Source organism: Ricinus communis, chromosome 10, assembly GCF_019578655.1.
Source record: "Ricinus communis isolate WT05 ecotype wild-type chromosome 10, ASM1957865v1, whole genome shotgun sequence".
NCBI classification, from domain to species: Eukaryota; Viridiplantae; Streptophyta; class Magnoliopsida; order Malpighiales; family Euphorbiaceae; genus Ricinus; species Ricinus communis.
The window spans coordinates 2,154,099-2,226,187 of NC_063265.1; the positions used below are offsets into that span (position 1 = coordinate 2,154,099).

Sequence of the window (72,089 nt, forward strand, 5' to 3'; positions counted from 1 at the left end):
GGAGGTAGGAAAAATAACTTTAGGCTAATGTGTCAAGTATGTGGAAGAATTGGCCACATTATCATGAAGTGCTATTACAGATTTGATGAAAGCTACCAAGACAGACTTCCCAACCAGAACTAGAACAAAATCAACTACTTAAACAACTCAAACTCTCTTTATGTTATTGCTCCCAAAGTTGTGAGTGATTTAGCTTGGTATGCAGATAGTGGGGCTAGCACACATGTTATAGATAAGACAAAGAAGCCAAAGTATAATGGTAATCAATTGCTCACAATGGGTAATGCTGAAAAGTTGTCAATTGCTCATATTGGTGACTCTTTACTACATACTTTGAATAATAAAGTTTTATTATTAAAGAATATGTTACATATTTCAGAAATCAAAAGTAACTTAGTGTACCTCAGCTTGCTATATGTAATAATATTTATGTTGAAACTTGATGATCTTGGTTGTGTTTGAAGGATAAGGCAACATAAATGGTGCTGCTTAAGAGGAGGCTTAAAGATGGATTGTATTAGCTTCACCTACCCAATCAAATACCAACTCTCTCTACTTCAATCAAGGCTGCCTCAAATATATTAGGCCATATATGTAAACCCAAATATATTTTGTTTGGTTAAGAAACTTTACCAATAAAGAGTCTTTAAGGTCCTTAAACTTCTCTAAAGAGGTCCAGCATAGGAGATTAGGCCAACCTTCAAATAAAGTACTATATCAAATCTTGAAAGCTTATAATTAGTAAATTAATATTAATGAAAATCAAAGTTTTTGTAAAGCTTTCCAGTATGCTAAATCTCATTTGCTTCCTTTTAACACTTTTAATTCACATGCTTCAAAACCCCTTGAGCTCATACATAGTGATTTATAGGGGCCATCTCCAATTATGTCAACTTATGGTATCTACTATTACATCAGCTTTATTGATGGCTTCAATAGGTAGACTTAGATTTTCCCACTCAAAAACAAGTTTGATGAATTGAATGCTTTTATATAATTCCAAGAATTTGTCGAGAATCAACTTTATCATAGAATTAAATGTAGTCAATCTTATATGGGAGGGGAATATCAGAGTTTCAATAATTATGTAGAACAAAGAATGGCCTTTCGACACTCTTGTCCTATTACATCTGCTCAAAATGGCAAAGCTGAGAGGAAGCACGAGCCTATTGTTGACGTGGCCTGAATTTTCTAGCTCAAGCTCAAATGTCACTCAAACATTGGGTAGAAGCCTTTTAAACCTCTATCTATGTAATCAATAGACTTGCTACACCTATTCTAAAAGGTCAAATACCATTAACCATTCTGTTTAAAAGACAACCTAGCTATCAAACACTAAAAACTTTTGGTTGTACCTGTTTCCCTTATCTTAGACCTTATTAAAATCACAAGTTTAAATTTCATACAACCAAATGTGTATTCTTGGGATATAATGATGCTCACAAAGGTTATAAATGCACAACTAGCAAGATATATATTACTAGATAGATTGTCTTTAATGAGCTAGAAATCCCTTTCAAACATGGCTTTCTTAATGCTAAAGATCTAGAAATTTTTGCTAGCACCAACACACTTCATTGGTTTCCCTTTCTCCCTCAATTAAAACTTTCCCACATGTCATCTCTTTATTACATTGTCAGCACTCATTTTTCAGATCTAGATATTGGGAGAATTACGAAATACCCGATGATGAAAATTGTTGTTTCTCCCGAGTCTCACAAAGTTAGGAAAGGTCGAAATCTCAGTTAGGGTTATAATTAATTAAGCTAAATAATGTGTTTGAAAATTAGATTGGGCTAAATTGATAAAAAAAATTAAAGTTTAGGTCAAAATCAATCAAATTGCCAAGTTCGAAGGCAAAGTTGTAAATTTTCATGAGTTTGTTAACCTTTAGAGCCAATCGGCTTTGCGTACAATTGATCAGCTGTACACATAGCCAATTGGCTGTACACAGAGTCGGTCGGCTCTGCGAAGTGTCTGTTGGCTCAAAACTCGATTTATGTGGTCGTTATATCCGTTAAAATCAACTTTCTAGAAATTTTTTTACTAATAATTATATAATCTTTGATTATTCTTATGATTAATGGGTATTTATCAGTATTATCCTAAGTTATTGAAAAAGCTAATAGATTAGAAAAAAAATTTTGATAAAGCCTTTTAGTTATCTTTAGTTCTTGGAATTATTGATAATTAAATGGAGAACTTATCTAAGTCTCTAAGGTTTCTTTAACCTTTCCTTATAAATAGAAAAGGAAACCCTAAGCTCGAGGTTAAAAACTACTAATAGAATGACAGTAAGTTTCGTGAAGGCAATATAAACAAACTCCAAAAGAAATAAATATATAGCTAAAACACTTTAGATTCCTACCCAATCTTTAATTCAACCTCCTCTTCCACTCCTAAGACTTGAGGGTTTCAAAACACTTATATCATCATCTTTCTCTTTCTCTTTCGCTTTGATTTCTTTGTGATTAGTAACTTGTCAGGATTATTGCATGATTAGTAATATGTTAGGTTTGTGTTCTTTAATGATTATTTTTTATGATCTATGCACTTAAATTTAGGATCAACATGATTTGGAGTAATTCCTATGGTGTTTATGCTTCCTGGATATTAAAACAGATAATTTTCTTTTCTTGGATTTTTAATTTGCTAGATCATATGAGTAGACTAAAATGTTAGATCTATCTTTTTCTAATGATAATTAATGTATTTGAATGATTTCATTTAGGTTATGCATGATTAGTTCAATATACATGTTTTACAAAATTGTCATGATTATGTACTATCAGTCTTCTTTTTCATCAATTTGAGTTTTTATGTCTTAAAAATAGGTTGATTTATGTATTTTTTTTAAATATTCTAACTGTTTTTACATGTTTCCTTGCATTTATTTTGAGTATTCTTGAGTTGGAGTGCTAAAAGATTGTAAATTCGGCCTACAAACACTATAAAGTTGATAAGCTCTATGCATAGTTGATCGGGCCACACATAGAGCCAATTGGCTCAGTGACACAACCAATTGGCTGTTTGTTTGCCAGTCGCCCATTTTTGCTAAATTCGAGGATTTTTACCATTTTCTGCCAATTTTAGCCTATTTACAATTATTTTTGAGTTATTTGTTTATAGGAGGTTTGTAACAGCTTAGTGATTTTCTTGCTTTCTTTTATTTTACTTTATTTTGTAAACTTTGATGAAAAGTGCTTGATAGATTGATAAAGCTGATCACCTAGACTTACAGGTTTTAATTTGGACTTTGGCATGAAACTTGTAGCCCATAGGATTAATAAGTTGGTAACTGGGCCTAAAAGTAAAATTTATTAGACTTAGGTTGGCTTTGCCATATTTAAAGTTAATCAATCAACCCACTTAAAATCGGATGACTAAATTGGGCATTGGCATGCAATTAGTAGTCCAATTAGGTTAAGAACTTGGTAATCAAAGTATAATCTATAATTGGACTAGACTAGGTGTGCTTATTTTGTATAATTGAATAATAAACCTAGGCTAACAATACCGATTGGAATTCATCCTAACAAAAAATGGCTAGGCCTAGGTGGACCTCATATGCTATAATTCTTAATGTGTGAAATTTTAAATGTTGTGTTTATGGGGAATAGGTCGTTAAACAATAAAATCAAAAATAAGGATACACAAATAAGGAAGTTGGCTTCCATATCCATCTCTAGATGTGGCAAGACTTCCTTATGGAATATAGAAATGCCACTCGATTTATAAAAGTGTCTAGAGAATTACCTGGGTAGTGACTCCATTTCTCTATACTAGTCTCTATGACTAGTTAGCGTGTTCTCCCAATTGGGTTGAAAAGTCTTACAATAATAAGAGAAGCCGATTCTAGTATATCCTTATTTTTAATTTTATCATTTAATGGTCTATTCTTGCATCACTACACCATTTTCATACACTATGCACTTTGCTATGAATTTGGCTCGAGCTTTTGAGCGAAAATTGCAACTCAACCGTGGAAGTATCAGTATAGGCCGGCCTCATACAACATGGGAGCCCCAAAAGCACTTGGAACAGCATGGTTGCACCCCCTATTAAGCATTTGTCTATGGTTGAGATGGCAGAACGTAAGGCTGGGGGACAATGTTTTAATTATGATGAACTTTACTCAGTAGGCCATAAGTGCAAGAGACTTTAGAATCTCCGCTATAGTGGGATGTAATCTTAGTCAATCCCGTCTGTCTCAGGTGGGACATGTTGGTTTATAATGCTCAGTTATCACACACGGCGCAATTTGATAATTTTTTGAATGATCTTGATATTCAGGAGATTTGTTAGCAAGCTCGAAAGGATGTTGTTTTTCGAGATGCTCTCTTTTGAGCTTATTATTGTTGATCTCCAATGAGCTAATATACTTCTACTTTCTATGAACTCATTTACTTTTGCTCTCCTTTAAGCTCATGTATTGTTGCTCTCAAATGAGTTCATGTACTTCTATTTTTCAATGAGCTTATTTACTTTTGCTCTCCTTTGAGCTAATGTGTTGTTGCTCTCCAATGAGTTTGTTATGTGCTTTGATGCTCTCTCATGAGCTTTGGAGATCGACACTTTGTTACGTGCTTTGGCGCTCTCTCATGAGCTTTGGAGGTCGACACTTTTTTAAGTGCTTTGGTGCTCTCTCATGAGCTTTGAAGATCGATACTTTGTTATGTACTTTGGAGCTCTCTTATGAGCTTTGGAGATCAGTACTTTATTATGTGTTTTGGTGCTCTTTTATGAGCTTTGAAGATTAACACATTGTTTATGTGCTTTGGTGCTCTCTCATGACCTTTGAAGATCGACACTTTGTTATGTGTTTTGGTGCTCTCTCATGAGCTTTGGAGATCGACACTTTTTTATGTGCTTTGGTGCTCCCTCATAAGCTTTGGAAATCAATCCTTAACATTATTTTACTGCTAGTATCATATTTAGATCCTCTCTTTCCTTATTTCGATTGGTGCCTCGTATGTCCATATGCTCATCTTTCTTGTTTTGATCCTCTTTATTATATCGTTTTGTGATTTATGTTGAAGCTAATTGCCAAAGATAAATAGGTGAGATAAGTATAGTACTTACTTCTTGTTGGATGAACTTGTAGGTGAAGAACATAAGTGTCCTTACTTGTCGTCATTAGCTTGTGATTTGTTTTATAGAAAAATACTTTTAATTATTTTTCTCACAGACGATGCCACTTGATAACTTAGTCAAGAAAGATAAGCTATCAACATAGGTCTTCAAGTCTAATCTGAGCTCTGTTGCACCTAAAACAATGGTTAAAAAGTGTCGGACAGGGTTATCCGGCCACTCACTCCGATAACTAAGTCAGTAATGGTTTTAAATAACGATCTTGCGAGTTATGTACGGAAGAAACAAGACTATGTAAGATTTTATGACTAGCTCGACCTTTAAGGTAATAAGGGCATACTCGGCTGCCTGAGCAACCAAATAGAAGGAAGAAAAGAAGTACGGGTTGGCATAAAATTACAATTCTTACATAGTTGCTTAAAGCAACTAGAAGCCTCATGGAGTTCGGGTGTAGCTGAGCAATATAGATATTAGTATCAAGAATAACTGCCCTAATGAAAGGATTTAAAGGCAACCTAAGACCAGCTTTAAAGTGCTCCTTATACAACACTATATGATTGGCCATAAGAGTACTATTACCGAAGAAATGCTCGAGGCACCCCTTAAGGATGAACTTAGCAAGAATATTATACCGAGCTCTAAGGTGGTTTAACCGAGTAAGGTTCATTTTGGAGGGGTAAAGATGGTGATCATTCTCACCAAGGTCTTTCTCTATCAGCAGGTCCATCAACAGGGGTTTGGGAACAAGTATGAACAAGTTCCTCCTAGCTAGCAGGTTCAAAGTTAGGATTGATAGAAGAGTCTCCGAAGATTTCCATGAGCAGGGATAAAAAAAGAGGAGAAGGAATGATGAAAAATAAAAAGAAGAAAAAGTTTTCAGAAATAGAAATGGTGCAAAAGAGAGATTGATGTTCCTTTTCTATTTCATGGAGTCCCAATGAAATTCATACTTCTTCTTATTCTTCAAATATCATATGAAATGAAAAACATATACAAAATTAAATATGTTAAGAAATTTTTATTTGAATTTATAATCGATTATCCTTCCCTTAACTATTCATTTGGGCCCTCGTTAATATTGATTTTCAGATTTTTGAAACTTTATTAGAATATTAGTACTGAGAATATTAGCATTGATTTTCCTTTCCCTAACCACTTCACTCATTCGGGCCCTTGTACATTACCCCATCTTTTTTTTTAAGAACCTTACACAGCTTAAGGTTGAAGATGATGGCGGGAGATTATCAACCCTTTGGATATGTGCTATATGTCTCTACAAGCAAATTACAAAATCATCCTTTAACACTTAATAATTAAATTACTAATTTATCCCTCCATAGTTTAAACAGGTAATTTGCACAAAAATCAAATACATACACAAACTATATGGATTTGCTTTTATTTTTCAACCTGGGATCCATGTTTACCACTTTTTTTGTTTCTTTTATGGATTGGGACTCATATACTTGTCTCGGGGTGTAATACCAATCACTTTTCATTATAAATAGAATATTCACATTTATTTATATATTTTAAATTTAATTTTAAATGGTTGACACATATTTAATTGTTTAATATATATTAGTCTATTTATTTGATATATAAATTGAGATATACACCTTTATTAGGGAGAAGAACTTTTCGGAAAGAAATCTGAATATCAACTCGACATGGATCCTAAAATTGGAACTCTTTTTGGCTCATGGGTGAAAGCTGAGCCACTTGGAAACAATTACACGGTATATGCCGTTTTGTGTTGCCTTCTTTCCTACAATTCCTTCCTTTCAGGAATTTTCTGTAGGAACCAAAAAAAAAAAAAGTTTCTTTCAACACCCGTAATCCAAGCTAGATATCTTTCTGAAGGTAAGGTAAATACTTCCCTTTTGATATCGATTTTCGACCAAGTAGAATGATGTTTCTAATGCGGTTTATGCACATAATTAGGTTTGGGTTTAAGAAAAAGATGATATGTTTATATGTTACTGCATGAACATTGCACCAATGTAGGGTGATTGTCAGATCAAGGCAGTTAATGCATTACTCATTTTTTCAGGTTATTGGAAATCATATCTTCCTTTTCTTGGCATTTTGATGGCCAATGATGGTTCTGGTGATCCTCTACTTTCAGATATGAAAGATCTTTCTTCAAATGCCTATGATAAGAAAACTCTTCAGAGAAGAAGATTTCGGCAGTCTATTAATCCTCATGTTTTAGATGTCAGATACCCTGAGCAAGATAATAGCATTCAATCTCTTCAATGGTTTGAGTCATTGTTAGAGAAACAAAAATTTAGTTTCAAGCAAGTATTCATTTCATTTGCTGTCTATTTAGGAGTAGGCACATTATGTTTCTTCTTCGTAATGCATCAAATTGATGGCAAGAAAACTTATGGACCTCTTGATGCCATGTACTTCTCTGTTGTGACCATGACTACGGTCGGATATGGAGACCTTGTGCCCCATAGCACATTGGCAAAGCTTCTTGCATGTGTTTATGTATTCATTGGCATGGCGTTTGTTGGGATTATTCTAAGCAAGGCAGCAGATTATCTGGTTGAAAAGCAGGAAATTCTTTTGGTTAGAGTCATACACATGCGTGAGAAAATCGGTTCTGCAGAGATTCTTAATGAGGCTGAAACTCATAAAGTCAAGTATAAATTTCTGTTTGCCACTACTCTTCTATTGGTGCTTATACTTGTAGGAACTGCATTTCTGTGTGTAGTTGAAAACTTTGGACTTGTTGATGCCTTTTATTGTGTTTTCTCTACCATCAGCACTCTTGGTTATGGAGATGAAAGCTTTTCGACTAGATCAGGTCGCTTATTTGCTGTTTTCTGGATATTGAGCAGCACCATTTGTCTAGCTCAGTTCTTTCTTTACCTAACTGAACTATACACTGAGACAAGGCAAAGAATGCTTGTCCGAAGGGTACTAACACGAACCATGACATCTTCAGATATTGAATCGGCCGATCTTGATCATGACAAAGTTGTTACGTAAGATATAAAAAGTTCCCCACATTTTCTCCTAATATTCTTTGATTACATTTACTTAAAAGTGGGTCTTGCTTTGATGCTTATAGTTTTATCCTGTTTGGTCAGTCCTGCAGAGTTCATTTTGTATACACTGAAGGAAATGGGAAAGATAGAACCAGAAGATATTTTATTAGTAATGGAGAGATTCAAAAAGCTTGATGTTGATCATTCAGGAACCTTGACAGAAGCTGATCTAGTGCAGAGTCAGTCATCTTAAGCACAGAGCTTGCAAAATATATTTTTGGTAAAAATTCAATTACTTTGACATTTTAATAGCTTGTAAATTCATTTGTTTAGCCAGTTCAATTTCTGGTAGATAATATTATAAAGGATGTATAATACAAGAGGCTTCGTATTTTGCAACACAACCTATGTACTCATTGGTGAACTTTGCTCCGCACCAATTTAGTTCTTGAATCTTTTAGCTTTTGGGAACAAGAAAACAATCAAGATCCTTCAGTTTTCTTTTTCAGGTCTTTTCTTGAAAAGGGACCACAAAGAAAAGTGTGATATGGGCAAATCTAAACTTAAAAGTGGAAACACAAAGCACCATATACATATATACACACACAAGACATATTTGATAACACACACAAAGAGAATATGAAAAGGAAGATGTACACATAAAAGATAACTTTCTTTACAATTGAGACTTTCTTAGATTTGCATCTTCAAATTTCTTCCCATTTCAGGATGGCAAGTTCTGCACATACATTGATAAAATGAGATGTTAATGACCATAAGAACACTAAACCCAAATCCGATCATCCACGACATGATTTGGACCTTTTTAAAATCTTTTACTTTCTTTAAGTTCTCTATTCATATTTTTGAGGAGGCTCCATAGAGTCTGTTGTCGTTGGCCCCTCAACATAACCAAGAAGGCCTTCACCTGCTTGATCACCATGAACATTAGAAGGAAATTGAGAAACACCACCAAATGCTATGATCAATACCAAGAAGACGGTTGTTGAGGCAAAAAGTGGCCAAAAATATGCAAGAATGGTGAGGAACCTAGGAGCTGCATATAACAGAATAGAAAGAACAAGGGAAGCAATGATTGCTATACCAAAATGGTATCTGTATTGCAGGATCTTTTCAGGGATATCCATGCTTCTTGAACTGGGAATCAGTTTGGGGTACAACTCTATGCAAAAGGAGAAAGGCAGAGAGAGAGAGAGAGAGAAAGGTTGGGAGAATTAATGGTTTATGTTCCTGTTTGAGGAGTTGTACACATGGAGATGATGGTGTGAATAATGCTTTAAAACCAGTACTTTGCCTTCATTAAGCACTTGATTGTCAGAGGGAGATTCCTCTTCTTTTTGCTAACAATTCTCCTCTAATAGTTTTCCTTGTGTATAATTACATCAACACCCTTTTTGTGCTCCTAAGTTCCTAAAATGCCTTTGATCTGCAGTAGTAATTGTGCAGCATTGAGGACTAGCCATAGGGTGCGCGTGTCTTTATATATTGGGAAAAGAATTGAACGGATCATTACTGGTCTAATGATTTTTCTTTTTAATTTCGGATATTTTCATACCACATTGAATAAGAAATTAATTCATATTCAGACTGAAAATGGTATCATTTTAATAACACCTTTTGTGAAATTTAAATCATCAAAGTTTATTGCTAAAGCTTTTTGAAGAAATTATATGTCATGGAAAGTTCTTTATAAATGTAAAAGTTGAAATTTAATATAACAAAGTTAATTCTAATGGGGAGTCTTTTATTATTAAATTAAAATAAATAGTCAATTCAAAATGATAAAGGGCCTAGAAGACCTACCAATGAAATGAAAATCATCAAAAGTAAAATGTCTAGGAATCAAATAAATAAATAAAAAATATACTTGAGGTCTAACTCGAGTGGCAAGAGTGATTGCTTTTGGAAAGCGGAGGTCTTGAGTTCAAGTCCCCACCTCTACACTAAGTGAGATTTCGCTTTTATGGCGAGTATTAGAGGATGCCTAGTGTAGCCGACCGTCCATTGGACTCCTATGAATAAAATAATAAATAAATAAATTCCTCACATTAATAATTAACGGGAAAAGGCATTTATTAATTTATCTAAAATTTGTTTAAGATTTAAGTTTTTTTTAGATATTATGCTTCTGCGTTGTAAACTAACTAGTTTGGTTATTCCACGCACGGGAACCATTTATAACTTTGATATACGGGGATAATAATATATATGGTTACTAAATTTTATATTTAATTTATTTGAATTGTAAGATTTTAATTTATTTCATTTTAATCATCCAACTTTAGCTTTGGTTGCAATTTAGTCATTTTATCAATAAAAATTGACATGTAATATTTTTCTTATTTAATTATATTTTTTTATTGGTTGTCCTTATAACGTGTCAATTTTTTATTTATAAAATAATTAAATTGAAACAAAATTAAAGTTAAATAACTAAAATGAAATAATCAAAATTTTAGAATTAAGATGAATTCAAATACAAAGTACAGTAACCATTTATATTATTATTCCTTCATATATCTTGTAAATTCTCGTTAGTTCATAAAAAATTTAAAGTAAAATATGGTGTATATAGAAAAAAATTCATTTTCTCTAAATTAAAAAATACATATTTATATCATTATCTTATGAGAAACTTGAAAGCTTGGAGAAAAAGTTATTTTACCTTATAATTTTATTAAAAAGACAAGATTTCGAATTCAAATATTTTTAAAAAAATTTAGTTTATAGCTCATAAGTTATCCTAGTTTAGTGAATGTTAAAACGTCCAATATTTTTATGGATGTCCTTTTAATTTGCCATTTTTATATTATTTGCAGTGGTCATTTATCTTTCACATCTTTAAAAGAATGAAAGTCTTACTACTATGTATTGCATCCAAACCACTAAATAAGTTATACATAATTAAATATTTATATTTAAAAATAAAAAAAAATACACATATTTATAATTTTATAATTATTCTATAAAATATCAGACATCTAAAATATCTAAAAACATCTAGAGTTCAGAAAATATTGAAAGGCAGAGACCTTAATAGATCTTAAGGGACTCAATTCAAATACTAATCTTGAAAAGCAGGATCAAAGTTTACATTAAGATAAAGTTATTAATCATTATCAGTGGAATACCTTGTAAAAGAACAAAAAATAGGTATGTAGTAATCAATCTTCAAAAATGGTAATGAGCAGGCTGGTGTAAGGGCAGATTAGTCATTACAGAAATACCAATGGGTGCTTTTGGCATAGGTCCTTTGTCCACTTCTTACATTGGTCGGTTGCTTGATGCCTTATCAAGTGGGTGCCTTCCCATTGGAAATTAACAAAGAGTAGTACTTAGGGAAAAGCATAATCACCTTTTTGTTCTTCTTCTAACTGCTGATGAGTTTCATGACTTCTATAACCCATGAGCAAGACATATATGAGATGAGACAATTCTTGGCTGAATTCAATTTTCTTTTGGCTATCAATTCATGACAAGGATACCATTGTGCTTTATTTGTTTTTATACAGACTCCACACATTAAGTCATCTAATCCAAATCCATAATAAGAAGGGAGTTGCAAAAGCTTTTTTGAAAATATTGATCATTTAAAGTTATCAACTTAATTATGGGTGTTGTTGGTTTACTTAAAACTAAAAACACAAATTGTGTTTAGCGACGGACAATGTTGTTATTAAATTAGGAGCTAGCCGATAAATGAATATAGCGACAAAAGCTTATTGTTGCTAAAACAAGCATCGTCACAAAAATAGTGACAATATATGCGTTTGTTGTTATATATATAGCGATGGAAAAAGTTGTCGGTAAAACTAAAAGGACCGTCACTAATAGCATAGCCAAAGTGGCGTCGTATGTTGCATTAGCAACGATAGGCGTTGCTACGCCGTCGATAACACTTTTTTTAAAAAAAAAATTATTACACGTCATCGCTGCCATATATGTTGCTAGGTTGTCAGTAATCAATGAAAAAATAATTTTTTAAATTGAATAATTAGCCATCGCTATTTTATTTTCTTAATATTTTTGTTGACGCTATTCCATCGTTAAATGCAAAACTCATATATTTATAATATTAATATTTAATTAGAATATAATATTAATTATAATTTACTAATTAATAAATTAAAATTAAAGTTAATAACAATGTAAAATAAAATGAATTATATACAAAAATATTTAATAAAACTAATCAATTACAAATAAAAATGTTATAACGTCCAATATAAATAAAATAAATGTACAAATATCTAATCAGAGGTAATGGAGGACGAGTCGCATTGATCGTCAGTTGGAGGATAAGGCGTATCAGTGCTAGAAACACTCGCTGGCAGAGCAGGCCTAGGCTGTGGAACTATGCCAGCACCAAACATGCATAACATGTGTTGCATCGTCAGCTCAAGCTATGTTATGCGGGCGCCATACTCCTAGTCCAACTCCGCTCAAAGCTCACGCCTAAGCGCCTCCCGCGATTGATCAAAAGTAGTCAAGCTAGAACTATTAGAGCCATGGGGCTAGGTGAAGGTGTGTGCCTCTAAACTTAAGCCACAGATGCCCTGCTTCTCCTTGTCAACGACATCGACAATCAGTTATGACATATCAACCAATGGAGGTTTGGAAGAACTTTTATCAGGCTTAGATGCAGCAGCTGCCTGTGCCTCCACAGAATCTTGGAAGTTGCAAAATAAAATTAATTATATACAAAATTAAATTAAATTTGTGTGAATAACTATTGCTTATTTATAATTGTAGAAGTAAGCTGCAACAATCTGTTGGCACTTGTAGTCGATGAATTGCTCATCAGGCTTGTTGCGCCTTCATCTCAGGCCTCTTCCAATATTATGTCCAATGGGTCCAAGTCTCCTCTGGCACATACCAAGGCCTATTTCCACTCCTCTTCCAGCCAAATACCATGTCACGCTATCTCTCGGTTGTCTGCCTATCCTAAGCAGGTTGGAGCTGCTCCTCGTATCTAGGCTCCCAGCTAAAAGATTTCTACAAACGAAAATAAAAGAAAATGTCAATATTAATCAATTTCAAATATTAATAGAAATTTATAATCATACGTTAATTATTACCTCAACTCGATGAAGTACAAGTCCTTCGTCTCTTTGGGCATAAACCTCCACGCATAGCTCTTGTACTTTATAGCATTCTTGAAGATCTTAGAGACCCTCGCCGAGCACATATGAGATGATAGCAACATGTATACAATAATAAAATTATGTTAGTTTATATTATAAAATATATACAATTGTTTGTAGAAATTTAAAATACAAATACATTCTTAAATTTATTACCTCTTATTCTCAACCTAGATCTGAGGCTTAGAACTCCCCGACGATGATCTAACTAGTGAGGTCCCAAAGGGTGGTGTTACTAGTCTAGTAGGTGGTAGAACATAAGTAATGGTTGATGGTGTTGTGGGTGTAATGGAGGATGGTATAGGCAATGGTAACTTCAGGCTCGGAGTCGGTGTAAAAAAAAGTCTGTATAGAAGAAGATGGAGAAAGTGATGGTGTACGTGTTTTGAATGGTAAGGTAATAAGGGATAGGACTAGTGGAGAAGGCCGTACTCGATGCTTCTTATGAGAGCGTTTGTTTGCCATCTGATTATTTTATTTTTTAAATTAATCAATATTATATATTATATTTTTAAAAATACATCAAAAGCTTAAAATAAATAACTATAATGGATATAAAAATAACATAAAATAAAATGAAGTCATAATACATGTGATTGAATGACGTAAAAACACCTTATCTGACTAAGTATCACTATTATCTAACTCTTCATTCTAGTTGTTCATTTTTGACTCAAGTTTAAGGTCATTGTCATCGCTGGCATTTTCATCTACAATTTCATTCAAATAGTGTCTTTTTATGATTGACACGAGGACCACACGGCTGTGTGACGTCCTTAGCTTTTTGTAGCTTGAATATGTGTCTTTGTCCATTCTTTACTTTGTGGAATATTTTTGGGCACCTTCGAAATTGAATTGAGGTTTACACTCTTATCAAAGTTATAGCTCTTGAAAAGTAGTTCATTTCAGGATTTTGAATTACCTTAATCAGACATCTGTAGCTCTAGATAAGGCTCAAATATTGAGACTGGCCAAACAGAAACGAACTGCACAACATTTAATTTCGACCTAAGTTTTCTCATCCTTAGAAACCTAATATGGAGTTGAACCATCGTAAATATTATATTTTAGGAAGTCCTAAACAAAGTTAATAAAGACCACTTTTAATATTAGACTCTTAAGATCATGAAAAACTCCATTGAAGTCAATGCAGCCGTATGGGCTTCCTATGTGGACTCTTCATGCAATCTGCCATTTTTTATAACTCACACGGAAATGGCACATGCCCATGTGGCTTTCCGTGTCATACAGAATTTTGGAAAAATATGTCTTTTTCTTTACCCGATTCTCATGCCTTTTGATTCCATTTTACTCCCTGACATGTATTATCCTCAAATTGCTTAAAAGAACTGAAAATCAAGCTTGAACAAACAAATCAAATCCAATTAAAAATAAAATTAATATAAAATAAAGCTAAAAAAATAAGTATTTTTAGCACTTATCATGTCACGACCTGTTTTATTGCCCCGTAACCGGCGCTAGGAAATGGGTAGGTGTAAGGCCACCGAAACCTGTAGCAAGTCTGACCAAAGAAAGCATAATTCAGATTCTATCCATTATAATACTTTTTCATAACTAACTTTTCACCATCCAGATACTACATATTTAATTCAGCATACCTGCACAATTAAGCAATACCTGATTTAACATGCCAATACAAAATAATAAGTTTTGAAATTACTACTGCGGAGAATCTAGAATTTTTTTTTTAAAAATCAAACATACCAATAAAATCAATTATATTAAACCTAAAGACGAAGGAAATCGGGCTGCTAGAGAAAAAGAACTACGAAAGAATAACAAGCACTTGAAAAGTTGTTAAGTTTGAGACTGTCAGTCTCGAGAGTAAGTTAAAATTATATACTCCAAAAGTACATAGAACCATCTTAATAAAATATTTATTTATTCAAAATAAAATATTATATCATATTAAAACGCGTGACATGCCATAATTCAATAAAATATAATTTATATGTTATGGGACGAGTACCTCAGCAGAACCCTAACCCCAACGCTAATAGCCTTTCGGCTCTCTCACTCCAACAGAACTGGCGCCATGAGAGCAGAGCTCGACCAGGATCCTTAAATCCAGTCTGGTCACTTAATTTCCAATAAAGCTGGCGCCTAGAGAGCAACACTTGACCAGAGACTTTTAATCCGACAATCAAAATCTTTACAGCCTAGAGAGTTTAATTCAACCAAGGCAAGCCTTAAAATATTCTTTTACTACCTGTCTCATATTTAAACTGGTGCGCACGCAGTTTTGATGCAACCCATTAGGTGACATGTTCTACTGTCATCTCATCTTGAGTCAATATGCAATCGTAATATCATTGAATGAGAAAATGACATTATGAATAGCAAATAGATAATTAATTCTATAAAACAATTATTTAGATTAATAGTAAATAAATAAATACTTTAAATCTATAAATTAGTTAATCGGAATTGCTATATAAAATTATGGCATGACACATGTATGGCAGATATATGACTTTAACTCACAGTTCTGATGACCCATCTTGTTCTGCTCCAAAGCTTCTCAGGTGGAGCGGACAGAAATGATGGATTATCTATTCACGGGAACAATTCAAAAACATTAAATAAATAACCCCAGGCTTATACTTCTAGATTGACTGTTTGAAAATCTTGACTCGAAAAAATTCTACTGAAATTTCGGTAGAACCTTTCTTAAAATACAGATGTTTACCCCCTGTAAAACGGGTGCAAAACCTGCCAGAAACACTTATAATATTCATCAATTAATTAACGGGAGTCGGGCTACCAAAACTACATTATCTTTCTCGACTATGCAACATACCACAGACCAGAATTATTTTACAAATGGGCCGACATAATATTATTTTGACAATCAATATAATTTTTAATTAACAATTTCTAAAATCAACAGGCTAAAGAATTACCGAGACGCTTGATAAATCGGTCGACTCGTCTTCAGCCGCCGGAGTCCGATCGACGATCCAAGCACTCCTACAGACACGAAATAACGCATAGACGATGATTCTAGTATCTGATTCTCCAATCTAATCCCCGATCATTCGAAGAAAATCATGGACAGTTTCGACCGTCGATTTTCAAACTGAGTCCGATCGCTGCAAAATTAGTGCTATTGGAAAGTTTAAGCTGAGAGGAGTCCGTTGGTGAGCTCTGATCAACCTAACCTTATTGGAGATGGCCAGAAAAGCCTAAAAATCAAACTGCATGCATAAGCTTTTCTTCGTTGAATCTTGCTTTTCTGGCAATCCCACGACATAAAGTTTAAGCTGAGAGGAGTCCGTTGGTGAGCTCTGATCAACCTAACCTCATTGGAGATGGCCAGAAAAGCCTAAAAATCAAACTGCATGCATAAACTTTTCTTCGTTGAATCTTGCTTTTCTGGCAATCCCACGACGTGATTATGGGCGGAAAAGAAAGCCTGCACTTCATTGATCATTTTGAGACTAGAACCATCCAAAATGGTCGCCGGAAATACCTTCTACAACAGTGAGAAGCTGCAGTCGTCCTCTGCATTTTCCATCGTCTGCCACACCGCCAGTTGCTGCCACTGCCACCATCGTGCTTGCCGTCAACAGTTGTTGCTCCGGCCGTCGCCTTTGCACCTCAGGCGAGTCTTCTCCACCCAAGCTCTTCTCCCCCTCTTCCTTGTCTCCTTCTTCCTTTTCCTTTCATTTCTTTCTTTTTCTTTTCATATCACCATTTAGTCGCTGCATAATGAGCAGTCCATCCCTCACACAACTTGAATGGCTTGATTCGACACTTTGGAACAAGAGCACTACGAAACTCGTCAAGAAATAGGACAAGCAAGGGAGGATATTAGAGCACTCATAATAATGATGGAATCCTTCTTGCGTTTCCAAGGGTATCCACCCATCGGGCCTAGAGGAGTAGTTGGTCGCTCTAATCCATGTAAATGATTTCCTTTTTGCAATCTTATCATTTTAGAATAATTATAGTTTATTTTATTTTGTTAGAATTTCGTACTCATGTTTTATTATTTTTGTATGTTTGAATTGAGTTATTTTGAGTTGTTTTAATCCATCAATTGATTATCATTTATTTAATTCCTTTCTTTATGTGTGGTTGGTTCAAAGTAGACTTTGACATTTTATTGATTCATGGTGCTTGCAATATTGTCTGTGAAAGTTGGTTAAGGTTGTAAGTTCCTTGAAATGGTTAACCTTTTAGTCATACCAATGAACCTAAGGGAAGTCATTGCCTTATTTTTTTATGGATTGTTCCTTATTTATCTAATATTGGGGACAATGTTGAATTTAAGCTTGGAGGTGGGAGTTTTTAAATTTTAGTCCATTACTTTATATTTTTCATTTAACTTTAATTTAATTTCAAGGTAAAGAAGAGCTTAAATTAGATGAAATTTTGTTTTAAATTACTAGGAGAAAATTTAATTTGTACTTGTGAGTTTTTTTCTTTGGTTTAAGAATTGGTTTTTTATTTGGTGTGTTGTTTTGGATAATTGATTTTGGTCGATGATGAATTAGATGGTTGACTTTTCAAGCTCAAGAGTAATTGCAAATGGAGATTGAATAACCCCATGGCGATATATTCTAACTTTAATTGTGATCATATGTGAAAGGTCAAGATTAGTTCCGTTTTAGTTATGACTTGAGAAGAGTGGAGAGACCTTCTAAGGACATTGAGAGAATGAGATTGATCATTTAATCCTAAAACTAAGAATGTCAATCTTTCGAGGCAAAATACCTAGCATTTACAAATTTTAAGAAATGATATAAGCCATCATTGATAAGCCTCTAGCCAAATCATCCTACCCTCAATATAAATATTTATCCTACTCGATCTATTTTTGAACTAATAAAAATAAAATTCATAGATATGATTATTTTCATTTAAATGATTGATTTTAGTATCGAAATTATCACATAAAATTAATATGAATAGCCTAATAGAACAAAAAGGCTGAGATTGTAGTGATTGGAAAATGTAAAAAGTGAGAGATGGTGAGGATTTTTTTAGCGGACATCATCTGGAGAGAGTTGAGACTCCGAGAATTTTTTAGCAAATGTCATTTTAAGAGAGTTGGAAATAAAATTATTGTGATTTCCATGTATTTTGGAAATAAGACTTCTTCTGGTATTTTTGGAAGAAAATTCTTTTGACAGTCAAAATAATATATTTGTGAAAGAAAAAAAAAAAAAGAAATTTCATCGTAGAAGTCAATTATTAAAACGAAGAAAAGAATTAATGCACAAGCTCAAAGGTTCAGCCCAAACCAAACACACGTACACTGCACAAAAACTACGCCGTATAAAGAACTGATGCAACCCCCACCAAAGAAAAAGGTTTATACGACGCATTCTGCGCAAGAAATATAAAGATATAATTTGAAAACCCAGTTGGCTGGCCTCTGTAATCAGTTCATAAAAAAATATCCAATCTTTTCCTTAAGCCCTAAAGAAAACGAAAAAAAGGGGGGAAATTTCACCTTAAACCCTATCGTCTCTCTCTTCGTCAAAATTCGAAGCAATTGATGCCTTTTTAAGGTATTTGGGTTCCGTTTTCTCACAATTTTCGGTAAAGGGTTACTGCTTTGACCCAATTTGATGACTTTGTTTTATTAGTTTATGGTAATGTAGCTACTTAGTTTTGCAAGAAATCGCAGCAATTGCGTCTGAAATCAAACCCACTTTTGTCTTTCTGTTATCTGGAAGCGAAGGTCACACACACAATGAACGCCTCGATAATTGGTAAGCTCTCGCGGTCTCTGTCTTTCTCTCTCTTTCTTTTGTATGTTCAAAAATTGAGTTCATAAATAAAGTGTGTGTATATGTTTCTGTAATGTGATAATGTGTTTGTGTATTTGGATGTAAGATCCGTTGCAAGGAGATTTTCCAGAGGTAATAGAGGAGTATTTGGAGCATGGGGTTATGAAATGTATCGCCTTTAATCGCCGTGGAACCCTTCTAGCTGGTACGCCATATCAGTTTGTATAGCATTCATTACTATGATATCTCCTGCATTGTTTTCTATTTATATTTTCATCACTCTCTTGGTTTGTTTCATGTATGGAAGCTGTTGCCTTCTAGTTGTAATTGGATTAGGCCAATAGTTTTGTTTTTTCTTTAATTAAAATTTACAAGCTGGTGTCAAAATACTCAAAAAGTATATCTTTTTAATTTATTATCAGATATTCTGTTCGGAGTAATTGTGTATGAGTGACACGGTTGATTAAAAATTCTGTATTTGTTAGCTGGATAGCTAGCTAATATGGTGGCACCATGACACTTCCTTTTCCTTGGAGTATTTATTTAACATCCTTACCTCATACACTTCTCATCATGATTTTATATTTTTGATATGATTTGAAAGAGAAGCCATGCCTTGTTTCATGTGCTTTAAAGCTGTAGTTAATTTCTTGTTTTCCAGTTTTTACTCAATAAAGATACTTTTCAATGCTGATGGAAGATGTTCTAGCTTCCCAGATATTAGCTATTGATTACTGATTTTGTCTTTCCCAGCTGGATGCTCTGATGGAAGTTGCGTCATCTGGGATTTTGAGACCAGGGGAATTGCTAAGGAGCTTCGGGATAAGGATTGCATTGCTGCAATAACAAGCGTATGCTGGTCAAAGTATGGTCATCGCATTCTTGTTTCTGCTGCGGACAAATCATTGACTCTTTGGGATGTTGTAAGTGGAGAAAGGATTGCACGCACCATTCTACAACAGACGCCACTTCTAGCTCGCCTGCATCCTGGTTCCTCTGCTCCATCTCTCTGCTTGGCATGCTCACTTTCATCTGCTCCAATGATTGTTGACTTAAACACAGGAAGCACCACTGTGCTTCCAGTTATGGTACCTGATATGGGCAATGGACATGCCCCTCCATCACGCAACAAATCTTCAGATGCAAATCCTCCTTTTACTCCAACTGCTGCTTGCTTTAACAAGCATGGAGATCTGGTTTATGTGGGAAACTCCAAAGGGGAAGTACTTATAATAGATCACAAAAGCATTCAAATTTATGCTATGATTTCCATTCCTGGTGGTGCTGTGATCAAGAATATCGTATTTAGCAGAAATGGACAGTATCTGCTTACAAATTCAAATGATCGGACTATCAGAATCTATGAAAATCTTCTGCCTCAGAAAGATGGTTGTACTGCTCTAGCAGACATGAGCAGGACTGTTGATGAGGTAGATGTTGTTGAGAAGATGAAGACTGTTGGATCAAAGTGCTTAGCACTGTTTCGAGAGTTTCAAGATTCTATCACAAAGATGCACTGGAAAGCACCTTGTTTCAGTGGTGATGGTGAATGGGTAATTGGTGGTTCCGCAAGCAAAGGAGAGCACAAAATCTACATATGGGATAGGGCTGGATATCTTGTAAAAATCCTTGAAGGACCAAAGGAAGCATTGATTGATTTAGCATGGCATCCTGTTCATCCTATTGTAGTGTCTGTCTCCTTGACCGGTTTGGTTTATATATGGGCTAAGGATTATACTGAGAACTGGAGTGCATTTGCACCAGACTTCAAAGAGCTAGAGGAAAATGAAGAGTATGTTGAGCGAGAAGATGAATTTGATCTGGTTCCTGAAACTGAAAAGGTAAAAGAAAATACATTGCTTAAACAGGTATTTGGTTAAGTCTTAGAATTCTGAAAAAAAAAAAAAAAATTTCTTGCAGGTGAAAGAATCAGATGTTAATGAAGATGAAGAAGTTGATATTGTGACAGTGGAGAAAGATGCTTTTAGTGATTCAGATATGTCTCAGGAAGAGCTATGCTTCTTGCCAGCTGTTCCTTGTCCTGATGCCTCCGAACAACAGGACAAGTGTGTGGGAAGTTCTTCAAAGTTGATGGACAGTAATCATTCGGGATCACCTCTTTCAGAAGGGGCTGGACAAAATGGAATGGCAATGAACCATGCATCAAGTCCACTTGAAGGTAATATCAATGATGATTTTTAAGATTTTGAAGTGCATTGGTTTCTTATTTACCTTAATTAGCTTGCATCTTGCTTGGTGATACTCTTATGCAACACCAGAATATGAATTCTTGAATTCCTGGAACTTCCCAATTAAACAACTAATCCTTGTCAAGCATCCAAAAGTTGTAGCAAATGTTAAAATTGTGAAAGTATTAGGATTGTCTTCTCTTTAATCAAAATATTAAAATGGTTAAATCTTCCTTTGGATTTTGGAGAAGGTGAAAAGAAAGAAAGAAACTTTTGTCCTTAAGTGCTCCCTTAACTATGCTTTCTCTTCATATAATTTTTGAGATCAAAAGTGTAAGGGAAAACTCTGAAGTTTGATTGCCATGTTGAATGTTAGGAAAGAGATGGCATTTATACTTTCTAGATGCAAATGTAAGAGGGTGAAATCTTATTACAAGATAAACAAATCACTGACCAGAAGCTAATCTAGTTATTCTTTGGGCATATATATATCAGGAATGCTAGTAACACTTTCCTATTGGTTCATTTTATCTTACTTTTTCAACCTAGTAACTTGCTACTTATTTAACAAGTTAAACTAATTTTGTATTATATTTTTTAATAAATAAAAGTAAAATAAATTTATTTACTAACGACCAATTTTAAAAATATCTTATCATGTGAATAACAATAGTTTTTATTTTTAACTATTTTATATTTTTATAATTATTTATATAAATTTATTTTACTTTTATTTAATAAGAAAGAATATAAAATTAGTTTAACTTGTTAAATAGGTAGCAAGTTACTTAGTTGAAAATGTAGGATAAAATGAACCAATAGGAGAGCAATTGTCTAAGAGAGTATTGCTAGCATTCCTATATATATATAAGGATGGATAAATATGTTCTTATCTTCTTTGGTTTTAGCTTTTTTAGTTACTCTTACAAATACTTTATCTTTTTATGTTTATTCTGTCCTCTTAGTATTGTAGGTTATAACCATGCGTTTTAGACGTAATTCTGATGGTGTCACATTTTCCTGTGTCTAATTGCTGTTCCAACTCTGCTGTTTTTAGCATTGTATTGAAATGTTAGTGGGTTGCCACTTTATTAGTGCAAGGACAGGAAGCATCTATATATATATATATATATATATTAATTTCTGAGACCTAAAATTTTTTTGACATGTATGCTTAATTTTTAACACATAAGATTTTTGTCTTGACATGTATACTTACTTTTGACATATGGGATTCAAGTTTATGTGTAATTTTATAAGTTTTTTCTATTAAATTATTTATTCATAATTAAACACGGACTCTAATTCTAAAAACTAGCATATTAATTATATTCTAATATTACATTAACTAATAAATATTTTCCTAATCAGATAATGATACTAATTCTATCCGAAGAATTAGCATTTATTTGTTCATAATTTACATTTCTAATTAAGCACTGAGTCTAATCCTAAAAACTAGTATGTTAAATATATTCTAATATCACATTAACTAATAAATAGTTTTCTAATCAAATAACAATACTAATTCTATTATCAAAAGTAGCATATTAATTATATTTTAATATTATACTCACTAATAAATTAGTTTTGTAATTAAATAATAATTCTAATTCTAGAAAATAATATTTTAGATTATATTTTTAATATTACATTTAATAATAAGATATTTTTTCAATTATATAATAATTTTTAATCTTAAAAAATAGTAATATCGATTAGATTGATTTGTTAATTGCAATAATATTAAAATTAATTAATAAATAATTTTTATATTATTGCATTAATTCAATTTCAAAATTTTAAAAAAATTAAGGACATTTAAGAATAGTTAGTTTACTGTTATTTTTTAAAGTTTTATAAATCAATATTAAATGTTGAAAATTTTATTAAATTTTATCTATCAACTTGATTTTATAATTAAAATAATAATAATACCGTGCAACGCACAGGTAAATGACTTGTTGTTTATAAATGTCATGACTTGGGTGATTCCTGGGGATGGCTGATGTTGAAACTCTAACTTGATTTTAACTTTACCCGATTTCCAGCTTGTCAATAATTGGAAGAGAAGTGTATTTATGTTTTAGGAAAATTCCGCAAGTTGATAGCAGACTGATGGGTGATGCTAAAAGTAGTTTTCTAGATTTAAGAAGGGAGAAGGGGTAAGGCAAACGGAATCATTTAGCACAAGCGAAGAAAAATCATTTTTGGCATTAGCTTAGCACGGGCTGTATAAATATATACCATTAGCCATAATGTTACCGTTCTAAATTAAAGTATATGACTTTCATAATTACGTTCGGAGCATTCCATCAATTTATTTGTTTAAAAGAGGCCACTAACCCTGTCTGATGTGGTTATGAATGTTAACAGAGGACACAGGAGGCATGCGCATGAAGAGGAAAAGGAAACCTTCGGAGAAGGGGTTAGAGTTGCAGGCAGAGAAGGTTAGGAAACCCTTGAAACCATTGAAATCTTCTGGTAGACTGTCAAAAGTAAAAAATAAATCTGTTGACTTGGAATTTAGTAATGGTGCATATGGAGATGACGTTTCTGACGAGTAGCATTTGATTGTTGTACTAATGAAAAAATCTTAATTTATCTAATTGGACAAACGGGGCATTATTTGTTACTGTAGCTCAGGCATTTAATTTAATATAACTTTCACAAGCAACGGTGTGTGTTGTACCATAGAAACTTACACACCAATGATGTCTCATTTTTTCTCCATTAATCAAACTAAATTCCATCACTAGTTTCTTGTGCAAGGTGTTTGATTGTTTCATGTTTTCTTCTAAATTCATTACGGGCGGTTTGGCATTGCTGCGAGGTGCTCTTCCCTCAAAATTTTGAATTCTTATTTTTCTTATTGTAATTATTTCTGCTTTCTGTATTAACTACATACATTATTACGTAAATAACCAAGTGCTCGAGGAGAGCTATCTTATTTCACCAACTTGCAAAAAGCAAACTTGGAATAAACAATTTGATGATAGCAGCTGCCCCCTTCGTCATCAGGCTTGCTGAAGAAAAGTTATAGAAAGGTATGCCATTGTTGGTGCTGATATTATGCTTTTCAGGAACATATTGTTCCAATTTAAAATGATATTTTTCTTCATCAGAAATAAATAATCAGCGGTTACAGTTTATTATTTGATGAGAGAGAAAGATATGGAGAAGGGAGGAAAGTATCAGCTCGTGATTTGTGTTGATGGACATTTTTACTCTCAGCATCGCCTTTAACAGGTATCAGCCCGGCAATGACAAAACCCCTTAACGCCCTTGAACTGTTTGATTTAATGCTGCTGTGATAAGCATTGGCTTGCATTACAGTGATAGTTCAAAATTTTACAAAATATTTTCTTTCTGAATTTGATATTTCCATTCTTATTTCCTATATGTTTTTTAATAGTGTAAATGTTCGTGAAATTCGTTAAAATTCCAGTTTATTTAACAAAATTCGTTTAAAAGACGAGTCAATCTTAAATTTGACACAACTCAATTCATTAGGCTTGTGAGGCAACTTGTATTAAGAAGACCCGTTTGTAAATTAATATATTATTATTTTTTATTTAAAATATTAAAATATATATTTGTCTGTACTTCCTAATCTTAAAAAGATAGTCTTTGTTATTTTTCTTTTTAATCCTTCTCAAATTAAAGTGCACTTTTTTTAATTGTTAGTTGAAGAACAAAAAGTCTTAAGTGCTCTTTATTTATTAACATAAATATTACCATCTAAAATCAAATTCCAAATTTCTTATCTTAAAATTATAGCTTTATTTGAATACTAGGTCTTTCTATTTGGCATAAATTATATAAGAAAATGAGAATTAATATGAATAATTAACATTTAAAACATCTAATAAGGGTATTTATTATAGTAAAACAAATTGATGGTATCACCTGTAGAAATTACAACCCTATGTTTCCATTTGAATGCTTCACCATAATAATGACGGAAAGGTATAATACAAGTTAGTGATTGCTAGGCTATGTGGTAAGGTGTTTAAGGGTAAATACTATTTTCAGTAGTCTTCTACTTATGACATTGTGATTAAATTTAGGAAAGACGAAGATTCTAAATTTTATTATTGCCTAATTGAGTGATGGATCAGCTATTTTAAATATTATTTCGAGCTGAGTTTATATATATTTCTAAAAATAAATAGCCATCAAGACGACTTTATTTGTATAGTGAGTCTTTCAGATGAATCTCCCTCAATAATTTTATGGAAGAAAAGGTCTTTTGTAAGGTAATTCACAACTAGAAAAATTATTTATTATTATTTAAACAATATATATAGATATAAATAGAAGCAACAAATACGTGTCAGTTGGTGATATTTTAGGAATGGAGATTCAAGATAGGAAGAGAATATTCAACACTTTTTACCTATTTGAGGTTAGATTCTCCTTTTCTAAGGAAAAGATTCACAAGATTCCTCTTCATTTTTCTTTCTCCGTGTCCGTTTTAATTAATTAATGTCTACCTGGTTAGTCATCTAGCATTCTGACATTTATTTTATTAAGGGTAAAATTACAAAATTTCTTTTATTGAAATAGTACCGTATTATTTTATATTTTTTTAACTACATATACCATCATTAAATTATAATTTATAAATAATATCTAATAATATATTATTAAATTCTAAAAATTAAAATTTCATTATTAAAATATGTCTTTAATTTTGATTGAAATAAAAAATATACATTTTAATATTTGTTATGATTATAGAATATCTAATTAAATATTAAATTATTAGAAATATTTATTTTTTTCTTTTTAATATTTACAATGTAACAAATAAGAAAATATGGTATGTATTTAAAGTGCTAAGGAGATAAAAAAAAGTTTATTATTTTTCTTGATACAAAAATAATGTCCTTGAAATATAAAAAAAATCAAACAATATATATATATATATATATGAATAGAATAATGCTACAAAACTACATTCATCTGTTTCAATTCTTGGTTAATGTTAATATATAATATGTTACAAAATTATCTCTTAACCTATTTTTAGTAAAAATTTAACATGTCACGTAGCAAAAATTGGGACAGATAAAAACAGAATATTTAACATTTTCCATATGAATATTCTTCACATTAATAGTATATCCCTCAAAATCAATTTCCTCATCCTCACCCCAACAAAATTAAACCCTTCAACTTTTTCTTACCCTTTGGTATTACTTGTGGACCTTATAATGGACGAAACCCTTAGAAGAAAAGAAACAAGCTCTTTAAATTATGACCGCGCCTGATCAATCCGATGAAGATATAAGAGTACATATCGAGATATTTTCTATGAGAATAGAGAGGACGATGGGGCAAGATTAAAATGTATGAATAAAAAGCGATTTCTTATTTGGAGTAGAAGGTAATTGGAGAAAAATATTATATTTAAAGTTAAATTTCTTATAAAATGTGTCTTTTGATAATTTTAATTGTAAAATTAAAAAAATTTAAAATTAAATATAATAAATTTCAAAATAAATGACTTTCTATAGAAAGTTCTCTAGCCTACTCAAAGAATAAAACCATAACATTTAAATAATTTTTTTTTATGTGATATGCATTGGGAAGCTAATAAGACCGATGAAATCCTAATCTCACGAGAGACATGGGTTAAGAGGCGACTCTTCGGCCTTTATTTTTATTTTTTTATCATGAATTGATTTATGTAAAATCTTTTTAAATTTTTTATATAAATTAATTTAAAATTTTATAATTTATATTTAATTATATTGAAAAAATACTATAAACTACAACATTCTAAAATTCATCTAATTGATAACATAGGGAATAATTGATTCGGTGATCAATGCCGATAGCGAGATAAATTAAACCGTTCTATAAAATCTTATTAGCGGTTGTTGTTAATTTGTTAAATGATCGTGAAGAATACAATTTATTGTTAAAAATATTTTATTTTATTATATTATATTATAGTCTATGATTCAAATTAATAAAATTAAATTATAATAATAAAAATATTATAATTAATTTTTTTAATTTAATTTTATTTATTATTAAAAATATTTATAAAAATTAGATTAAAGTAAAAAATTTAAATTTAGATTGTACAATAACTTTTTTTAATTTCAAATATCATAATTGTAAATATTATAATTATTTAACTATTAAAATAATTATTATTTAATATATAATATAAAAATTTAATTATATAAAATTAACTTAAAATAAATTATTATTAATAAATCTTAATAAAAATCAACAATGTTTAAATAAATTACATTAGCTATCAGCTAATAAGAAATTTTTTTAAAATAAAGTTGATATAATCAAGAGTTGATTGTGGCTAAATTAACTATCAACTATTGTTTTCTAAGTTGGTATGAAATACTTTAATATTAATATTAAATGAAAAACAACTATTAACTACATCAAATCTCGTAATTAACAAGCTCGAAATTAACACTTGATCAACTGAAAACTAATGCACTTTTGAGGATATTTTTTATTCACATGTCTACAAGCTTAGGGACCTTTTATGCATTATAAAATTGTTTAACAAATTAAAAACAAAGAAGAGAAAAAGAAAGATCATCCTTTCTTTTGTTTTTTCTTTAAAAAAAAAAAAGAAAAAGAAAAATACCATCCACTATGAATTTAGCATTGGCAAGTAAATGACACAAATAGACTCTTGGAAAATCTTTTAAGATTTCACGGTAAAAAGTCCAAATTTTGATTTTAGATGAAATATTTTTAGTATTTACCCTAATAAAGGCTAAATGAGAACTGAAGGATCAGCAGATTTTGTTGAAGATAATAAATTTTCTTGTCATTATCTTTATGTTCTATAATGAGGTTTCATGGCAGCTTGTCTCACTCTTCCTCTCTGTCATTTCTAACTGTGTTTTCTCTTAACAGGAAAAGAATAATTTCTAACTAATAACTAATAATTAGAAGACCCAGAAGCGAATTTATATGTGAAACTCATTGTCTAGTTTAATGAGTATTATAAACTGAAAAGAAAATGAACAATCCAACAAATATCCTTCTCTGAAAGAATAATGAAAACCATTTTGATGGTTACATTTGGGAAGTTCATAAGAGGAGACACAAAATAATTAAGATAAAATTTACTTCTTTAGCCACCTATAATTCATTTTGTTAAAAAGAAATAATTTTTTTTAAATTACCATAAAAATAGAAATTATCCAACTATTGGAATAACATTTTGGAACTAATTTCCAACATGTTACACATATCTATCTAGTTTTGGACCCATTTTAGAATATTTGTTTATTAATCTAACAAAACTAGGGTTAGAAGAAAGTTTTAAACTGAATCAAACCAAACCTAATTATATGCTAGGCTTTGGATAATCCAATTTTTAGAATAATTTCGCTTGATATTGTTCAACTATAAGAATTAACTTAATAAATATTGTATATACAAATTGAGGTGATTATTTCTTAAGGGATTGCCAAACTACTCTTTTTTGAGCGATCTTAATAGTGTATTTCTATGTTAGTTTAATGTATTCAAAGATATTTAGTCTCTCTAGCTATTGATCTCAAATATGGAACCCCAACTTTTGTTGGAGCAAACCCTATTCACTACTTAGACTGACTTCAGTGTTAAGGTGATGAAATTAGTCATTATGGCTTCACCACAAAAATGGGTTCTTGTCATACTGAAAAGCTCTCATCTTCTTAATTAATTAGATCGTCTGCTACAATTTTCGTCCTGTATGCTGCCTACAATTTAGATGGACAAACCCAGATTAAGTTTTTATCTTCCTTTTTTGCTTTCCTTTCTGGCAATAAGACATCAGGCCAAGACAATAGAAAGATATATAGCATTTAAATCAATTGCATCAAATGCATTAAAATCCATATACATATATATATATCTATATATATATATATATATATATATATATATATATATATATATATATATATATATATATATATTGTATGATTACAACTTGATAATGACATACATATAAGTATTTGCTAAAAAATTTAGCCAAATAATATATTATTAATTTATTTTAATTCCATAACATAAATTAAGTGCATACAACAGCTGGTGACAAGAGGACAAAACAAATAGCTTGCAAATTTTTTTTTGCCAATATTGGAATAGAAATCAGAAAAGAGCACAATCCCCTTAAAAATCAATACAGTAAAATTCATGAATGCTATTCTATAATTGCCTTTTTTTCTTTTTATTTTACGCTTCACCATCATTTTACTTTATATGTTAGCATTATATGCTTAGGCTATATATATATATATATATATTTATATGTAACTCATCACCCATCTATATATAGGTAATATTTGTGTGCAGTAGTGGGTAGCTAACCCTTTTCAAAGAAAACTAGAAAGCAAAGCCATGGCTTCTCCAGCTCCACCAAACCCAGTGCCAATAGGATACCAAGGAGGCTCAGCAGCAGTTCCCGTATGGTTAAACAAAGGAGACAACTCATGGCAAATGATATCCGCCACTCTTGTTGGCCTACAAAGCGTACCAGGACTAGTCATCCTCTATGGCAGCATAGTCAAGAAGAAATGGGCAGTCAATTCAGCTTTCATGGCCTTATATGCCTTTGCAGCAGTAGTCATCTGTTGGGTCACTTGGGCCTATAAGATGTCCTTTGGAGACAAGCTTTTACCCTTCTGGGGAAAAGCTGGACCTGCCTTAGGGCAGAAGTTTTTGATAGAACAGGCTGCACTACCTGCAACTACACACTATTACAACAATGGAGAAGTGGAGACGGCTATGGCTACCCCTTTCTATCCAATGGCTTCCATGGTATGGTTTCAATGTGTTTTTGCTGCTATTACACTGATTTTGCTTGGGGGATCGGTTCTTGGGAGGATGAATATAAAGGCATGGATGGCTTTTGTGCCACTCTGGCTCACGTTTTCTTATACTGTTGGAGCTTTTAGCTTGTGGGGTGGAGGGTTCTTGTTTCACTGGGGTGTTATCGACTATTCTGGTGGTTATGTTATTCATCTTTCTTCTGGTATTGCAGGCTTGACTACTGCTTTTTGGGTAAGTAGTAATACTATATATGCTAGCTTTAACTTCTATGTTTCTTTTTCTTGAAAATCTTTGCACAAAACCAAAAGCTTTTTGGTTTGTATACAAAACATACTATGACCTTTTGTACATTCCCACATGAAACAACCAAGTAAAAGCAAAATTCCTAAATGAGTTTATTTTTTAATTTTATCCTTTTCCATGTTTGCATATATGAATAATGAATTTAACATCCAAATCCTTGCAATAATTAAACATAAAATAAAACTAAGGGTTAACATCAAGACACTAAAACTAAATTAATGCATTAATTGAATTCTTTATATGTTGTGATTGTTCTGTTACGATTGCATTTAAGTATATAATATAAGATGGAAACTGCAACCAATTTATTATAAATTTTAAGCTGTTTGACCTAGCAACCAAAAAACCAAGATGAATATTTTTCAGAAGTTATTTAATTTCTTTTAAAATGGTCTTCCTTGAGTTGAGGAGATTAAAGAAAAAGACTACAAAATTAAAATGCAGGTAGGTCCAAGATCAACAAAGGACAGGGAGAGATTTCCACCAAATAATGTAATACTAATGCTAGCAGGGGCAGGGTTGCTGTGGATGGGATGGGCAGGATTCAATGGTGGAGATCCATATAGTGCTAATGTTGACTCTTCAATGGCCGTCCTTAACACTAACATTTGTGCAGCTACAAGCCTTTTGGTTTGGACTTGGCTTGATGTCATTTTCTTTAACAAACCTTCTGTTATTGGTGCTGTTCAAGGCATGATTACTGGCCTTGTTTGCATCACTCCTGGTGCAGGTATTATTATTCATTCCACACCCCACACACAACCAACCCACCCCCCCCCCCCCCCCCCCCCCCCCCCCCCCCCAAATATTCTTGCTACTGACCAAAAACAATTCATTTTTTTAGTAAATAATATTTTTAATTCATTACTCTTAATCTAAAGAGTATGAACCCTGCAATTCATACATGTCACAGCTCAATTTAAATAAAATACATAGAGTTTTATTTGAACTAACTAGTAAAAAAGTCTGTTTAGAATTGAAAGTGAATTTAGATGTTAATCACGCTACAAAAATTAACTAAATAATAAAAACCTATGTTGAGGTTATCATTGTTATACAACAATTTTATATTTAAGAGTTAATGTATATAAATGAATAATTTCTCTAGAAAAAACTGATTGATTGGAATAGTTAATGCATATATTCACCTGATGAATTTAATTAGGTCTGGTTCAAGGATGGGCAGCTATAATAATGGGAATCCTATCTGGGAGTGTTCCATGGTTCACCATGATGATTGTGCACAAGAGATGGACACTCCTTCAAAAGATCGATGACACTCTTGGAGTGTTCCACACCCATGCGGTTGCGGGCCTTCTGGGGGGCGTCTTAACTGGCCTTTTTGCCGAACCTCAGCTATGCCTTCTCTTTTTGCCCGTCACGAACTCTAGAGGGGGCGTCTACGGAGGGTCTGGAGGAGTTCAAATCCTGAAACAATTAGTTGGCGGCGCATTCATCATCGGATGGAACATTACCATTACCTCAGTCATTTGTGTGGCGATAAACTTGGTGATCCCATTGCGCATGTCGGAGGAGCAGCTGCTGATTGGGGATGATGCTGTACATGGTGAAGAGGCGTATGCATTGTGGGGTGATGGTGAAAAATATGACTCGACCAAGCATGGAATGTACTCAGATGATACCTTGCATCACAAGACACCCACAGGTGCTACTCAAGTGGTCTAGTTAAAGAGCACATTGTCTTGCTAATTATTTCTTAGCTTTTTATGTTTCTGCAAGCGTTGTATATTGGCTGGATGGTGAACCAACTTTTATTTTATTTTATTTTCATTATTAAATTATCATTTTAGTATTTAAATTTTAATTATAATATGAGTACTAAATTTACACAATTTATTATTTATGTAGGAATCCAAAAGTCATATAGCAGTTATTTAAATTCAGCCATTTTAAATTATGAGTTCCACTACTTAAAATTTTATTTTTAACCCTAATGCTAAAAATTAAATTTTATATATGAGGGATAAGCACAACTTTTAAAGTTATGGTTAGAAGTAAATTTTAAGTAAGAAATAACTAAAATTAGTGGGATCCATAAACTAAAATGACTTAAATATTAAGTAACTATCACTTAGCTTTCAAATTGCCACATAATAAATTATCTGAATTTAACCTTCGATGATATTGTAATCAAAGTTTTTAGATACTAATACAAGTTAATATTTGGTACTTCAAATAAAATAAAATAAAAATTTGGTCACTATCTAGATAATTAACTCAACTTGTACGTATGCCTTGCAATTTTAATTAAATATTGAATAATTTTTTATGGTAGAATCCATAATTTTGTCCTAATCATTAATTTGGTTTTAAATAGTTCTCATACAACTATTTTTTTGTTTTATTTAATTTTTTTAACAGATCGTCGGGTGTATCTACTACTGTTTATGTGCGTATGACATAATTGCCACATAAGACACTGACTTAGCAAAATGGTATCATTTAGAAAATTAATTATTACTTAATTGGAAATTTAATTATTATTATATTTAATATTAAAAATATAACTTAAGCTGTTATTTTTAAAATTAGAATTATTATTTAACTAAAAAAATTAATTTATTAGTTAATATAATACTAAAATATGATTAATATACTATTTTTTAGAATAGAATTAGTATTATTATCTTATTAAAAAATTATTTATTAGTTAATATAATATTAAAATATAATTAATATGCTATTTTTTAGGATTATAGTCACTGTTTAATTAAATATGTAATTTATTAATCAATAAATTAATAAAAAATTTATAAAATAATACATAAACTTAAATTTTATGTGTCAAAAATAATACACATACTAAAATAAAAAATTTATATGTCAAAAATAAATATATATATCAAATAAATTTTAAGTCTCAAAATATATATATAATATATATATATATATATTATTTTACTCGTTTTGTGAAAGTCTAAGATAATGTCTCTTAGAGCCTCTTGTATTCTCGGCTAAAAAGATGTTAACTTATCTCTTTCTTTCTCATTTTCCTTCATTTTAAAAAATATTTACAAAATTCTAATAGCGTACTACAAATGAGCATAGAATTTCAAAAATATCCTTTTACATATCAAAATAAATAAATTTTCCTACTGTCTAGACAATAGGAATTTCCTGCTGCTCATGACATGGCAGCAGAATTTCCACAAATATTGTAAAATAAATTAGGGAATTATAGTATGTGATGGAGTATATACACACCCTAAACAATAAAAAGGCCTACCTATATTATTTTGTTTTCATTTCTTATTCAAAAGAAATCCTTTTCTTTTTTGCTACTATTTGCATATAACAAGAGTTGTCGTCCTTAGAAAAAAAAAAGAAGTTATTGTCATTCTTCAAGAAAAAAAGTTATTGTCCATTATTATTTTCATCAATCAATAAATTATAGTAAATAATTCTTTTCTTTATTATTTTTAGGAGTTTATATGTCTTGATTTAGGGATACATTTTATTTAAAATTTAGATGCTAGTTGGATTTAGGAATACACTTTATTTAAAATTTTAATGCTAGTTGGATATTGAATGCTAATAAGAAAAATAAAATTCCACTTATCAATTAAAAATAATAAATTTATTGTGTTAATATTTAAGAATTGGAATAATAACATAATATGTCCTAGTTATTCCAACGAAAAATATATGGTTATTTAGTATTCTTTACTTTATTGAAATTTAAGTTTTTCATTAATTTTAAATTTTTATTATATTATATGAACTGTAAAATTTTAATTTATTATTTATTTCCTAAACATTATATATCTTTTGTATTTATCTCTTATTATATATATTTTTATCTTTTAGGAATATTTATTTTTTTCTAATTTGTATTGTAATAAAAGTCTTGTAAAAAGAGAGTCGATATAAATTTTTATATTTGAGTAATTCAATAAGATTGAATATTGAATCAAGTTTCATTATGGTATCAGAGCAGGTTGCATAAATCCTCCATTAAAAATAAATGTCTTCTTCTTTATCCGAAACTTCCACTAAATCAACCACTATACCATCATTACAAATTACTCATGTTTCCTCTGAAAATTCTAGCTTTAAAGCTGGAATGACCCTTACTGAAACCAATTTTGACACTTGATCTCAAATAACGAAGATGCATATCGCCGGGTGTGCGAAATTAGATGATATCATAGGAGATTCTCCTCAACCAGAATCAATTGATCTTTCTTATTTCAAGTGGTAGTTGAAAACCAAAAAGTTAAAAGCTAGTTACTCACATCAATGACTCTATAAATCATAAAAAGATATCTTCATATCCGTACAACCCGTAAAATCTAGAATGCTCTTGCAAAAGTATTCTATAATGGATCGGATGAAACTTAAATTTTTGCTCTTAATCAACGAGCATTCCTAAGTCAGCAATCTGACAGATCTCTTCCAACATACTATGATGAGTTGATTGAGATATTCTAAGAACTTGATCATCGGCATAAAGTAAGAATAAAATATCCTAATGACATCACTATATATAAAGCAGTTGTGAAAAAGTTAAAAATTCACATCTTCTTAAACGGACTTGATGCTGAGTTTAAACAAGTGAGATGAGAGATCCTTCAAATGGATCCGAGTTTGGAACTTGAACGAACATATGCATATATTCGCTGAGAACCAAATCAGAAAAATCCTTGACTGGTGAATAGGCTTCCTCAAAGCCAACTGCATTGCTCGCCAGAAGAAATAACCCGTCCGCTCGGCAAAATACAACTCGAAGCTTTGATATTAGTAATAAACAAACCAATTCAACAAAATAATGTACACATTGTGATGCAAAAGAACGTACTCAAAGCAAATGTTATGTCCTAATCGGATATCCAAAATGGTGGAATCCTTCTAAAGCCTCCAAATGGAAGACTAAAACTGCATTAGTATCAACAGCTGTAGCCGAGCAATCTTCCTCGCCAGATGCTACTGCTTTACACATATCTTCAGAATCACCAGGTATATCTTTTTCTAATTCTACTACTTTTAGTTTGTATATATGGATTCTTGATTCTGGATCAATGGACAATATGTCTTTTAACATACCTACTGAGATAAAACTATCTGAACAATCTGTTATGTCTACAACCAATGGTACAGAAGCTAGTGTTACTAGTTAAGGGTCATTTTCTTATGATAACCTAAACTTAGAATCTGTTCTAATTGTTCCGTTTCTAAATTTCAATTTAATGTTTGTATCTCAACTAACCACCTCTTTGAATTGTATAATAATTCTCTATCTTGATTATTGTATTTTTAAGGACATTAAGATAAAGAGGACGATTGGTTGTGGTACTAGAAAAGGGAAGCTCTATTATCTTGATTTTGCACCATCTAGCTTAAGTGCATTGACTGAGTCGAGTTCGGGGAATAGTAGTTTGGTATCCTCAAGTATAGGAAATACAATCTGGTTACGATATAAGTGCTTTGGACATGCATCATTTGGATGTTCAAAGTATTTGTTTCCTGAGTTATTTTCAAAAACATCTACTTTGAACTTCAAATGTGAAACTTGTGAACTGAAAAGAAGTTATCGAGTCTCTTTTTCGATAATTTTAAATAAAAGTTTAGCACCATTTATGATTGTACACTCTAATATTTGGGGGCCTGCAAAGATGCCGACCTTAAATGGAAATCAATGGTTTATTTCCTTTATTGATATAGTCGTATGATATGGACATGCTTGATAAAAAGTAAGCATGATGTTTGCTTATTATTCAAAAAAAATTATTTGATGGCAAACTCAATACAAAACTTCAGTATAAGTACTTCGAATAGATAATAGAGGCGAATTCATTAATTATGAACTCATATAGTTCCTCCAACAACATGGAGTAATCCATCAAACCACATGCCCTTATTCTCCCCAACAAAATGGGGTTGCAGAAAGAAAATATCAACATCTCTTGGAGATGGTAGGAGCTATACTATTTGAAGCCAATATGCCTTTCCAATATTGGGGAGAGACTTTGTCCTCAGCCTTTTATCTCATAAACTAAATTTCGTTTCGTACTCTAGACTTTCATACCCCACGTGATACATTAAATAAAAGTTTTATTACACCATCATTACTAAACTTACCCTCTAAAGTCCTTGGTTGCACTATCTTTGTTCACCCACCTCACCATACACGCCACAAACTCCAACCTCGTGATACTCGCTGTATCTTTTGTTGGATATGATCTTCATCAGAAAGGATATAGGTATTATGACCCTCTAACTCAATAAATGTATGTCAGTATGGATGTCTAATTTCATGAACATCATATGTATTTTCCTATTGCAAGCCAGAAGGAGAGAAACATTGACTTGCAGCCCGACCTTAAACATTTTACTGACCTTCAAACACAACCAAACCTTAAATATTTTTCTAATCCCGACCTTCCATAAGCACAACCCGATCTTCCAACTAAAACTTCCGACCTAGATCTCCTTCCAACAAAATCTCCCAACTTATATTAACAACCTGAATAAGAATAACCTGAGGATTATTCTCCCGATCTTGGATCAATCGAGCATTTCGAGCTTGATATTTGGGATCAAGGTAATAGAACTGAGCTTGAAGCACCATGATCACCTTCATTTGATGATGCATCCCGAGCTGAACCTTAGGTAACTCACGAACTTTCTATTAGAATACTTCCTAACCGAATTAGTCGAGGCAAGCCTAAATTAAGTTATGAACCAATGATATCTAGACCTAAATATCTAATAAATAATTATGTGTCTTACCATAGGTTTTCAAAGATATGTGAATCATTTGCAAATCAATTATCTTCTTTATATGTACCTAACAATGTGCAGGAAGCCATAAAGTTCTGAGATGGAGAGAAGCAATGAACAAAGAAATGAAATCTCTTCAAAAGAATTAAACCTGAGAGGTTGTAGATTTACCAAATGGAAAAGAAATATGTTGGATGTGCATGGATCTATACTATTAAATACAAGGCAGATGGAAATGTGGAAAGATACAAGGCTTAACTGATTGCAAAAGGATATAGTCAAATGTATGGGATAGATTATGCAGAGACTTTTGCTTTTGTGGCTAAGATAAACACTGTTAAAATTCTTTTATCATTGGCTGTAAATTTGAATTGGCTCTACATCAATTTGATGTAAAGAATGCCTTTTTCCTGGTAATTTCGAAGAGAAAATGTACACGGAACTATATCTAAGATTTAAACTTCGGGTTGAAGGAAGTAAGCAAGTTTGTAAGCTAAAGAAGTCTCTGCATGGATTGAAATAATCTCCAAGAGCTTGATTCAAAAGGTTAACAAATTCAATGAAGGCCTTTGGCTATAAACATAGTAGTTTCGATCATACTCTCTTTATAAAATATAAGAAAGGGAAAACAACTGTTCTTATCATATATGTTGATAAGATGATGATGATGAAAAGATAGCCTTACAAAACTATCTTTCTAAAGAGTTTGAAATGAAAGACCTAGGCGATCTCAAGTATTTCTTAGGGATTGAGATACTATGATCTAAGCAAGGTATTTTCTTATCTCAATGGAAGTACACTTTGGACTTGCTTAAGAAGGTCGGTACGCTATCATGTAAACCAGTTGATACTCCTACTAGTGAACATACTAAGCTCGGCATATTTTCCAATCAAGTTCCTACTAATAAAGAAAGATATCATAGGCTTGTAGGTCTGTTAATGTATCATGCACATATTAGACTGGCTTTGGCATACTTTTTAAGTATAGTAAGTCAATACATGCACTCTCCAAATGAAGATCATATGAAAGTTGTTCTTCATATCTTACGGTATTTGAAGTCCTCTCTAGGAAAAGACATTATGGTCACTAAAGGAACAACTTTATTTGCTGAAGACTATATTGATGTAGATTAGGCTGATTCTATTGATGATAGGTGATCAACAACAGGTTACTTAACATTTGTTGAAGAAAATCTTGTTACATGGAGAAGTAAGAAGCAAAGTGTTGTAGCTCGGTCAAGCGTAGAAGCCGAGTATAGAAGGATGGCTAAAGGTGTTTATGAGTTTCTTTGGATTAAGAATTTACTACATGAACTTCGAGTTCCATATATTAGTCCTGTGAAACTATATTATGATAACAAAGCTGCATATGATACAGCTCATAATCTAATTCAGCATATGATCGGATAAAACATGTGGAGATAGACAGACACTTTATTAAGGAGTAATTAGAAGCCAAAATAATTAAAGTTCCTCATATCCGATCTGAAGATCAGTGTGTCGATATCCTTACCAAAGTAGTATTAAGTAAAAAAAATTTATCGAGTTTTAGACAAGTTAGGCATGCATAATCCCTATGCACCAACTTAAGGGAAAGTGTAGAAGATTTGTTATGTTATTTATCTCCTAAACAATATATATCTCTTGTATTTATCTTTTACTATATATGTTCCTATATTTTAGGAATATATATTTTTTTCTAGTTTATATTGGTAATGAGAGTCTTATAAAGGAGAGTCTATATAAGTCTTTGTACTTCAGTAATTCAATAAGAGTGAATATTGAATCAAGTTTCTTCATGAACATGTGATTTTTATTCTTAAGTTTAGAATACATACTGATATTTATTCATACATTAGGTTCATGGATAATGAAATACCAAGTATTTGTATGAAATATGATAGTGAAGGCAACGCTTATTATCTTTTAAAAAATTATGCTCATAAAGTTGGATTCATTGTTAGAAAATAATATAAGAATCGAACATTAGATGGACAAGTGAAAAGAAGAACTTCTTGTTGTTCAAAACAATATTAAAATGGTGTTGATAAAAGATGTGAAAAAGCAAAGTTTGAACATCCAATGTCTAGAGTAAATTGTTTGGCATAAATGGCATGTCAACTTAAATTTGTTGGTATGCTTGAAGTTGGGGTAAATTGCCCTGCCGGTGCCAATCTTTTGCCACTTGTTTTCATTTGGTACCAAACCTTCAATTTATTTCTTTTCAGTACAATGTCCTATTATTTCTTTTACATCTGCTAGTACCAAAGAGGATTCCGGCCATTTTTTGATAATATGGCTGCTAGTTGTTAGGCAAATTCCGCAAATGCACGAATTGCAACAAATAGTAAAGAGTGAATATGAGTATCGTTCCTACGAGGAGATTGACACCAAGTACCAACCCTAATTTTATTTCCACAATCTAACAAGATCGAATTATTGTGATTGAATAAATAACTACATGAAAAGAAAACTTAAAGCTAAAATAATTCATTTTTTAAAAATATAATAATTAAAAACTAGAACCCGAATTTGTTTCACTAGCTATTACTTGGATTATAAGATCTTCCTCTCTCATGGAAAATAAATCACGAGGTAAGGGCTTATACTTTAGAGATTGTCGATGTGGAAATGTTATGCATTTAAGGTGTTATTGTAGGCAACTACCTTATGTGCTTTATTGTCGGATTCTACTTCATGAATTAGGCAAGCTTCTAATGGATCTTGAGGATGTTACTTTTGGAATACATTTTTAATGCATTATTAAATTGCATGTAAAACATGATTGCACCATTGAAGGATCTTGTGCCATATTAAAAACATCAAACTCTACTATTTCTTCCCCAATTTCAAGCTTTATCTTACCTCGCTTGACATCAATTATGGCTCCCACTTTAGCGAGGAAATGTCATCCTAGAATTATAGGAATTTGAAGATCTTCTTCAATCACAAAGTCACATGGCACATAAAACTCCCCAACTATTATAAGAACATCCTCAAAAATTCCTTCGGGATAGACCATAGATCTATTGGCTAATTGTAAAGAAATATTGGTAGGTCTGGGTTCTCCAATATTCAATTTTCTGCATAAAGAAAAAGTCATTAAAGTTACACTAGCTCCTACATCACAAAATGCTCTATAAATAGACAATTTACTAACAACACAAGGTATGGTGATACTCCTTCGATCCTTAAGCTTTGGAGGAAGCTTATTTTTTATAACAATGCTACATTGCTTATTCATTGGTATGGTTTCATGATCATCCTATTTCCTTTTATTAGATATGATGTCCTTAGGCATTTGGCATTTGAATGACTGCCTCCAAAAGGGGAATGGTGATGTTTACTTAAACACTTTCAAAACCTCCTGAAATTGCTTGTCAAGTGTTTAATTGTTGATCCTTTGAGAGAATGGCAGTTGAGGAATCTTGGCTTCCTCGGTTCACGCTAATCACTCTTTGGCATATCACCTTCAGTCTACATTTGTTTTGGCTCTTCCCTTGGTTGCTTAATCTTGTGCTTAACTTCAGGCAATTATTTTCTAATCTTTAAAGTTATAACCTTTGTGTGCTCTTTAGGATTTTCAGGTTGGCTAGGTAGACAACCAATTTGATGAAAACTTGAGGAACTAGCTTATGATGCCATTTGGTGTTCTAACATCTTATTGTGCATGGCCAATTATTCCAACCTTTCTTCTTGCTGCTTTAGACTTGCTTAAACTGCTTGCATTGCCTTGTTTTAGGATTAGATGAAGTTCTTTGTCATCATCTCGAGATTTATCTTAGGTTTAGGTTGAGGATATGAATTCTTTAACTAAGAACCTGGTGAAAATGGTGCTTTATATCCTTGGTTAGCATTGGGATTAGATTTCCCTCCTTGGTTGGACCACGAGAAGTTCGAGTGGTTCCTCCACCAGGCTTGTATACATTGGAGTATGGATTCCCTTGAGGTCTGTCATTGAAATTATTTAGGGCATTAAATTATTCAATTGAGCAGCCTTGGGAATAAGAATCACCTTGTTGATACTCTAGAGTAGAGTTTCCTCCTCTACACACTTCACAAGATATCACTTATGATGGATAAACTATGAAATTCAACCTTTCTAATTTCTTAGTAAGGGAATCCAACTTGGCATTTACCATGCTTAGGCTGTCAATCTCATACACTCCTATTACTTTTCTAGGTTGATTTCACTCCCCATGACATTGATAATTATTAGATTCCATCTTTTCTAAGCGTGTATATGCATCATCTAGTGTCTTGCTTATAAAGGAGCCTTGTGTAGTAGCATCAATGGTAATTTGCAAGGATTTAGACAATCCTTGATAGAAAGTTTGCATAAGAAGCCAATCAGGAATGCCATGGTGTGGGCAATGTCTTTGTAAGTCTTTAAATCTCTTCTAAGCATCATGATTTATGTCATTTCTTGTTTGTCAACTACAAACTATCCCCCTGGCCCAACCACTTGAAACCTGTCACCCCTAGAACACTCTATTTTAAACATCCAATAAAATTCTTTTGACTTCTCTAGTTTTTTCAGGATCTTAGGGCAGTAAGCAAAGGCCACTTTTTTATAGCATCCCTTTTTATGTATCCTCTTCATTAATTTTGTTCTTATAATCTCATTCATAGCTATCATACTCTTGGTTCTAGCATCTAAGATAAAACTGTTAAAACACTTACATAAGTTGTTTAACAACATATCACACTTAGCATCAGTCCTACAATGAGACCTAGACTAATGATGATGGGAATGCTATTCATGTAGTTATGTCCTTATTTTGACTCTGATGCTAACTTGTCCATTATTTTTTCAAATATCCAGACATAACTTGCCTTAGCAGCACCCTATATATGTTTTTTTAAGACCTAAACTATTAAATTTCTTTCTAAAATTATTATGCACATGTCTAACACAAATCTTATGTTCACAATTAGGGAATAGTTCTTCAATGGCAGGAATAAGCCCCATTCTAAAATCACAAAACAAAATTGTTACCACATATATACATATATGAATTTTTTACAAAACAAAAAAGGAAAGTGAAGAATAATTACATCTGCCTGTCACTCATGAAAACCCAATGGTAACAATTTGATATTTCTAAATCTTCAGCCAATAACTCTAAAAACCATTCCCAGTATTGCTTATTTTCTTTCTCATATATACATATATGAATTTCTTACAAAATGAAAGAGGAGATTTGAAGAATAATTACCTTTTTCGTGTCACCCATGAATATCCAATGGTAACAATTTGATATCTCCAAATCTTCAACTAACAACTCCAAAAATCATTCTCAATATTGCTTATTTTCTTTCTGGACAACACACCATGCCGTTTGGTAGATACAATCATTTCCATCTATAGCAACAGATGTGAGAAGCTGTCCTTCAAAACTCCTTTAAGCCAACACCCATCCAGAGATTGAGGCCTACAAGACTTAAATTCTTCCCTCAATACGGTAAAGCACATATATGTACTGTTAAAATCTCCTTCACCCAAATCAAGAACTATAATTCTTCCTGGATTACTTCTCAACAGTTATAGCTTGTAATCATGAAATCTAAAAAATTATTTTATCTCATCACTATTGATAAATTTCAATGCAGCATTTCTTGCTCTCCAAGGTTTAAGTTTTGACACAACACCATAATCTTCTTTTCCAGTTTGTATGATCCCCTAAATTGCCTAAATGGGATCAGCCCTGAACCTCTCAACATAATGGTCAACTATCCATTTGACATTAACATGCCTATTATATGTGCCTCTCTTGTACAGTTGTGAGTCAAACACCCTAACTTGATCTAAACTGTTTTTTAATCTTTGCTCATCAGGTAAGCCCAAATGAAGAACTAATATCTTTTCTTACACTTTACCTTGCACATTTGCCTTGTATTTGGTCCAAATATGATCTAATGAACTCTTAATTGCATCCTTGAATAGTTTGAAGGAACTAAATAGCACTCCAATCTTGAAGTTGGTCAGTTTTCTTATTAAACACAAGCCATCTCTGCTTTCTTGAATCTACATCACTATCATCAGTTGAAGAGGATGACAACAACTCATCATATGGAGCATACATTGTCATATATGAATCTTCACCAGGTTGCCTAGCACTACCAGATCTAGATGGCATGTCCCTCTCAAGCTCCTTATTAACAACTTTTCAAATATGGCATCATTATCAACATCTGCATCCTTGAGGTCATAATCAAAGTCCACAAAGTCATTGTCCTTTGAATCTATATTACTATTCTCACTACTCTCACAACTAGTGATGATAATAACATATCAAACAAAAGTGAAGAAGCACATGTAAAGTTTCTGGATAAGAAAGATGCATTTGAGTAATGAGTAATAATAAAACATTTCTTAATAGTCGTCTTTATGCATTGCTTTTTTAATTTCTATAGTAAAGCTATATAAAACAAAAGTTGACATAATTTTAGATTGATGCTATAATTTTTTTTTTTTTAAAGAGGTAGTCTACATTGTTTGAATGGAGTTTTCAAGAAAGAAATGGAAAACTATTTTTTTTGGTTTTAAAGGAGAATTTTTCTTTTTTCTTTTGAATAAGGAATGAAAACAAAAGAATATAGGTAAACTTTTTATTATTTGGTGTGTACATATACTCAATCACACACTATATTCATTACGAATTCACCAATTTATTTTATATTTGTATAAATTTTATTGCCATGGGGCAACATATTAAGCTGCCACGTAATGGGAAACATGAAAAATTTCTTCTATTGAAATTATTTTTTAATAATACTTTTGAATTTTGTTAGTTATCTGTACCAAAAACTATATCGAACTTCTTATACTATACTAAATACACCTAGTTTTAGTATATATATATATAGGTATAAATCCAAGTCGTCCAAACTTATGTAATCCAAGTACATAAAAGGCTTAATAAATTAAGTAATTATAGTTTAATAAAATTATAAATTCATTGATCCAAATATCATAAATCTAAAATTACAAATATTAAGTATATATTTTAGTTTCATAATATTCATCTCTATTAACTAATATATTATTTTATATATAGTTACTGAAAGCAAACATATATTATGTAATTTTACTAATTTTTATTTTTTATATTTAATTTAAGTTCTTAATGAATCTTTAAGTTAATTGCAAATGGTTTAAGTCAAAAAATATTATTGTTAATCAAAAAAGATATTTGAGTTTTTATTATCTCATTCTAGACTGAACCATTATGTTAAACTTGAACCGTTATGATAATATGTATAGTTTATAATAAATATTTTTATATTACAGTACAGTTCTAATTCTAGAGATCTAATTTTGACAACTTCTGAAGTTCAATTTGGTTCTGAAGATATTATAGGTTTCGAATTCTCCCGAATTACACTCACTCTTATATGGTACAATTCCTAAAGCCACAATAGGCGTAAAATTATGAGATATTATCTATTTATTTATATACTTTTCTCTAGTAAATAAAGCATGCTTGACTTAAGTCTTTTTATTTTCTATTTTCTATTTATTATTTTTTATGTACTATATTTTTTGTTCCCCTTTCAGCATTGGCTTTTCTTATTAAACATTATTGTTGTTATAATTCAATATGATTCATCTCACATAATGGCTGAAAAGGAGATTGCCCCACGTAGAAATGCCTGCAAGGGAATGAATGGACTAGCTTGACTCCTCATAGACTTGTACAGATAGACTTGTTAGACATCTATTAGTACTCTTTCACTTTATGGCTAGCTTGGAAGGAGCTTTTGAGCTAAAATCATTATAATCTAAAATATATCTAAATATATTTCTTAATATGTAGTGGTTTTAAATTAAAAGTATAATTTAATTTAAGATTTATATATAGATTTTTTTTATTATATTACTTTTCTCTTTAAGAGAGTGAAACTCACTTCCAAAACATGGATTAAATTGAGCTAAAATAATAAAAAATGTAGTTAAATTATCCCAAAAAATAAAAGAAGGGTTAATTTAATTTTTTCTAATAAGTTGAGCGGACAAATCGAACCTTATTTCAGTTTTCTAATAAGGTACTAATTCTATCATAAGAAATAACATATTAATTATATTTTAATATTATATTAATTAATAAATTAATTTTCTAAATAGATAATAATTCTAATTTTAGAAAATAACATCTTAAATTATATCGTTAATATTATATTTAGTAATAAATTAATTTTTAATTATATTGATATATTAATTGATATAATATTAAATTAATTAATAAATAACTTTCCAAATAGTTTTTATATTATTGTATTAATAAAATTTTAAGATTTTTTAAAAAATAAAAATATTTAAAAATAGTTAGTTTGCTATTATTTTTTAAAATTTATAAATTAATATTAAAAATTAAAAATTATATTAAATTTTATTTATAAACTTGATTTTATAATTAAAATAATAATAACAGTTGTACAACAAATATATAAACAACTAATTATTTAATTTATTTGACTTAATTTTGATTCTATTAAATTGTCTTGATTCACTTAGTTAACTTAAAGGCAAAAATTGTAGAAATGGTGTATATTTAAAATTCTTTGAAAATATAATATATTTCTGATAACACAAAATAGGCAGCATATTTTTATAATTATTTTATATTCTTATAAAAAAGAATTAAAAGAAAAAGCATTTCTGAATTGGAGAGAATGCGGACTGGCACTGAACCATTGGGCTAACACAGCCAATTACTCATATTAACAAAGGAAAACGCCCGTACCCATCCTTTAGGCTCGGACTTGCAGCAAGAGTGGGATTTTTTTGAACAACAAGATAGTATTTTTACTATTTTTTAAATTAATATTTTTATTTATATAAATCTCTTATAATAATAAAAAAAATAAATAGAGACGATGAAGATAATATTGTAATTTTATTAAAAAAAATAATACCAAAAAGATACCAATAGAAAAAAATACAACTGTAAGAAATAAGGTTGTAGAAAAGCTTTTGGGCCGTAAAAGAAAATCTCAAAAACTTTTTTTTTTTTACAATCTTGCCATTATCTCATTTTATTTTTAGGACAAATCTCATTTAAATTTTTATCTGTCATTTAACTTTTTTATATTAATATTTTAATCCTTTTACTAAAAAATTAAAATTTATCTTCATTTTCTTCTTATCCTCAGAAGAATTTTTATTTTCATAAAACTTTAGTTTATATTATTAGATGAAAAAGTTTAAGAGAAACTATAGAATATTATTTAGACTTATTTTAGATATTTTTTATTTATTAGCATGTATAAATTAATTTGATTTTTTTTCTTTTCATTCCATCTTAAAAATGTATCTTTTAGTACATTCTAATTTGTATTCTATTTTCTATCAAAAAAATTATAATCTATTATCTTAGTTATTAATTAAATAACTAATGATAAAACACATTTTATTTATTAATATAAATATTATCATCTAAAATTAAATTTCAAATCTTTTATTTTACAATTGTAAATTTTTATTTGTTATAATTTTGAATCTTGATATAATATCATAGTTTGTTTATTAGATCTTAATAATTAAAAATTATACAGGAATAATGGATGAGTTAATAAGTCCAATAAAATTGAAATGAATAATTGATACTTAAAAATAAAACCCGCGATTCATATTGTATCACATTGAGTAATGTATATAACATAAACTAGCTAACACAAGCATGACCAATTTAACTAATGATGTCAAGTATATATAAAATCCAAACACAGTCATATTTATTAATTAGGTTGTAACCTGTTTAATAATTTAAATTTTAAAAACATATAAAGATTAGTCAATACTTAAATTTTAAAAATAAAATCTAAAAATAAAATAACTCAGATTTGAGTTATTATTTCAAAGGCATTGAATTTTTACAAATGGTAAAATTATTTATAAACGAATTTATTTATATTGTATTAGTTAATAATCTATTGATCTATTTAAATAAATATATTTATTCTTGTCATTTGTGAGGCAAGCATATTAATATGTTTAAATTTTAAATTTTCTTCGTGTTGACCTATTTATAACTTGAATTTGTGTATCTTAAATTTAAATTTATTTAAATATGTGTCATGTCATATTATTTAATTATGACTTATCAATAGCCTTACTTAAAATGTCTAATAGAAATATTTTAATTAAAATTAACAATATCATCTATAGAAAAGAAGCTATTGTTGACACTTCCCATTAGGTTATTCGCGCCGTCATTGAAATTTTTAATTTTTAAATATTTTATATAATAAAATTTCTTTATAATCATATAATTGGCACCGTATAAAATTTATGACTATAAGAAAATTATAACTTAATAGAGGTTTGAGTACTAAAAATTTTCTTTATACTTAATACTTAATTTTATTGGTGAGATGATAAAAATCAAAAATAAAATACGCTAGTATCTTGTCATATTATATAAATAAGATGGATGAGACAAAACAATACTATATTAATATAAAACATAGTATAACATGTATTTTTAAAATTATATATAGAAATATTACTATATAGAAGAATATTTTCTTAAGATAAAATTTTAAAAGTTTATAACTTATTACAATAGAGAATTTATTCTTATTTATAACTAGTCTAAATTGAGACAAGAATTTTTTTATCACTATGTAGAAATTATTCCTATATAAGTATCACTCTAAAGAGATTTTACTGAATATCATTTTTATCTCCTTCTCCTTTCCTACCTCTCTCTTTCTCTTTTTCTTTCTTTATTTACAGTGCTTAAATTTATTAAATTATTATTTTAGTACTTATATTATTAAAATATTATATTTAAACCACTTAGTCATTTTTCTATTTTTAATTTACACTGTATTATTGAAATTTTAGATTTATCTTATTTTATGACAATTAGTTATAAATATAAAAGAATTTAAATTTAAAATTATTTTAACATGTTATTTTGAATTATAACTATACTTTAACTTATATATCATGTGTTTCATGATGTTTAAGCAATGAGATTAGCTAAAATATATTTTAATTATTTTATATTTTCATATATAAAAGGCATGAGGACTTTTACTATACATGTTATTTAGTTTTTATTAAATTTTTCTTCCATATTTTGCTAGTAATTTTTTTAAAAACTTTTATTGAAACTAGCTCTTTTGTTTCTTTTCTTTTTTCTCTCAAGATTTATTTACTTGTGGTCACATTCAAGAACATTAACTCTATAATAATTATCCATAAAGGATAGATCTTTTATAGCCTCAATGATATTAATCTGCACCATCTCATCACTAATTGATAGAGTCAATATACTATTTTTAATACCAATAATAGCTTCAACGCTAAAAAGATCTTTTCAAAATGAGAGAGCTATCATTACCCTCTTCCATATCTAGTACTATAAAATTATTAGGTATGACAAACTTGCCTACTTTGATCAACACATTTTCAATCATATGCCCTTTGGATTTGTAATTGAACAATCCATCAATTTGTAAGGAAATCAAAGTTGGCATGAGGTCAATAAGTCTTAATCTCCTATAAATAGACAATGACATTAAACTTATGCTAGCACCTAGATCATATAAAGTTTTACTAAAACAAGTATCACCAATAGTAATAAGAATAGAAAAACTCTCTAGATCCTTAAGCTTTGGTGAAGCTTGTTTTGAATCATAACACTACATTCATTAGTAAGTGTAATAATCTCTAGCTTTTCTAAGTTCCTCTTTTTTTATAAGATTTTTAAGGAACTTTACATATGTTAGCATTCGAGCCAAGGTATCAATAAAAAGTATTGTGACATGAATTTGTTTAAAGATCTCTTTGAACTTCTCAAATTATTTATTCTTCTTACGCTTTTGTAACCTTTGTGGAAAAGGTATTGGCGGCACATAAGGTTTGATTGATGGTGCTTGCTTTTCTTTATTTTTCTTAAGCACATCTTTCTTTTCTTCACTTGTTGGTTGTTGGTTTTCATCTATTACTTTATGATCAACTTTTTTAAGTGGTAAATCATTACTTACTCCAACATCAGTTATTGTTCAATTTACCAAAGTAATCGCCTTACATTACTTTCTTGGATTAATCTCCATATTACTTGGTAAAGCTTTAGGTTGTCTGGCACCCATCATGTTTGCCAATTGTTCTACTTGCATCTCTAGATTCTTAATGGAAGCTTGTTGATTGCTAAATTGAGTTCTATTTTTCATTATGAATTATTGAGCATTCTTAGCAAGATTAAAAAAACTATATCTATTTAATGTTGCTTCTTCTCTTAAGGTCTTTGTAGATGTATAAAGCCTTGTTATCTATCTTGAAAGCTTGGAGGAAAAATTGCTTTGATCCTTCCAAGAGAAACTTGGTTGGTCTTTCAATGCCAGAATATAAGAGTTAGAATTTGGGTTATATTGCGGATTTACTGACCTTTAAAAATTTTTCACATACTTGACTTGCTCTTAAATTGCAACTCCTCCTAGTTGACACTCCATATAGGAATGGCCTCCTCCACATAGCTTACAACTCATAGCTTTAATCAAAACAATAATAACATGCATCTCGTCCATCCTTCTTCTTAATGCATCAAGTTTAGCATTCAATATACTAACCTCGTCTATGCCATGAATTCCTATGACCTCCATTGATCGCCCTTTATCATTTTTCCATTAATGGCTATTGGATGCCATCATCTTAATTAATTGTAGGGTATCACTAATGGTTTTGTTAACAAATCATCACCTGTAGTTACATCTAGTGTAATCCTCAACGTTTATAGCACTATATTATAGAATGTTTGGACCAACATCCAATCGATAAAACTATGGTGAGGACATCTACTTTACAATTCTTTAGACCTTTTCCAAGCTTCATAAAATGAACCATCATCCTTTTGGTAAAAACTAGCAATCTGCTGTCTGATTTATGATATTTTACTAGGAGGAAAATATCTTATAAGAAAAGCTTGAGATAACTCATCCCATGTGGTGAGTATATTTACAGTACTAGATGCCAACTAAGACTTAGCAACCTATATGAGAGTAAAAGAGAATACTCTAAGTCTTGTGGCATCATTGCTCGCCCCACTAATTTTGAAGGTCTTGCACTTTTCCAAGAAATCATTAATGCGTGCGATTAGATCTTCAGTGTGTCTCCCTTTAAATTGCTTTTGTTAAAGCATTTGAATTGTTGATGGCTTGATCTCGAAGTTGTTGTTGATGGGAAGACGAATAATACTTGACTGCACTCTATTAAGATTAGGTATTGCCATATTATCTCAAAATCAGTTATGCACAGACATTAGTTTATTGTCCTTCAATTTGAGGAATTATTGATGGATCATTAATAATGTTGTTATCAGTCATATTCTTTTTCTCTTTCCTTTATAATTTTCTCAAGTTTAGAGTCAAACTCTAATAATGGTTGTGCTTTATTACTTCATGCACTAAAAAAAGTATTTATAAGAAGCAAACTTAAAAATAATTTATAACTAAAAAAGAACAATCTAGAAATACAAACTATAATTATAATTGATGTAAATACTAAAATAAGTTCCTAATAATGGTGCTAAAAACTTATTGTGATAATTCCTATAAGTGTACATTTGCCACAATAGTAATATAGGAATGAATCCAAATTATCGTTCCATAGTACTTAACACCAAAATATATTATATTTTATACTAATTAGATTGAAATAGTTTAGGTTGAATTTGAAAATAATTAAATTCAAAAGTAAAATTGCAATAAATAAATCAAATTAATAAAAAAAAACTTAGAACTAAATTTCCATCACACTAATCCTTCTATAATTCGATTAACGATTCCTTGAATCCAGCTTAATTTATCTTAAAGATAATTTACCCCAATTAGCAAATATATTTTTTCAAATCGTATCCACCATATTCAGATTAATTTCTTGCCTACTGTTATGATCAATTCTACTAATATGAGTTCTTTAAGTTCTATGAAAATTAAAACAAATCTCAAGAACCTAAGCGTTATGTCTAAGTCTTAATAGTCATTGCTTAATATTCCATAAACTAATATCAAAGTTCAACTTTCACTACTTCGCTTAATATCTAGATATATTGCAGATATTAAGCTTGTATATTCACAATAACATGAAGCATATAAATAATAAGTCAAAACAATTAAATCAAGAATCAAGGAATATTACTGAACCAAATCATATAATAAGATTAATGAGAATCTATCCAATTTCAGAAAACAAACTTAGCTATCCATAATATAATTAAAATTAGCAAAAATAAATGAATTCATTGAACTTAAGAACAATAAAGTAAAATAAGAAGGGAAGAAAGAACTCTTGAATCTTAATGAAATTTCGACAATCTTGATCTTTGAATCTTCTTCAATCCTTGTCTCTAGCCACTTTTGCTAACTCTAATAACTTGCTAATATAAAATCTATCCTTGAATTCCTAAAAGAACACCTCTACTAATGTTTATTTGGCTCTAGGCTAATAAAAAGACCTAAAAACCCATATATATAAAACAAGACAAAAAATCGAAGTGTTGAAATCGGCGCTCCCCGTGACCTCACAGGAAATCCCGCGCATGCGGCAGTAAGTTCCTTTTTTGCACTTTGAGCGACCTAGCGGAAAGAGTCGCGACCTCGCGGGAGCTCTATCTTTATTTATATGTTTTCACGATTGTCCTTTTTGCTTCTAGGCTCTCCAGTTTTTCTTAACTTGCTTAATTAAATCTAAAAACTCCTCTCTTTTGCTTTACTTGAAATTACAACTAACTCGATCAAATAAATAAATTTATGAAAATCTCACTCAAATCATCATAAAATTGACATAATTATCCATATAAAATACAAATTATTATACATAAAATGAACATATCGGTACCTCTTATGTGTTCAATGTTTGGCATCTCTTCCCTTTTCCATGATGGTTCTTCAGATGATAATATCAGTATCAAGTTGAGGGCGGATTTCCTCAACCTTAGAGAAAATAATGTAAAGTAGCAAGTCTTGGAGTTTTTTTTAGCAATGGAATCGGAAGTAAATATAATGACCCAAAATAGGAATTTGGAAAATAAAAACTTTGTTAATCAAATTAATCTGATATATTGTCTTATTTTCTAGTAAATTAGGTAGAATATAAAACATTTTAAATATAAAGTTTAAAGAACATATTAGCTGTTTTTTAATTTAGAAGAATTTTTTATTTAAGAGATTTTGGTTATTTTTCTATTTTATAATGTCTCCTATAAATAGAATTATAAGATCCTTATGTTCAGAATTAATAAAGTTTTCTTAAGGAATTAGTTTCTATTTATTTTCCACTACTTCGTATTCTTGAGTTAACGAATTTTTTGCAATCTATTTATCTGAAATTCATATACAAATCAACAGATAGCATATTTTCATTAAGCTTCTACAATGTTAGGATATCAATAAATTTTGTGAAATAATATTAAAATAATGGCATCCCGAGTTCAGAATCAATTTGCTCCTATATATTAATTCTTAAAAATAAAGCTTTTGTTTTGCCACATGTGTACGTAATTGTATGCCAGGATTTATTTATTAAAAAAAAAAGGAAAATAAATTGTTAGGTTGATACTAAAACATGTAATGTTAAACATATACGTACATACATACAAACTGGAACCAACCACGAATACCCACTCCAGAAGGCCCCTCAATGCTTAGTATAGCTTGATCCCACTTTTAATAATCACTTTCCAGAACCATTAATTAGTGAGGAATTCAATTAAGTTATAATTAACAATGATAACGATCGATTTATATATATATATATATATATATATATATATATCTATCGTAATCGAAAGCCAAATTGAAAGTTTTTGTTTCTATATAGAGTTCGGTCAGGATTCTTTTATTCTGAAATTAAGGGCACAGTTTTGGTTGTAGGTAAGGGGGTGGTGGAGTAGTCTTCCCTTTGTCGTTTAACTAAAACACCAAGTTTTAATATGTAATAATAATAATAACAATATGCCATTTGGAAGCTTAAGTGTGGAACAACAGCTGGAGATCCATGTAATTTACTTATATATTCAAATCATTCTTACAAGCAAAGATGAAGATATGTATATATGTTTTATGATTTATATGTTAAGGGAATATATTATGTTTATTCTTGTAAGCCACTTTAATTAATTGGTCTTTTCAGTTCTTTGTCACCAATACCTCATTTTCCTTTGTTTCAGTTCAAAACCTTGTTTGAGTGACTTCCACTAAGTTGGAAAAAGCTAGGTTTAAGGATGTTTTAGCGGTTAAGCAATTGAATTATGCCAGAACAAGAGCTTTCTATCAATAATAATGGATGATGACAATACTAGAAGAAAGAAAAAAAATCATAAACCTGCTCATAAGTATCTTGAATTGCTGTGGTCATTATAGCCTATGTTATTAAATATTGCAGGTTGGGGATGTTTATATTATGGTAGACCTCTAAAAGCATAAATTGTTCCTTTCTTCCCCCATCAATTAGATTAATCTGAAATTAAGAGTTTTTAAATCTTAATTTAACACTATTTCTGTAATGATCTCCCTTTATCATTAAATTAAAATACCGGTTTAGACTTTTTTTATCGATATAACTAGATGATGATGATAAAATCAGAAGAAAATCAGAAAGATCTCTCATAAGATGTTGCATAGTTATGTTTATAGGCTTATAGCAGGTGGGTATATGCATCTTATAGACCTTGACAAGTAGAAATAGTTTCTTTCTCACCAAAGTTGGCAAACTTTATGATAATAATCAAGGTAAAAAGATCTTGCGTAGTTAAAGTTAATAATTGCATTAGCTGTTTTATAATCCACCTAAAATGCTTTAATGGGTGTAAAAAGTTATGTTTAAAGACATTTTTGCCTTTTTTTCTTTAATTTGGTTGCAAGGAAAGAAGGAGAAGAAAACAAGTGTGGGAAGCCAAAGCAAGCCAATCTAATGTATCCACTAATTCATTTTCTTTCCATGTTTTTCTATATAAGTTACATAAGGAATGATCAAGTAAAACCTACCATCTATCATAGTCATCAACTAGAAGATAATGATACCAATTTGTATTATGTAATATATTTACATATATAGCAGCTTTTCAGAAAGAAAATGGGCTTGAGTAAATTTTGTTATTATTATTTATAGTGAAAGATTTTGAACTAGGGAAAAATGTTAAAATTGAAATTTCAAAATCAGTATTAGATAAAAAATAGTCTAGATGTATGTCTCCACCTATACATCAAACCATATTTATTAGTTTTAAATAATTAAATAATGTATCAATCTAATGACAAAGTATAAATAGATACATAATTATGCTATTTTTCTAATTATTCCGACTTATACATCTAGTGGGTATATATTTAAATGTTAAGAGTTCGATTGAAAATAAGTGATTGTGGTATTATTATCAAATAGATTCTTTTTTATTGAAATTTAAAATTATTTAACTTAATCAACTGTTAAACTTGAATTTAACCATTAAAAGTATACATTTATGATCTGCCATTTTTGGATAAACATGAAATAATCCTTCCTAACAATGAAAATGACATCAAACTATCCAAATCCCATTTATTTACTATGTCATAAATTAGTAACCTAATTATGTAAATCAATAAAATGGGTAATCTATATTCTCCACAAAACCCAATTGTGTCTACCACATATATGCATAAATGTTTTTATATAATTGATTCCAATACTCCTAGTTGGTTAAATATTTTCTGGGTTTTAAATACAAAAAGCAAACCGAGGTGGCAAGAAGGTTGAGGCTTGAGACAAATGGCACCAACTACCATTACACTTTATGAATACACCTTAAAACATGCATGTCAATTTCTTAATATTATTGTCACAGATTAGGTAATAATTTAAAAGATTCATACTAAGCTATATGCAAACCTGGATTACTTTCAGAGATAAAAAAAAAAATATTCAACATCACCAATCAGAACCCATTCGGAAGAACATGAGGATCGAAGATGTGTACTAAAAGATAATGTTGTTTGCTTATTATACATATTTTTAAAAAATGTATAGTGATAATATAAAGAAAGGAACTGTTACTGTCAAAATATGAAATGAAAGAGATAAACAAGCCGGCTAGGGCGGCTTATGATCAAAGATCAGTTTTTGCTTAACAAGAAGGTAAGGTCTAACGTCCACTTCCTCTCTTTGCGGTCAATTTCTTAAAGGGATGGACTCTTTGGACTCTCTCTTTCTTGTTCTATATATCTTTCTTTTTGTTATCACCTTTCATTGTGATTGTTAGTGTTAATATTTCTAATATTGATTAACTTTAGCATTTTCAAGTACAAGAAAATATGGTAATGGGTTATGAGGAACAGCTTCTTGGAGGAGGAGGAGGAGAAGAAGAGCTCTCCCTTTCTCAACTTAACCCTCTTGTTTTAGAGCTCAACCGTCTAAACAACCTTCTCAAAGGTTTTATTACCCTTCCTCTCTCTCTTTCACTGTTGCACACTTACTCGTACGTAAGATGTACACATGGCAACACATTGTTTTTGTTTAAATTATTTTCTTGAGAAGGAACTGTATTTTCATTTTGGGTTGCCATCTTTTTATTTTTTTATTTTTTTGTTCTATTTTCTTCATGGCTGAAGAATGAACAATAAGCTCACCATGCTCGTATCGTTTTTTTAGTTTCTAATTTGGGTTTCTTGATTTCTCCTTTATTATGTTGTTTTGATGGGAATTAAAAATGGTGTTCAAGTCATTATAAACTTGTTTACTTTTGCTTGTAACTTCAATTTTTACAGCTTTTCTCCTTTGGAAAACTTACATCTTTGTTCAGTTGTTTCATTTAATTATTTATTATCTTTCATTTTGTTTATTTATTTATTTATTTATTTTGTTGACGGGGCTCTCAATGAAGCCAAAGCTCGTCGGTAGATTATGTGGTTACTTATATGCTGATGTTCTGCTTTGTAATGAACATGAATTTGCCCTTCTGACATGTGCTAGTTAGCATGGTGCTGTCTGGAAAAATGACTGACTCTTGCAGTTTATATAATTGGTTTAATTTTATCATGTATTTATGGTGGCAGAAGTTTTTATCTGTTAGATGGGTAATGTTTCACTGTTTGGGAACCGAAAGAAAAGTAGATGACAGTGATGCCTTCCCTTCCTAAATTATGCGATATCTTACCTTTGTGCTTTCTGATAATCCTATGATTGATTTCAAGTTCCCATGAATTCTCTTATAAATATATTGAAGAGGACAGTGTAAATACTTGAGCTAATTGCATAAACTGAAATACTAATATAGGAATTTTCATGATGACTAAGATTTCTGTGGTTGTCTCAGAGAAAGACAGAGATCTGGGAGCTGCTCAGGCAGAAATTAAGGCTTTGAGAACAACAGAAGTTTCAAAGGACAAGGCTATAGAACAGGTACTGAGAATTTCAGGCAACTATTTTGTGAATTTCTATATCGTAATTCTTGAAGCATTAAAGCATGAGTATGTCATAGGCATGCAATTTGAAAATGTTCTTAATGGGTTTGATAGTCATATTGCTTTCTTTTATTATATTTTGCAGCTCAAGAATGCAGTTAATAAATTGGACGAGAAACTCACAGTCACTGAGAACTTTGTAGAGCATAAGGTTTGTAAAGTAATTTCTGAAATTCTTTAAACGTCTGATTAACAAGGCATACAAAACTATAACTATCCAATTTTTTCTGAATTTGATTCATCTCTAGAATCTTGAAATCAAGAAACTCATAAATGATAAGAAAGATGCATTGGCTGCACAATATGCGGCAGAAGCAACTCTTAGAAGGGTCCACGCAAATCAAAAGGATGATGATTCCCTTCCAATTGAGTGCTTGATTGCTCCTCTCGAGGCAGATATTAAATTGTATAAAAATGAGGTGAGTTTACAAGAAAGAAAACAAGGACATAATATTGCTTTCAAAACTTAGTACACTGAGTTTTTTTTAGTTCTTTAGTGAGTCAATTATGTTGCCTCTTTTGCCTTTCCAGATTGTCGCATTACAGGAGGACAAGAAGGCACTGGAACGCCTCACCAAGTCAAAAGAATCTGCTCTGCTTGAGGCAGAGAGAATTCTGCGCAGTGCCCTGGAAAGGGCTCTAATAGTTGAGGAGGTTCAGAACCAAAACTATGAGCTAAAGAGACAGATAGAAATCTGCCAGGTATTATCGCTTAACTGGCATACTTGCGTTTTTAATACAATGAGGATCAAGTATGATATATGTTTGCCAATTGCAGGAAGAGAATAGGATTCTAGAGAAAACGAACCGCCAAAAGGTGATGGAGGTTGAAAAGCTTAGCCAAACTATTGAAGAGCTTGAACAGACCATTCTAGCTGGTGGAGCTGCAGCCAATTCTATTCGTGATTATAAGCGACAGATTTCTGAACTAAATGTAGGTGTTAGGATAATTAATTATGGTTTTTGATTCATCTCATAGATTCAAAAACAAATGTGTATTACATAGATGTAGTTACCTTGCCTTGACTTAAACCACTTTCAGGAAGAGAAAAGGATGCTGGAGAGGGAGCTAGCCAGAGCAAAGGTTTCTGCAAACCGAGTTGCGACTGTCGTGGCTAATGAATGGAAGGACGAAAATGAAAGGGTCATGCCTGTCAAACAATGGCTGGAAGAGAGGAGGATAATGCAGGTATCTTTTGAAGCATTTTCTTGGCGTTAAAAACAGGGCAAAAAAAAGTGAAAGTTACTATTACAACTTGATTGAGATCACAATATTAAGAAATAAAATCCATTTGCGTAATTTATTTATTTTTAATGTTTACAATGATACTGCTGCATTTGCAGGCGGAGATGCAACGGCTGAAAGACAAGCTAGCTATATCAGAAAGAACAGCTAAGGCAGAAGCACTGCTCAAGGTGATCCCTTTGATCATTGTCAAATTTAAGCATCTTCTTCTGTCTAGTGTATCAGTTTGCTTACTTCTCTGCCAATATGGATGTGCTTCAGGACAAGTTCAAGATAAGGCTAAAGACTCTAGAAGAAGGATTGAAGCAAGTATCAAGTTTCACTGTTAACTCTAATGCATTCTGTGGATCTCCTAAACCCGCAAAAACCAGCAACATCCTAGGATTCCTAACAAGTAATGGAGGACTGAAGAAGAGGTCTACCTCCCAGCCAAGAGGATCTACCATAAGCCCAGCTACTCCTTTACAGCAGCCAAATATAGAAAATGGAAAAGCAAATGTTATTGCAGAGCTGAAAACAGCTGATTGTTTCAAAAAGAAATACAGCTCAGGAGAAAACAATTTGAGAAATAGTCTATGGGCATCCAGAACTAAGGTTACTGATAGCAGTGGAAAAGAAAACACGGAAGTGAAGGCAAACACAGATTTGAATCTTGACAAGCTTAAGAATGAAGATCTAATAATTTCAGCAGAGATAAAGAACAAGGCTACTGGCAATGACAACTTGCTTAAGAATAAGGAAAGTGCCAGTCCTGAATTTGAAGATGTGGTGTCGGGATTTCTGTATGATAGACTTCAAAAGGAGGTCTTAAATCTAAGGAAGTCTTGTGAGGCTAGAGACATTAGCTTGAGTGCTAAAGATCAAGAAATTCAGGTGAACTACTAGCAGCCTTCCTCTTTGTCTCTCTATTTATTAGAATCAAAGCATGCAATCGCGGAGTATTGACATCATAGGGTAAAATAATTTTTCAGATGCTCGCAAAGAAAGTTGATGCGTTGACAAAAGCCATTGAAGTCGAGTCAAAGAAAGTGAAGAGGGAAGCAGCGCCCAAAGAAAAGGAACCTGTGTCAACAAAAGTGGACAACCCCAAAAGGATTGGGAGCATGAACTCCTCTAGAAGGTTAGTAAATTCGAACTTTTTATCAAATATATGTTAATACATAACTTTTAATGGCCGAAATGATAATCCTGAGTAACCTTTTGATAAAATTTGGATTGCAACAGGTTAATGAAAGTTTCTTGAATTCATTGGTTGCATTCAGTTCAAAGCTGCCTGAAATTTATTTGATTCTTCAGCCATTCTGTTCTGATTTTTTACTGTAAATATGGGATCCTGCTTTAGTGATGATGATGATAGCTGGTTGAAATAAAGTTCGGATACGATGAAGGGAGTTTTGACCTTGTAATTTCATAGGACAGAGCTGCTTCAGATTTTACATGAATGATTCCCAATTTGGTGTGGGTTGTGTATATGAATAAATAGCAACATTTGAGACGTAAAATGGAAACAAAATGTTCTGCTTACTGAGGAATATGTTAAAAAAAAAAAAAAAGGAAAGAGTTTGGACACAAATAAAAGAAAAGATTCATTCAAATCCACATTAAAAATGGATTATGCTTGAGGATTTTATCTCAACATTCTTGCCCCTTCTCTTTTGTCTCTTTAGCTACTGAAAAAATGTATATAGAAATTGTTGGTTCAATTCCCTGAAATTTCTAAGCAGCTATACTGTGAGCCTTAAAAACAGGCTTCTTTCAGGAATTTCTCATCATGGAACTTTTCTATTTTCTAAAACAATGAAATGGTGAAGAATTGTAAGCAGATATATGACGCTCAAATCCTTCGTCTCCATCCTGACATATACTCGCCTGAGCCTGAAACAATCTCTATCATGCCCTCTTCAAGTTGTTTACATCCATAAATGTGTTCACTATGTGATAATTTGCTTCCAAATTAAAAAAAAAAAGAAATTACATCTGAAATGGACATGAAGTGAAAAAGAAAAAGAAACGAAGAAATGGAAGATACCAAAAAGAATAACTAAGATATTGTAAATACAACCAAACTTGCATCCAGAAGCTGAGGAGGCAATGCAAAGAGATATTCAAAAGAAAAAAAAAATTGGAATACCTCTCTAGTTTCCTCAGAATCTACTTTGTACCATCTATTGGAAAAATATACACTTCCCCCAAGTGAGTCGCATGACAGTGCAACTGGGAAAGAAAAAAAATTGGAACAGATTTAAAATTTCTGCACCTCTTGGATGGTAGTTAAGGATGGTTGCCATTTTTGATCCCCATCTTTAAAACTCCCCAAACATTGGACAGATACTCCAGCAGACTTGAATTCCTTAGCATTGTTTAACAGGGACTCCAACTGCCGCCTTGTCAACACAATCTTGACTTTCTGCTTTGTAAAAATTTCTTGGTTGGCTAACTTTAACAAAACCTGAAGGCTACTACAAGTCTTCACTAGGGGTGGCATAAGATAGTAAAGCTCTCGTGGTTCCAGCTTTGTGTTGGGCGGTAATGGTGAAAAAGGAAAAGCATGGTGTACAATCTTGCAGCCGTTGTAGCAGCCGGAAGTAATCTTTTTAACTTTTGTGAAGGCTTTGAACTCCTTTTCTTCTCCATTGTAGATGATAACCCTACTCTTCTCTGCAGGTTGATTGCAGAGTACCTGTATGCAGTTTCCCATGTTTCAATGATGTTCTGACTCATGAAGAGACGTCAATTTATGCTATTGCTTTAAATTGATATCACGTTAGAGACAATTTGACGTGCAAGCCATTATATCTTTAACATGTTAACTCTTTACTTTATGTTTATTTAAGAAAATGGGACTTTAATTTTATTAGTGCATTGCATTAATATATTAGACTTTTTTATTTCAGAAAAGGGAACTTTATCTTGTTAGTTTATTACATAAATACATTAGACTTTTAATTGTTTATAAATTTTGCATTGCAGGTCAATGGAAGGACGTATTTAGAGGTATATAAGATCGAGCCAACTACCGAGCTACTGAAAAATATTTAAGCTTGACCTAATACTAATTCAATCTTGCTCGAACTCCAACTACACAAGCCGAGCTCGAGCTCCATGAGATTTGACTTGACATGCTCACAAGCTTAATCGAGTTGAGTCAAATTAAGCTCGAATTCAAAAATGAGGTTTGATCAAATTCAGTTTCTATTTATTTTACTACTTAATTCCTTCTTATATAGAATAATCAAGTTGGGCTAAGTAAAACGAGAGTATGTTAAATCAAGCTCGAGTTTAAAAAAGAAATAAAGTTTGATCAAGTTCAAATCAAACTTTAGACTTTGAATTTTCAGATCAATTCAGGTTTGAGTTTGACAAATTTCAATTTGATTATGCTCCATTGCACCGCTCTAGGTAAGGCTCTGCAAAAGAACAGTTTGATATTACTTATTTATCTTTAAAAAGGTCAAATGTCTATTCAATATATCATGCCCTCCAAAACAAAATAAAAATTCATATTAAAGGTCAACGATAATATAAATATTTTGGCCTTGTGGCAAGTCAAACCTGGCAACAGCTACGTACAATGCTGGTATTTAAAGGTAGAGAACATGTAATACTAAGAAGACTAGGAAGGCCTCCTCAATGCTTATAGCAGAAACGTGGACAGCTTAGACATCAAGAGGATTAGACTTTTCTTTTCCATTTCCTCAACTCTTTCAATGGGTAAACAGAATTTCAGTCTAACAGTGCAAAAGTTATCCAGTGCCAGAGATGATCCCAGTAAAAGAGGAAGCTGGAATTCGAGGAGCACATACAATGTATGGATACTAAAAATGCAAAATCCCGCTTAGACAGCCACCATATCAGTTGCTTTTCTAGATTCCAACCATGACTCAGCCGCAACCTTTGTGGTTAAGAACCAACCAACCTTATCAGTAGCCTCATGGAATGGAGCATTTAGTTCCTTCAGATGTGATTCAAACACATCGGCCAAACCTTTGTCTGAATATTTGTGCTTTCCATGCCCAGTATTGATTCCAAGCAATGGAGGAAGCTCATCTCCAGATTCTAGTGCTTTGGACAAGTCATTGATCCAGACATGTAACGCTGTCAAAGCAGCCCCTAAAGAGAGACTCTTTAGATGCAGAGACCACTGGGTTGATGACCTGGACTGTATGTCTGCGTAAATTTCAAGTTTTATCCCCAGATCTAGTAACTCACATGCTCTTTCCAACAAATTGAGGTTGACACAAAGGTCGATTAAGCAATTGCAGTAAGCCTTCTTTACATCAGCACCAGTAGAATCAAAAAGTTCAGCAGCTTCCTTCTTAAAATTTGCTTCGGTGGCCGCATCTGTTATCAGAAGTTTTACCACAAAACCAAGCTTCGTATTAGCTGTCTCAATACATTCGGCAAGCTTATCAAGTTCTTTCTTCGGTGTTTGAGTCAGCACATTCAGGAGACACCCACAAAACCGCTCATCTGGAGTTATGCCTGATTCTAGAAGTTGGTTAAATGTCCTCACAACGTCATCAGTACGCTGGGCTTTCCCATAGCACTGGATAAGTGATGTCGAAACAAACAAATTAGTCTCAAAGCCAGCTTTCAACATCTCATTCAACATGTTCTCAGCCTCAGACACTTCTCCACTACATGAAAATATGGTAATCATAGATGAGAAAGTCCAACTATCAGGATTTGTCCCAGAACTCTCCATATCCTCAAATATCTCAACAGCTTCACTCACATAGCCAAGATCAGCACACATGGCCAATATGGTATTATAAAGAACAGCATTCAACTCCAATCTTTTTTCCTTCATCTCTCTATACACAATAAGAGCATCTTCACCATATCGAGCTCTACCATAAGCACGCAGAAGAGCAGCATAAGTAACATAACTTGGAGTAAAACCATTGTCAATCATTTCTTTGTAGATTTTCTTTGCCTGCCAAGGCCTCTTGGCTCTCCCCATAGCATCTAACAAAGTGTTATATGTAACCAAATTAGGCTTAGCACCTAAGGCCTTCATTTCTTCATAAACATTCAAGCAGCCATCAAAGTTCCGCGAAATCCTATAAATCTTAATCAAAGTCGAAAACGTCACAGCATCAATACGCCATCTCTCTGTTCTAGCTCGGTCGTACAAGTTCAAAGCCATTTCAACGTTACCAGCTCGGCCATAGCAATCAATCATAGCGGCATAGGTAACATCATCAGGATTAACTCCAAAATTTGACATCTTCTCGAACCATTCAACAGCCTTATTTGGCATATTAGACAACCTAGCACAACTAATTATAGTCGAAAATGTAGCATTATCAGGCTTAACACCTCTCTCAAGCATTTCATCAAACAGCTTCTCTGCTCTATCCAAATCCCTACATTTTCTAAAAACTTTTATAGTAACATTGTAAAGAATAACTTCTTTATCAAACTTTAATCTCTCTAGAAAATACTTAAGAGCAAGCAATGCTGTTTCTGCGTTAGACATGTTATTGATTACAACAACAGCATCTTGATTCAATATCTTATCGCCTAAACCATCCAAAACACTACAAACATCTTCTTCAATTGGGTTACATGAATTTAAAGACTCGGATACTTTAAGAAGAAAAGCATACCTAGCATCATAAGATTTTTCCTTAAGCTGTGAAGCTCTAGGGCTTTTGGGATTGACCCAGATGTAGGATTTTGAAGAGGAACCTTTTTTGCCATCTGGGTATTGGAGATTTGCATGTTCTTGTTGTGTGGGTTCTTGTGTAATTGGGTCTTGCAAAGAGACATGGGTGATATGAAGAGATGCTCTTCTTGATAGAAATGGAACAGTGGTTACTCTAAAGTTTCTTGGATTATGTGGTTCTCTTAAGGAAGAAGAAGAAGAAGAAGAAGAAGAAGAAGAAGAGAGGGAATTGCAGAGAGGTTGAAAAAGAGAGGATGGAGAAGAGCAGAGATTATATGCCATCTCTGTCCCTCACTCTTCCTCTGTTTGTTGCTGTATAAGATTTTGATTTTGATTTTGGTTTTGGTTTTGGAGACCGAAGATGGAGGGACCTTATCACATTTAAACAAAATAAAAAATCTTTCCATGTTATCTTTCAATTGTACCCTATTAACCTTTTTTGGGGCAGTGCTTTGGTAATATGGGTTTGTAAAAATAGATGCAATATTACTTTCTGTTGCAAGAAATTTAGCCCAAAACGAAAATGAGCATCTTTATATCTTAGTCGAGTTTGGACTTGAGACTCGGGAGAACATGCAATTTATCTGCTGACTAGATAGCTAACTAGCTAAGCTAGGGCCTTTAGGACCGGATAGTTAACTAGCTAAGCTAGAGCCTTTTAGCAAACTCTCCTCCTGCATAGTAGATTGGGTTAGCATTTCTCCATCTCAAATGTCAATAGAAGACTTTGGTGTACTCCAACTTCCGTGGGGTAGTTGAGTTATGAGTAAATATTGGCACCCAATTAAAAAATAAAATAAAGTTCAATTTTTCCAAATCTGTGGATTTTTTAGTCTAAAATGTATATATTTAGCTCAAATTAACTCTATTTAAAAAAAAAAGAGTGAATATCTTGAAATAAAAAATAATTAATTTTCTTATAATTTTAATACAATTAATATAATTAAATAATAAGTAGTTATTACCACCATTATTTTTGTTAAAATTATTTTTACTTTCACTATCCTCGGCACTACTACTATCGTAAACGTTTTCTTCACCGTTTTTTATTAGAGAAAAAACAATAAGAACACTGAAAAGTAGTAATATTTATTTTTTTATTATGTTTATTTTTAAAATAACAATATATTTTTTTAATTTAATTTAAAAATTGATATTTTTATTGTGTACATTCTCTTTCTAGAGAATGTATAACTTACTATCTCATTCTTTAAAAAAATGACTAATTTGAGCTAAATATGTAAAGATTTGAGTTGAAATGTCCATAAATTTAGAAAATGGCTAAATTGAACCCAATTAATGAAGTCAATGGTCAAATTGGACTTTATTCCTAAATTAATTGCCTTCGGAAGTTTAATATTTTAGTGGAATAAAATTTAATTTAGCCACTAATCTTGTCACCCAATTTCAATTGAGTCATTTTCTAAATTTGTAGATTTTATAGCTCAAATATTTATATAGTTTGACTCAAATTAATTCTAGTTTAAAAAAAAAGAGTATCTTGAAAATAAAAAATAATTAAAAATTCATAATAATATTTAAAAATTATTTTATAATTTTAATATAATTAGTATAATTAACAATAAGTAATTATTACCATCATTGTTCTTACTGAAACTGCTCTTACCTCCATTTCCATTGGCACCACCACCACTATAACTATTTCGTTCATCGTCATTATAAAGAAAAAAATATTAAGAATATTGAAAAGTAGCAATATCTATTTCTTATTATATATTTTAATTTAAATAATTTAATTTAATGAAAAAATTAATATCTTTTATTTTTATCCACTCTATTTTTAGAGAGAGTGCAACTCATTTTCTTATTTTTGTAAAAATATAGAATTAATTTGAGCTAAATATATAAAAGTTTGGAGTAAAATATCCATAAATTTTAAAAATTACTAACTGAATCTAAACAATAAAGTCAGTAGCCAAGTTGGACTTTATTCTACTTAGCCCCTTAACTAAACATGTATTTCTATTGAGCTCTTAAGTCAATTCACTAAACCCTTTTCTAATAGAAGATTTAACTATAATTGAAGGGTTTTAATAGACATCTACGTCAATTGAGTCAATTCCCATGTATAATAATTTTTTACCACATGGATGCTAACTTGAGACCCATAGAGAAAGAAAATAATATAACAAATTGAACAATATCTAAGAGGAGGAGTTTGTATATCATTTAAAATAGGAATAAGATTTCAATAGGCTAAACTTGTCAAGTAGGGCTAAATAAATATTTTTTGATCTTTTTGACCAATTTAACACACAACTTATCACTTTTGGCTCATTTAACCCCTCTTGTAGGGAGAGACACGTGTGAAAAATACGCTATTTGAATTAATAAAAATTATTTTAAATATTTTAAAAATAATCATAACACATAACCGATTATGAGAAAAGTATAAACACACCATCATCTCTATGTATGAGAAAAAAATCAAGAATTATTAGTATTTACTTCTCTTAAAAATTATTCTCTGAGACAAATAAGTTCTACTTCTCATTTTCTCCATTTTCTTAAAAAGAAAAAAACCTTAGCATAAAAAGAATACATATAAAATCAAATGAAGAACAATAACCTATAAAGAAAACACTTAAAATAATAAATCACTAAGTTTTAAGATTCAAAATTTAAAAAGAAGAAAGTAATGGTGATTATAGCAAAAGATGAAAGAAGAAATTGTTTATCCAATTTATGAAATTTCTTTCTTCTATAAACAAGTCTTAACGGAAAAAATTCAACAAATATGTTGGTTGCAAACGATTGTTATTACTTTTACCGGAAAACTTGAGACTGAAAAAGGTGACTTAGAAAGACACAAATGAAACTAATGGAGTGATATGTAAAACATACAATTGGAAGCAAAGGATTTTTTGGGATTTGCCATATTAGAGCTCCAATATGATTCGACACAATCTGAATATCATGCACATAAAAAAATTCGATAATTTATTAAATACTGTGGTAAAAATTGATAGGAGAACTAGGGACACATCTAAATTTTGTGATGAGCTAAATTGTTAGTCTAGTGATTTTTTATATATTTAAAGTCTCTATTAATGATCTCGACACTCAAACTGAGTTTTGATCTAATGAACTTTCAACTGTTGTTTGTGTAGCATAGATCAAAGCTTAAAACCCAAGTCTATCTGAAAATCACGATCGCACCCTCTAAGACGCAACTATGAAAAGCTTAAGTTTGTGGACGGATGTTATTGAAGACTTGAGGATGGAAAATCGTGACCACAAAAATGAGGACTTCTGATGTGATGTAGAGACTAATCGGTTCCTAAAGCTGAAAATTGCGACCACACACATGGAAAGCACAACCGCAAAATTCATAAATGTTATGACCATTACAAATTGGTAACAGTTACTTTTGGAGCAGCTAATGTCTCCATGCCATGTCATATAGTTGTTGGAGGCTTTTTAAGATTCATGACTGCAATTTGCACTCTGACAATGTATTTAATACACTGTCTTAAAGAAAAAGTTGGTGAGATTTTTAGGGTTAATGAGTAACGGATCCTTAAGGTTGGTAATCTATAAAAACCACCCAAAAAAACCTTTAGTGGTTTATCAACAACCTCCCAAAGCTTATACCTATTATGCATTAATTCTTCTTTCTTCTTGCAACCAATTTTAACAATCTTTGGTTGTTGTAAGAGCTTGAATGTTCTAGTGAGATTTGAGTGTTATCCTAAACACTTAGGATTGGGTTTGAGAGTTGTAAAAATCTTACAAGGGTTACGTGTGAGCAATAAAAAATAAGTGTAAAAGGTTTTTTTATGAGCCCTATAAATTCTTTGTTAATAATCAAACCGCTATAAATTCTTTGTATTCCTTCTTCTTTATCCTTCTTCCCTCTATCATTAGATTTTTATTTCCTAACCTTTTTACAGTTCATCAATTCAATCCCTCCTTTTTGGTTCATAGGGAAAAATAAGTGGTATCAGAGTAAAGACTCTTTATCAAGCTTAAATGCAAAGAGTTAAGAGATCAAGATGGCCAATGAAGGAATATACCACCTTGTACCATACTTTGATGGGTCTGATTAATCCTATTAAAGGTATAAAATGGAGATTTACTTTGATAGTGACATAGTGGATGTATAGAATTTGTGTTAGAAATAAATGAAGACCGCCAATCAAATAAAAAGATAGTATGGACATAGAAGAGCAAATGGCAAAAATAAAAGAGCTATGATCATCATCCTTAATTCACTCTCTAAAGAGGAATGTAAAAGATTTCAACACCTCCCTACTACCTATAAGATTTGGAAGACTTTGGAGAACTACCATGAGGGTACCAAGCAAGTCAAATCCAAGAAAATCCAACTCTTAGTGATAGAGTATAAGCTCTTCAAGATGAAGCTAAATGTGAGCATCACTGGCATGAACAATTAGCTTTTCACCATTATCAACAATTTAAGAAAGTTGGGTAAGCACTATGAACTTGTTGACGTCAACAATAAGATCCTCAAAGCTCTACCACTTAAGGACTATGATTCAAGGCTGGCAAGTATTGAAGAAGCTAATGAGGACTTGGGAAAGGTGTCAAAAGATGAGCTTTTTGGCAAACTCCTTACCTATGAGATGGCTTTTACGAAAGAGGAAGAGCAAGAAAAGGAAAAGCAATCAAGAAGAAAGCCATTGGCTTTCAAGTGCCTCTACAAAGCAATAAGAGAGCGAAAGCTCTAGTGCATCCGAGTCTATTAAAGATGAGGATGAAGAGCTAGCCAAGCTTTTATAGAGATTTAAGAAAATAATGAAGAATAGAAAGAGGGAGAAGAGACCCTTCAAGAAGTCATCTTCCAACTCCAACTCCAATTCAAGCTTCAAGGAAAGTAAGGAGAAGAAAAATGATCTTACTTGCTATAGGTGTAGGAAGCAAGGGCACGTCAAGGGCAATTAATTTAAGAGTAGAAATAAGAAGTTTAAGAAGGAGAATGAGAAAAGAAAAGCTTTCAAAGCTACATAAGATGGCTCTTTATCAAGTGAAGATGAAGATAACGAAGTGGTCAACCTATGTTTCATGGCATAAGAGGATGACTCTAATAAGGTATGTTCCACATCCCACTCTTATGATGATATTGATTATGAAAATGACATGCATTGTATGAATGATGATGAATTACTTGAAGCTATGAATTTAAAATGCAAAAAAAATCATTTTAAAATAAAGATTTATAAAGACAAATGCTTTAAGTTTGAGGAAGATTTAAATAAGCTTCAAAAATAAATTTCTTTATTAACTCCTCCAAATGATAACCTAAAGAAATTCTTGAATGAGCTGTCATCTCAAACCACTTCTTTAAAATCCCTTCTAAAAGAGAATGATTCTTTAAAAGTGGGAGGTTGAGAAGTTAAGAAGCTCCATTTCAAAATCTTATAAGGAAAAGGAAGCCTTGGATACTCTAACTCTATCTCAGAGGCATCATTTGATCAAATATGGGTTATGCTTCAATGGTGCATCTTCATCTACTTCATCTCTTTCCATATCTAAATTTGTTAAGGCCTCAACACCATAAACCTCTTCAATTGAGGGTGTTGATAGGAAGGCTAAGGCGCATACTAAAGCCCTAACTCTTAAAAAGGAGAAAAGAGCTTCACATGTTCCAAAGGCTAAGCTTAAAGGAACTAATCATGCATATATGTACAAAAAGCATGCATATAACCACACACCTAAAACATGTACTTGCATGCATAATAAAGTTAAAGGTGTCTTATGACCTAAATCTTAAGAAAAGAGGCATGTGAACAAAAAGAAGCTCAAACCTAATGTTCAATGTCACTATTATATGAAGTTTGGGCACATAAATATTTTTTGCTATATTAGAAAGACAAATATTCAATGAAGATAGACTTACATGACTAATCCTCAAGGACCCAAAATGGTTTGAGTACTTGAAAGAAAAGACACTTAATTTTACTCTTGTAGGTATGCTTCGTGTCAAGCTTGAAAGAGAATGATTAGCATGTGGATAGTAGATGCATAAGGCATATGACCAGAAATGCCAACATCTTTTTATATTTAAAGAGGTAACTTTTAAAAATAATGCCAAGGGTAAGATTGTAGGCATTGGTTCCATTAGTAAGAAAGACTCATCTCATTGATAATGTTCTATTGGTTGATGGTGTAAAGCATAACCAAATGAGTGTAGGTTAATTATATGATAAGGGTAACAAAGTCACCTTTGACTCTAAGGGTTGCCAAGTCACTTTCTTAGGTTGTGATAAAGAAATCTTTTGAGGAGAAAGGTTTGACAATATCTACAAAATTAACTTACATAAAATTGCTAATGAATCTTTTAAGTGTCTTGTGTCTCTTAGTGAAGAATCTTAGTTATGGCATAGAAGGCTTGGACATGCAAACATGGAACTCCTTCATAATCTAAAGAAGGATGACTTTGTAGTTGGATTGCCAAATGTGAAATTCATAAAGGACATGGACTTGTGCACCTTACAAAATGGGGAAGCAACACAAAGCATCATTGAAAGCCAAAAACATAGTAAGTACTTCTAGACCTCTTCAACTAAATGACATGAATTTGTTTGGTCCTACTAGAGTTACTAGTTTAGGAGAAAATAATTATGCATATGTCCTTATAGATGACTACTCTAGATTTACTTGAGTTAGTTTCCTAGCTCATAAGAATGATACATTTGAAGCTTTTAAAAGTTTTGCAAGAAAAGTTCAAAATGAAAAAGATTTTTGCATTTCTAAAGTAAGAAATGATAATGGAAAAGAGTTTGAAAATATTTCATTTGAATCTTATTGTGATGAAAATAAAAATTTTCATGATTTTTCATCCCCTAGAACACCATAATAAAATGGTGTTGTAGAGAGGAAAAATAGAATTCTTGTAAAGATGCTAAAACTATGGTCAATGAGTATAGTTTACCTATATACTTTTGGACCGAAGCTGTCAATACATCTTGTTATATCAAATTGAGTCTTGATCTAATGAACTTTCGAGTATCGTTTGTGTAGCATAAATCAAAATTCAAAACCTAAGTCTATCTAAAAGTCGCGACTACACCCTCCAAGGTACAACTGTGAAAAGTTTAAGTTTTGGACAAAAGCTATTAAAGACTTGAGGATGTAGAATCGCTACTGTACGCTGAAAGGCATGACAAAAGAAACGAGGACTTCTAAGGCAGAGACTAATGGGTTTCTAAAGTTGAGAATCAAGACCGCACCCATAAAAGGCACGATCGCAAAATTCATGAAACATTGTGACTATTACAAACCGTCAATGGTTACATTTGAAGCAGCCAATGTCTCTATGCTATGTCAGATAACCATTGGAGGCTTTTCAAGATTTGCGACTATGATGCAAGTTGCGCGACTATGATTTGCATTGTCTTAAAGCAATGTTGGTAAAATGCTTCTTTCTTCTTGCAATCAATTTTAGAAATCTTTAGTTGTTGTAAGAGCTTGAATGCTCTAGTGAAGTTTAAGTGTTAGCCTAAATACTTGGGATTTAGTTTGAGAGTTAGCCTAGGTAAAACTCTTGTAAGGATTGTGTGTGATCCATAAAACACAAGTGTAAAAGGCCTGGTGTGAGCCTTAAACACTAGGTTTGGAGTGAGCTTATGAAATCTCCATTGTAATTAATTGAAAGTATAGTGAATATTTAATTGGAGATTAGAGAGTGGATGTATGGTTGGTTAATACCTGAACCACTATAAATCTTTGTGTTCCTTCTTTTATATCCTTCTTCCGTCTATCATCAAATTTTTATTTCCCAACCTTTCTACAATTCACCAATTCAACCCCCTAAAAACTTTTTGGTTCATAAGGGAAAACATAAATAATTATTATCGGCACCTTGAATTGAAACATGATGCTACAAGAAAGTAACCAAAAGTAAGTTACATGTTTGACAAGCAGACAAACAAAGTATTATGTGAGTGGGTCAAGAGTTTGAGGTTTTCTGATGGGTAAGTGTCCAAAATGGCCAGACATGTTGACATGAGGAAGTTGAATTTGTTTGGAATGAAAAGCCATGAACATCATGTATTTGTGCAGAGGTTAATTCCAATTGCATACTGTGAATTACTCCCGACAAATGTATTGAAGGCCCTTACAAAATTGAGTTTGTCCTATAAATTACTCAGTGTTAATGTCATTAAAATTGATGATATGATCCGATTGTAGAGAGACATTCTTATTTTTCTCCGTAAGCTTGAATGTATATTACTTCCAAGTTTCTTTGATCTATGGAACATTTACTAGTCCATTTGGCTTATGATGTAAGGGTTGTTGGTCCAGTTTCAATACAAGTGGATATATTGTTTAAGAGGTAAACAACACTAAGTGTTATATTTATACTAAATGATTAAGTTGTAATGCAAATTAAATGCATGTATCATTCCAATGTCGTAGGTACCTTCAAAAGTTTAAAAACAATGTTACAAATAAAGCAAAGGTGAAAGGGTCAATATGCAATGCTTACTTAGTTGAAAAAGCATCATCATTTTGTTCATACTAATTTGAGGAACATGTGAGTACAAAGTATAGAAATATGTCTAAAATGATGATGGGCACGTAGTTGTTGTAGAAGAATAAGAGAGAAATCTATTTATACCCACGCATTCTCTAGGGTGAAATTAAGGTGCCTGACGGATGAAGAGTATAA

General features: G+C 31.4%; 5 protein-coding genes and 1 non-coding gene across 8 annotated transcripts; 5 read left to right on the forward strand and 1 right to left on the reverse strand.

The window, feature by feature from the left end:
- Positions 1-6,708: 6,708 nt before the first annotated feature.
- On the forward strand, positions 6,709-8,514 carry LOC8280773 (two-pore potassium channel 1). Of its 2 annotated transcripts, none has more exons than XM_015721614.2 (3): positions 6,709-6,954; positions 7,145-8,087; positions 8,193-8,514. In XM_015721614.2, exons 1-3 carry the CDS (start codon positions 6,762-6,764, stop codon positions 8,341-8,343), a joined length of 1,287 nt encoding a protein of 428 aa, XP_015577100.2. In that variant the 5' UTR covers positions 6,709-6,761; the 3' UTR covers positions 8,344-8,514. The 2 variants fall into 2 exon arrangements, with proteins under 2 accessions (XP_015577100.2, XP_015577099.1); XM_015721613.2 differs by having other exon boundaries at positions 6,890-6,959.
- A 9,801-nt stretch (positions 8,515-18,315) lies between these two features.
- Positions 18,316-23,964, forward strand: LOC8280770 (protein RBL). Its single transcript, XM_025158039.2, has 6 exons — positions 18,316-18,795; positions 18,874-18,999; positions 19,124-19,222; positions 19,771-20,858; positions 20,938-21,196; positions 23,583-23,964. The coding sequence occupies exons 2-6, from the start codon at positions 18,981-18,983 to the stop codon at positions 23,771-23,773; spliced, it is 1,656 nt and encodes a 551-aa protein (XP_025013807.1). The 5' UTR covers positions 18,316-18,795; positions 18,874-18,980; the 3' UTR covers positions 23,774-23,964.
- A 5,571-nt stretch (positions 23,965-29,535) lies between these two features.
- On the forward strand, positions 29,536-32,131 carry LOC8280769 (ammonium transporter 3 member 1). The gene is made up of 3 exons (XM_002522843.2): positions 29,536-30,254; positions 30,771-31,056; positions 31,492-32,131. The coding sequence occupies exons 1-3, from the start codon at positions 29,592-29,594 to the stop codon at positions 32,010-32,012; spliced, it is 1,470 nt and encodes a 489-aa protein (XP_002522889.2). The 5' UTR covers positions 29,536-29,591; the 3' UTR covers positions 32,013-32,131.
- A 17,725-nt stretch (positions 32,132-49,856) lies between these two features.
- Positions 49,857-49,962, forward strand: LOC112535442. The gene has a single exon (XR_003079570.1). It is a non-coding gene; the product is annotated as a small nucleolar RNA R71 (small nucleolar RNA).
- A 4,876-nt stretch (positions 49,963-54,838) lies between these two features.
- Positions 54,839-59,398, forward strand: LOC8280767 (microtubule-associated protein 70-5). Of its 2 annotated transcripts, none has more exons than XM_015721611.3 (12): positions 54,839-55,191; positions 55,347-55,485; positions 56,369-56,454; positions 56,602-56,667; positions 56,765-56,935; positions 57,048-57,218; positions 57,295-57,450; positions 57,559-57,705; positions 57,861-57,932; positions 58,024-58,635; positions 58,734-58,882; positions 58,987-59,398. In XM_015721611.3, the coding sequence occupies exons 1-12, from the start codon at positions 55,159-55,161 to the stop codon at positions 59,003-59,005; spliced, it is 1,821 nt and encodes a 606-aa protein (XP_015577097.2). In that variant the 5' UTR covers positions 54,839-55,158; the 3' UTR covers positions 59,006-59,398. The 2 variants fall into 2 exon arrangements, with proteins under 2 accessions (XP_015577097.2, XP_048236249.1); XM_048380292.1 differs by having other exon boundaries at positions 54,841-55,191; positions 55,357-55,485.
- A 1,847-nt stretch (positions 59,399-61,245) lies between these two features.
- LOC8280765 (pentatricopeptide repeat-containing protein At4g16390, chloroplastic) lies at positions 61,246-63,842 on the reverse strand. The gene has a single exon (XM_048380291.1). The coding sequence runs from the start codon at positions 63,713-63,715 to the stop codon at positions 61,598-61,600; it is 2,118 nt and encodes a 705-aa protein (XP_048236248.1). The 5' UTR covers positions 63,716-63,842; the 3' UTR covers positions 61,246-61,597.
- Positions 63,843-72,089: the final 8,247 nt, after the last annotated feature.

Bases quoted from the DNA above. Each gene is read 5' to 3' on its own strand.
- LOC8280773 (XM_015721614.2), top strand. From the start codon at position 6,762: ATGGATCCTAAAATTGGAACTCTTTTTGGCTCATGGGTGAAAGCTGAG. The intron at 6,955-7,144 runs GTAAGGTAAATA...TCATTTTTTCAG, and splicing joins AGCTAGATATCTTTCTGAAG to GTTATTGGAAATCATATCTT. The intron at 8,088-8,192 runs GTAAGATATAAA...CTGTTTGGTCAG, and splicing joins GATCATGACAAAGTTGTTAC to TCCTGCAGAGTTCATTTTGT.
- LOC8280770 (XM_025158039.2), top strand. The intron at 19,223-19,770 runs GTACGCCATATC...TGTCTTTCCCAG, and splicing joins CCGTGGAACCCTTCTAGCTG to CTGGATGCTCTGATGGAAGT. The intron at 20,859-20,937 runs GTAAAAGAAAAT...AATTTCTTGCAG, and splicing joins TGGTTCCTGAAACTGAAAAG to GTGAAAGAATCAGATGTTAA.
- LOC8280769 (XM_002522843.2), top strand. From the start codon at position 29,592: ATGGCTTCTCCAGCTCCACCAAACCCAGTGCCAATAGGATACCAAGGA. The intron at 30,255-30,770 runs GTAAGTAGTAAT...ATTAAAATGCAG, and splicing joins GCTTGACTACTGCTTTTTGG to GTAGGTCCAAGATCAACAAA. The intron at 31,057-31,491 runs GTATTATTATTC...GAATTTAATTAG, and splicing joins TTGCATCACTCCTGGTGCAG to GTCTGGTTCAAGGATGGGCA.
- LOC8280767 (XM_015721611.3), top strand. From the start codon at position 55,159: ATGATCAAAGATCAGTTTTTGCTTAACAAGAAG. The intron at 55,486-56,368 runs GTTTTATTACCC...TGGTTGTCTCAG, and splicing joins TCTAAACAACCTTCTCAAAG to AGAAAGACAGAGATCTGGGA. The intron at 58,636-58,733 runs GTGAACTACTAG...ATAATTTTTCAG, and splicing joins CTAAAGATCAAGAAATTCAG to ATGCTCGCAAAGAAAGTTGA.
- LOC8280765 (XM_048380291.1), bottom strand. From the start codon at position 63,715: ATGGCATATAATCTCTGCTCTTCTCCATCCTCTCTTTTTCAACCTCTC.